At 36.2% G+C, this 70,920-nt stretch overlaps 1 protein-coding gene and 2 long non-coding RNA genes across 3 annotated transcripts; 1 reads left to right on the forward strand and 2 right to left on the reverse strand.

Moving 5' to 3' along the window:
- Nucleotides 1-11,250: 11,250 nt before the first annotated feature.
- LOC121414438 lies at nucleotides 11,251-18,222 on the reverse strand. The gene is made up of 3 exons (XR_005969859.1): nucleotides 18,140-18,222; nucleotides 13,251-13,378; nucleotides 11,251-11,789 (listed from the first exon to the last, which is right to left on the reverse strand). It is a non-coding gene; the product is annotated as an uncharacterized LOC121414438 (long non-coding RNA).
- Nucleotides 18,223-29,654: 11,432 nt separating this feature from the next.
- On the reverse strand, nucleotides 29,655-44,972 carry LOC121414439 (1-acyl-sn-glycerol-3-phosphate acyltransferase delta-like). The gene is made up of 8 exons (XM_041607614.1): nucleotides 44,773-44,972; nucleotides 43,108-43,277; nucleotides 37,885-38,046; nucleotides 36,283-36,436; nucleotides 35,117-35,219; nucleotides 33,301-33,379; nucleotides 32,371-32,584; nucleotides 29,655-31,051 (listed from the first exon to the last, which is right to left on the reverse strand). The coding sequence occupies exons 1-8, from the start codon at nucleotides 44,780-44,782 to the stop codon at nucleotides 30,879-30,881; spliced, it is 1,065 nt and encodes a 354-aa protein (XP_041463548.1). The 5' UTR covers nucleotides 44,783-44,972; the 3' UTR covers nucleotides 29,655-30,878.
- A 10,128-nt stretch (nucleotides 44,973-55,100) lies between these two features.
- Nucleotides 55,101-57,607, forward strand: LOC121414440. The gene is made up of 3 exons (XR_005969860.1): nucleotides 55,101-55,989; nucleotides 56,180-56,991; nucleotides 57,231-57,607. It is a non-coding gene; the product is annotated as an uncharacterized LOC121414440 (long non-coding RNA).
- The last annotated feature ends 13,313 nt before the right edge of the window (nucleotides 57,608-70,920 follow it).

The following is a 70,920-nucleotide window of genomic DNA, read 5'->3' on the forward strand; positions in this document are numbered from 1 at the left end:
TGTTAATTACCATAAGCAGCACCCCCTGGAAATTTGGTAGGTATGCTTAATAGCACAAAATAATGTAACGGAATGATTTTCAATTCAAAATCAAAGTCCAGAGAACTTTAAATTTGTAGTGAAAACCATTTTTTGCTTTTTATATTTGTTTTCAAATTTATACCAGCATCCCCTGTTAAGAAATCGTTCCCAAGGCCCTGTTATCTGATTGATACTCCCTAAAGGAAATTAAAACCCATAAAGTGTATACACAACAATTAGTTACTTTGAAGCGCAATTTGTAATGACGGTAAAATAATTACGACGTTGTGTACATGTAGGCCTAAAGTGGAATATACACTTTTAATATTTTTGGGCGACATACTGTCCACACAACAATTGGTTAAAACCTTATCAAGTTCTGGGTAATTTTATGCGAATAATGTGTGCTTTGGGTGAAAACTACCCAGAGTTGGATAATTTTTTAAGCCAATTGTTGTGTTGACAGTATGTTGCCTAACATATTAAGAGTGTGTAATGAATATTAGTGCCTACAGCGATTATACAATGTCCTGAAATATGAATTACTTTAAAGGATAATACCAACACACAAATATGTTTTTCAAATCTCTCCCAAATTCAATTTCACGGCATAAAGTTGAAAAGAAATAATGGTATCTTGATTCATGACTTGTACTTTGTCCGTTGTTGGTATTCTTTCTTTAAATTCATGTCACAGGCTACAAACCCGGTGAGCAAATACCATAAAATGAAAATGTAAAATTCCACCCACTGCAAAACATGAATGGCAAATCTCACACATAAATAGTAGACTTTTTTTTATTAAATATCTTTCTGAAAGACGTTGTATCACACACCAAATGAAATATAGGCCTACTAGTCAGGGGCCTTAGGCCTTAAATTTGAAGTTTTGGGGACAGAGTTTACAAAAGCACCAAACTTTCCCTATGTCACTATTAGGTCAATAGCTTCATTTTTTCTCACAGAACATGATGTTGAAAATTGCATCTTCATGCAAAAATATGCTAATTTATGCAAATTAGCAGTATTTTATGCATGAAGCCATATGCCATTAGGAATTAATTAATAATTTTTTTAAAAAAAAGATACCAAACTTTAGGAAAGTCTCTATCAGGTCAATAGCTTTAATTTTTCCCACAGGACATGGTGTTGAAAATTGCATCTTCATGCAAAAATATGCTAATTTATGTAAATTAGCAGTAATTTATGCATGAAGCCATATGCCAATGGGAATTAATAAAAGTTAATAAAAAAGATACCAAACTTTAGGAAAGTCTCTATCAGGTCAATAGCTTTAATTTTTCCCACAGAACATGGTGCTGAAAATTGCAACTTTATGCAAAAATATGCCAATTTATGTAAATTAGCAGTAATTTATGCATGAAGCCATATGCCAATAGGAATTGATTAATAAAAGTAAATAAAGAGATACCAAACCAAAGAAAGTCTCTTTTGGGTCAATAGTTTTAAATTTCCTTATCAAACAGGATATTGAAATCATGTTTTTATGCAAAAATATGTTAATTTATGTAAATTAGCAGTTGATTTATGCATGAATAGTAAAAATTAGTAAAAAGGAATAAAAAGAAACCAAACTTAAAGAAAATCTATCAGATCCATAGATTTAATTTTCCCTATCAAACGTGCTATTGAAAATCCCGTCTTCATGCAAAATATGCTAATATATGTAAATTAGCAATTATTTTATATGTATAAATTAGTCCCATTCCAGTGGGTTTAACAGTGGAAAGGGGGCCAAACTATTGAAGGACCTCTATCACTTAGTTCAAATCTTCAATTGTATGCTATTGAAAATCCCGTTTCCATGCAAAAGTGTGTTATATTATGTAAATTAACAATAATTTATGTATGAAGCTGTATTCCATTGACTATATATCACATAAAGCATAAAGCCGTATGCCAACCAGAACAGTGGCAAAAATCGAGCCAGAGCGGCCAGAATCGAGCCGAATTTAGCCCGAATCCTCCGATTATCGCCAAATGACGACCTGAATAACGACCCGAATCGAACGATTATGCCCGAATTTGCGGAGTACGCCACAGAATTTCCCGAAAATGTGCCAGATTCTTTCGAAATGGGCTATAATTTACCGATTCGGCAGCTTTTTGGATGCCATTTTTCTAATTTCTGGCCAATTCATCTCACTCGTCTATATTCTTCTTTGTATTCGAATAATGATTCGTACGATATGGGGGGGGGGGGGCAAGAGTCGGACCTTTAATTACTCTACGACTGATACGAATAGGTCTTAATCTTCCCAAAATACCCCAAAATGCCTCCAAAATTCCAACCGAATTCCATCGGAATACATCCCGAATGTGGCCCGAATGGAATTTGTTGTGGTCACATTCGGGAATAGTCTGGAGGGTATTCGGCTGGTTTTGAACATTTCAAAATGAGCTGAATTTTTCAGCGAATGTTCTCGAATTTTCTTGCATTTACGAAGGCAAAACAGAATATTACTGAAACCACCAGAATACGTGTATATGGATGGATTCGCAGCTGATTCGGTTCCGTTCTAACCCTAGCTTTAAGCAAAGGGTTACACAAAAACCAAATTCTCCCGAACAAAGTCGGATCAATTCTGCCCAAAATGGCATGGATTCGGTACTTATTCATCTCGGATTCGGGGAGCTCCCGGAATCGCTTCGGAAGGATCCAGGACTATTCTGTTCTCCCTCCCCAACGGAAACATTCGTGGAGAGATTCTGCTTGTCTTGAAAATTTTAAAACCAGCCGAATATCCTCCAAAATACTCCAGAATGTGGCCAAGACACATTTTTTCGAGCCACATTAGGGATGTATTTGGATGGAATTCGGTTGAATTAATTTTGGGGAGGCATTTGGACAATTATTTTGGGAAGTCGATAGCTCTGATTCGGGACATAAAGGGTTACACAAAAACCAAATTCTCCCGAACAAGTCGGATCAATTCTGCCCAAAATGGCCTGGATTCGGTACTTATTCATCTCGGATTCGGGGAGCTCCCGGAATCGCTTCGGAAGGATCCGGGACTATTCTGTTCTCCCTCCCCAACGGAAACATTCGTGGAGAGATTCTGCTTGTCTTGAAAATTTTAAAACCAGCCGAATATCCTCCAAAATACTCCAGAATGTGGCCAAGACACATTTTTTCGAGCCACATTAGGGATGTATTTGGATGGAATTCGGTTGAATTAATTTTGGGGAGGCATTTGGACAATTATTTTGGGAAGTCGATAGCTCTGATTCGGGACATATTCCAGACAAATTCGACTCTGATTCGGCCTAAAATTGATTGGGAGAATTTGGTCTTGGTGTTAATTACCTTAGTTTTAGAGATAGAGATCAATTCATAAGCCAATAAAGAAAAATCACTGAAATTATTCAAGTCACCTTCAATCAAGGGACGACAGAAAAAGAAGAAGGATCAGGTCTCTGTTCAAATTTTATATGTCCCTGTTCTAAAAAAATGTACATAGTTGTCAGAGGGGCAGACATGGACAGCTTTTTCTGCCATGAGAACCATCCATATACCCTCCTCTTTCTGACAGGGGAAAACTCTACTTGGGAAAGAAATCTGACCTCTTGAATTGCTTTGAAAAGAAAGATGAAATACTGTTTATCTTTTCCATATGATTTCGGGTTTTTTTTTATTGTGAAAGGGGTATGCACAGGATTTATAATTTGCATAAATTTGCATTTTAAAGATGATGCTCTCCTCTGATCGCATGGAAAGTCACCATAATGGATGAATTGTGTAACAGTGTCTCATATGCATAGTGTTGTGCTTGTCCCTCGGTTTAAAACCTCAAAATAGGATAGTTGATGAGTTTTACACATATTTGCATAAATTTTGCATAAATTTGCATTAACATTGAAAATTGATTCTTATTCAGGAGCTGTACAGAAATCAATCTAGATTTGATGCCCCGTCAAAATAAATCCCAATCCCCCCACCCCCGAAAAAAAAGAAAAGAAATAAGCTTCTATAGAAAAGTTTAGGTCTGTACTATACATATACAGTAATTCACGGTGAATAGTGTGATGTTGCATAATTTTGCATAAATTAGCCCTATGAAAAAAGATTCCAGTCATTGATATCGAGGCATCCTATCAAGAATTAATGTTTTTGGTACCAGTGACACATGTGGAAAAAAAATTGATTTTGACAATTCTATATGTCGATATATGATAATACATGTGTTTTTACATGTGATTTGCATATAATTTGCATAAATTAACCTTAAAAATTGATTCATACTCACCAATTTTATAAAAATCGACCTGCAGTTGAATGTTTAGCAAAAGAAGACCCAAATACACAAAAATTGGGCATTTGAACATTATTTTTAGTGAGATATGGTGAATTATGAGTTTTTTGCATAAAATTTGCATAAATTAGCATTTTAAAATAGGGTGCCCTTCACCGATTTCGGGGCACCCTATCTAGAATTAATGCTTTTGATACCAGGGACCCACATGCAAAAAATGGCGCTTTTGTAAATCCTGTCCCCAAAATTTTGCTAAGGCCCCTGACTATACTATTTGGCAAGAAGCAACACAGAGAGGAAATATGCATAAGATATCCTAAAATCTAACTTAGAATAATAAATTCAAACAAATGCAAAAAAAAAAAACGTGATCACACATACTCTTACTTTATAGTATTTTTTCTCTTTGAAAGACCTGGTGACATACACTACATTGAATATACTATTCTGAAAAGAAGTAAACACAGTGTATACGTGTAAGTATGCATAATGTATCATAATTTTGTAATAAAAATTACTTTCGAAAAACTGACTATAAAAATGATGGTGTACTCCCACACTCTTACTTTATTGTAACCATTTATAGAAAACCCTTTTTGAAAGGCATGGTCACATACCCGAACTGAATATGCTACACACTTAGAAATAAAGGTTCAAATTTGAACCCCGAAAGGTTGATGCAAAATCAGCACCCTCTGGGTTCAAAAAAATGAACCCCTGATTTGGGGTTCAAAAATTGAACCCTGCGGTTGGGGTTCATTTTTGCACCCTGCGGGTTCAAAACTGCACCCCTAGGGGTTCAGTTCAAAATTTAGGGTTGCAGTTTTGAACCTGCAGGGTGCAAAAAGAACCGCAATCGCAGGGTTCAATTTTTGAACCCATAGGGTGCTGATTTTGCATCAACCTTTTGGGGTTCAATTTTGAACCTTTATTTCTTAGTGGGTATTTTCGAATGAAGTAAAGGCAGCGAGGGAATATGTATGTAATATTGTAAACTAAAAAAACACCTTTTTAAAGTCTTGGAAAATTATACTAAAATTTGTATATTATTTTTGGCAAGAAGCAAAAACAAACGAGTAAATATGGATAAGGTATCACAAAATATAAATTTAAATTAATTTCGAAATAATAGATTCACCTCACTGCAAAAAAATTACGTATAAATTCTACGCATAGTCCTACGTTATAATATTTATGTTAATGAAATAAACACTTCAAATAAAAGAAAACTTGGCCACAGATGTACCACAGTTATTCGTGTGAACTAGCTATCACAGGGTTCAAATACTTATAAGATGTCATTAAATCATATCATGAGAACTTTCCCTCTTTCTATTTTACGTTTTTACCATGGAATAGCTCCACGTTCTTACAATAACAACACATGTGCAGTGCCTGACACACTCGATTTTTTTCTTGTTCATGTCTAACTCAATAGTAACATTTACTCCATAATATCAAGGTAATTTGCTTCCCCGCTGCTGTGAGAGTGGGAGACCACAACGAGCCACGAGCGACAATGACAAGTATCAGTAATCACACACAGGCCTGGTCTATAATAATGGGTCTCGGTCGATGCATGCCTGACGTGGCAACTCTTTATATAGGGCCTACCAGTAACCACACCCACCGTTGCGTCAGGCATATGGTCGGGTGATTTTGCTGATCGGGAGATCAGGGGCAAGTGCTAGTGCCATCTACTAGTATTGCATATCTTGCATATTACATAATTCCCCGGACCAACAAAACCAGGGCCCATCATTTAAAAATTCAATAAGAAACTGCTTATCTAGTCATATAATAAAAACTGTACATGATGACATATCTTCAGCATGTATATGTGTCATGTTCATTTCAATCTGAATATTGCAAAAAAGCATTCATTAAACATTCTGTATTCCATTCCATTATATGCCCTGGCACAAGTATATTTCATTCCTTTAACATTGATCAAGGATTTCAATTAAACTCTCGGGAACATGCAACGAGGTATAATGGAGAATGGGCAGCATACGTATGAACATGTTGGATTAGAACCCATTCAGTTTCGACAATGGCCGCAATAAATCACTGTTCATTTTCTGAAAGTCAGTTCACTTTTTATATTTCATAATTTCACAATGATTCGTTCTACATGCATATCCAGCGTCTTATAAATGCGTCTTCAATGTATAATACTGCCACTGTGTCTTCTTTTTATCAAAACGGGTATTGACCTGGCGAACCTGTAGCATGTCTAGGGTAAACCGACACATTAAAAAGGTAACTATAGTTAAATGGCATAATAAAAACATTTTTTATTGTTTTGACACCCTTATTATGCTACGTTACGTACGCAACATGTCCTATCTTGAAAAGGAGTTTTACATGTTTTTTGGGTCGTGGATGGTATCCACTCGTCAATGTAAGTGGCCCCGGGACTTTTCGAATAAAACACATGAAACTACGATTGCCAATGGTAAGCCAGAACTGCACATCAATTTTCCAAGATTTAAGTGATCTTTGGCGCACACAGTTTGTGCTTTGCGTACTATCAATGTCTAATCACGAACTGCCTCTTTCAACTCATGGCCTAAATGGAACACGGTAGGATGAAAGTAGAAAAATATGAAGAGAATGTTTTTCAGAGCACAATGACGGTCACCTGCTAGTGAAGTCATTAAGTATTCGACGAGTAATTAGCTACGTCTGATCACGGCAGCAGGCGAAAGTAAAAGAGGAAATGGACGCCAATTTGCGTGATGATCTTGGGATAGTGCGTGCGTAGGGAGATGCTGCGCGCGCGCAGGAAAAATTGTGTACTTTTATTCGGCGTGCAAGCTAATTTTAATGAACTAGCAAATCAAATGAGTATATCCCAGTTATTGATAGTAAATGAAATAGTACCAAAAGTCTCTAGGAGATATATTACAACTACACACTCCATATCATACTACGAATCTACGATAATACACACACACAGTTAAATTGAGCTATCAACCTACAATTGCAAAAACCTTGCTTGCAAGTCGCGAATTATACGTCAAATGCAATAAATCATGACAAATCACAAGAATGCAAGTCGGAAATTACATCTAACTTGTGAAATAGAGTACACAATTTCTTAAATGCTTACCAAATGGCGACGCTAAAAGCAAATTACAGAATTGAAAATTAAATCAGTGAACTTTAGGCCAAAAAAAAAATTAAAAAAGTGTTTTTTTAAACTATTGGTTGAACCCATGGTTTATGCAGATTTCCTGTATAAATTACGCTTATTTACCACGTATACCAAAAAGTGTCCAATGCTGATCCATGGGCGCTATTGTCATAGCGCGCCTAATTGACGCCTGCATGTTGCCGTCGATATATGCATTTTTTATTAATTAGTTCACTGTTTTGAATTATAAACCTCTCCCTAAGAATGTCGAATAATCCGTTCCTCTGATTGGTGAAAATTGAGGTCATGTAAACGACGAAGGTGGTAACAAGGGGCAACGGGCATAGTTAACAAGATTTCTGCCCGTTGCTCCCTGACCCGCCCCTTAACGACGGGCATAGCAAAATTTAGCTGAGATCCCCATTGGATTCCACGCAAAGTGTCTCTTTCTGCGGTGATTGCAGATACCATAAATATACGCGCGAGTTGATCGAAAGCATAGAGATGTATATTGACATCTCTATGATCGAAAGTTTTAGACAATTCGCGCATTTACGCGCTTATTAAGCAAGTGCGCGCAGCGGTTATGACATTTCGATGGAATGATGCTGATCTTTGAATTTTGCTTGTTTATTCTTGTTTTAAAAATATGGCATTAAGAAGACTAACTTATTAAGGACATAACGGATGTATCAATCATCAAGTCATGCAAGTCTTGTTGCAGTTGTTCGTTCAAATGCATGCTCGCAAAAGGTGAGTCGGGTGAAAAGATAAGACGGCCACTGCACTTTCTATAAAGTTAGACGACAACGTTATGTCTAATCTAGATCTTGCCCCGGATGCCTCGACACGTCTTCGGGCTGCCGCAGTAAATCTAGATCTAATGACAATGTTTTCGTTAGATCTAACGTTAGCCAGCTTAGAAGTTAAGAGTAGACTCTAGATCTAGCTAGACCTATAGGCCTAATGTTCCGTTTAATCTTAGATCTGACGTAGTCTAGAGATCTAACGTTATATCTAACCTTAGACCTATTAGATCTATTCAGACCCTAATTTGGTTCCTAAAATATCTAACGTTATAACTTACTAACGTTACCGGTACTTTAGGCGGTATGGACTGCTTTGATATTCGAGACCTCACGTCAGGGGCAGGGCTAACTTAGTTAGGTCCTAGGCCTAGTGTTAGCCGGGACCTCGGGCTTTTAGTCCAATTTTTAAGATCTAGAGGTCTAGACCTAGATCTAACGTTTAAGTCAGTTCATGAAATATATATGGACTGCTTTTACATTCGAGACACGGTTGTTTCTCAGTTCGGCTCGCGGGTACCGCATCGGCCAGACCATGCATGCCCTCGGGCATAGTCGCGTTGCGGTCCCCTTGAGCTTCTAGAAAGACTTTTACGACGGGCCCAAAAGTCTTTTCCAAAATCAACTATATACCGTTGTAAATAAGCGTTCGGGTTCTCCAGCAAAAGATCGGGATTATCGGTTGTAACACGCGCCATACGATTACTTCACAATTGCTTTTTAAGGGTTACTTCGCTACTTTGGTCGTGAATGACCTGAAATCAGAAGTAGTGATAAGCAAACAGGCATATAAATTGTTCCAAATATTATGCAGCTTGAATTACATATACAGCCTAGGTAATAACAATAATATCGACTGGCTCTTCTTTCGGGAAACATCAAATATGTCGCCCTTAAAGGGGAATCCAGCCTTGGCCATAAAATGTTATGTTGGGAAAGAGAAAAATAAATTAAACAGAATGGTGAAAGTTTGAAAGAAATCGGACAAGCAATGAGAAAGTTATAGCTGCTTTAAAATTGAGATCACTAATACTATGTAGATTTCAAGTTGGCAACTGTGTAAGTAAATTATGACAAGGGGCAAGGACAACTTTCCCATAGGCCATGTACTTTATTATCAGTGATTTGTGGTTTTCTCCTAAGTACCCATTCCCCTGGGGCAGTAATCTAAATATAACCCAGGTAGTATATTGTAGTATGTCCTCATGAAAGAAAAATATAATTTGAAATAAAACTTTGGGAAAAATGACATTTTAGCCATAATATGTATTGGAGTACATGGAAGAGTAGTCCTTGCCTTACATCACTATGACATCCCATATGCGGCCAATTTGAAGTCTCCATGGGTATAGTGATTACCAATATTTACAACTTTTAAAAATTCATAACTTTCTTGTTGTTTGTCCAATATTGTTCGAACTTTCACCTATCAACTTGTCTGATTTTTCTTTTCCTTATAAAAACAAGTTTTTATTTGGGTTGGATTCCCCTTTAAAAAAACATATTGACCGTCTAAAGACTCGGACCAATATGACTCTGTTATGAGCGATATATTTGATGTTCCCCTCAAGGCCAGTCTATTCTCATTAATAGTAGTCTTGCATATTATTCAAAACAATTGCTCAAATTATTTGTTCCGTAAGCAGAGACGTGGACGCATGTTTTGCATTTGGATATTCTGACCATTTCTATTGTTTTGATTTCTTCTATTCTTTTGATTTCTTCTATTCCTTATTAGTACACGTATCCGAATGATAATGAACAAGCTCACCAAGAAACCAAGAATAATCCCTAGGGCAATTGTTGCCCAATAATAGTCGTTTTTACAAATAGAATCATCCATTTCACTAGTTGAATTTTTTTCAATAAGACTTGGCGTAACCTCTGGCCTAGTCGACTGCCATGTATACTGATTGCAATCTCGTTTTTGTATATTTATCCCAATAATCGCGGAACAGCATGCTAGGTTAAGATTTCTCGTCACCAAGAATTTTCCAAAATTGTGTGTGCTATTTCCTGAAGCCATACTTATCGGAGCGATTCCTTGACCGATGTAACACAGAATATGTCCAGGCTGAGTGCCTTTTTGTGCTAAACATGTCAAATTGACAAACGAATCCTCAGGATGGTACAGGTCCGACCCATCTTCAAACGAACAAGATGCATTGCCGGGTGGGAACTTTATAGAAAGAATTGTTGTAACAGTACATGAGTAATTTCCCTCATTCTTAAAGTGGCACTCGAAAGTTGTACCATCTTCGCTCGTTAGGTTTTTAATGGTAAGAGAAACAGTTATCGTCTTGTTTATTTTAGTCTCATTGACTGAATACCTATCTAGATCGTCCCTCAGTTCAGATGAAACGAGCGTTCTATTTTTGTAAAAGGGGCGGTCATCCGAGCCTTCGAAGTTCAATGTTATATTGGGAGCGGTTCGACCATACATCGTATAACTAAACTGCATAAATGCATTTTTACCAATGTAGAAGTTTACCTTCGCTGGTGGACTACATCCGCCGGCTGCGGCAAGAAAACTAGCGAACAAGTAAAATAACATTGCCATATTCATTCAAGAATAAGAGTATTAGAGCCAAAATATCATTATTCGCTGAAGATGGGAAATCCTTCAACAAATGAAACGCAGACCAGCACTGACAAATAGAATGTATGAAAATGCGGAAAAAGCTGGCTCATTCATTTGTCCTCCGGAGCCATCTACCATCCAACCAATTTTCATGAATGCAGCATCAGCTGAACTGTCATTGGTAGGTTGATTGAGGTAGCTATAGTTCGGGTCTTTGATTGGCGACGAAGCTATAAAATCAGCACAATCTTCATAGCCTTTCGAAATGTAAGCAGTATGTGAACAGCACCTGGTGCTCGAATCTTTAATGAGCCATACTCGGCATGTGATATTGTCAGATATCGTGAGAATTTGAACTGGGCGATACAAATTGGTTTGCAGCTCGTTCTGCTTATGGAAGCAGATGATAGTACCACTGGCATGACTGGGGTAACCTTTCTCAGCCGAACAGTCTAAAGGTGTAAGTACATAAGATGGGGATACTGTTATCGGGTCTTCGTCAGGCCAAGAGCAATGTGCCTTTCCAGGAGGCCGGTAAACTTGAAGATTGTGAGTCTGATTGGACGTAGTATTCTGACACGTAAAGATGCACGAGTAGCGGCCAGAATCCTTCATCTCCAGGTTGCTGATACTCACTGTTAATGCGCAATTGGCATTGAGGCAGACCTTCCTAACGGTTGTCCGTTTATGCTTTTTTTCGTCGTACTGTCCTGTCCCAAGTGCTATTCCATCCTCGTTGAATGGTACATCACCATAAAACAGGGTAAATTGACAACAGCCCGAGTCAAGTTGTTGATAGTTCAGTTCGATAATATCGCCTTTCTCTTTCGCGTAGCTATTTCCTTCACAGCAAGATATCAAACAGAGAATTTGAAAGTAGAAACAGAGGAGCTGCAGGAAGGTCGGGCGAAGATGCATGATAGCAGATCATGTTCTCACGACGAACGTCCAAAGATAAAACAAGAAAGCTGTAAAAAATAATAAAAAGCTCTAAAAAAGTGGAAACGACGAAGATGATAAACAGGATAATCATGGTAATACACAGGGTAAATATCATATCTAGGCGGAATCTTACCATGCTCTGCTACATGCGTCTTACTTAATCAGCATGGATTTATTTAAAGGGGAATCCAACCCAAATAAAAACTTGTTTTTTAAGGAAAAGAAAAATCAGACAAGATGATAGGTGAAAGTTTGAACAATATTGGACAAACAAAAAGAAAGATATGAATTTTTAAAAGTTGTAAATATTGGTAATCACTATACCCATGGAGACTTCAAATTGGCCGCATATGGGATGTTATAGTGATGTAAGGCAAGGACTACTCTTCCATGTACTCCAATACATATTATGGCTAAAATGTCATTTTTCCCAAAAGTTTTATTTCAAATTATATTTTTCTTTCATGAGGACATAAAACAATATACTACATGGGTTATATTTAGATTACTGCCCCAGGGGAATGGGTACTTAGGAGAAAACCACAAATCCCTGATAATAAAGTACATGGCCTATGGGAAAGTTGTCCTTGCCCTTGTCATAATTTACTTACCCAGTTGCCAATTTGAAATCTACATAGTATTAGTGATCTAAATTTTAAAGCAGCTATAACTTTCTTATTGCTTGTCCAATTTCTTTCAGACTTTCACCATTCTGTTAAATTTATTTTTCTCCTTCCCAACACAACATTTTATGGCCAAGGCTGGATTCCCCTTTAAAGGTCAAGTCCACCTCAGAAAAATGTTGATTTGAATCAATAGAGAAAAATCAGACAAGCACAATGCTGAAAATTTCATCAAAATCGGATGTAAAATAAAAAAGTTATGACATTTCAAAGTTTCGCTTATTTTTAACAAAATAGTTATATGAACGAGCCAGTTACATCCAAATGAGAGAGTCGATGATGTCACCCACTCACTATTTCTTTTGTTTTTTATTGTTTGAATTATACAATATTTCAATTTTTACGAATTTGACGATTAGGACCTCCTTGCCTGAAGCACAAAATGTTAAAATAATGGAATTCCACGTGTTCAGGGAGGAATGAAACTTCATTTCACATGACAATGACGAGAAAAACAAAATATTTCATATTTCATATAATAAAATACAAAAGAAATAGTGAGTGAGTGATGTCATCAACTCTCTCATTTGGATGTAACTGGCTCGTTCATATAGCCATTTTGTTGAAAATAAGCGAAACTTTAAAATGCCATAACTTTCTTATTTTACATCCAATTTTGATGAAATTTTCAGTGTTATGCTTGATGAGTTTTTCTTTTTTTATTCAAATCAAATTTTTGTTGGGGTGGACTTTTCCTTTAATTCAAACAAAACCGTAAGAAAGATCTTGAAAATAGATGGAACTTTTAAAATGATTTTATTTAATTGTCATCAACATTGTTCATCCAACTAATTTAAGTCTTACCATGTTTGTTTGAGAAGGATCGATCGAGAGATGTCTGGTTCAACAGCTAGAAGAGCTTCTGTCGAGGTTAACATGCAGGTGCAATAATAAACCCTCTATGCATTGAGGGTAATAGTGTTGCAGGTCACCTGTGATAAACAAAGAATGTTCCCATGACGAAGTAAATAAGATATACGTAAACGTTGTTATGGGAACAAGTATCATCACCACCATGGTCATAACATTAGATAGTACATTATTTCTATAAGCGCTTATATCTTTCTAGCACCTGGTAATTTATGTTATTAGTACACACTCGCTAAGTGGCCAGAGAGGGAGGGTGGCGTATAACATGTATTACTCGAACATAATACATTAAGGCAATACTTGATATTGGAATTTTTTAATTAATAAAATTAGATGTAAATTATGCAATATACGTGAAGCAATTGCAGACATTTCTCTGTACAGGCTCTCGCATTCAGCGCAATATTACATTCCCAATTTCAAAAATGTAATTCAATAACTTCATCAACAAGCTCATATCCCCATTCACTTATCAAGCTATTGCATATATTTCTTTTCACAAAATATTGCTTAACTTTATTAATAAATGATTTTGTTTTTTGTTATCAAATTTCATTTAGAAATCACTTTTTTTTGCTCGGTGGATTCTACTCTATTGATATACAGTATACTAAATATATACAAACGGACTTGCCAACGACCATTCGCTTTCCCCTTAACCATGTTTGATAAAAGATCAATGCATACAAGTGCCTCATTCAAGGTGCGGTGGCCGGGAATCGAACACCAAACTTTCACAAACTTAATTATACAAAACGACACAAGCCCCATTACCATCCCTATAAGCCAGTATGTGCTTAGTTGAAGAGCGATTTTTTTTTCAAATGATCATATTTTCATTAGTATATGGCTTTTCAAACGAAGATGTTGCGTAAGCTTTCCCGACATAGCATTAGGCTGTATTCAAATTCTAATAATGAGGATCTGACATGTAACTGAGAGCGTTTCGTGAAAGGACTTGTCGTGTTATCCGTCAAGTCCTGGTTTATCCGAATGATGGAATCAAAGTTTACATAGTAAAAGCGGTTCTTAGCCGATTCAAGATTATGAAGGAGAATTGTCAAATCTGACAATTTGTGTGACAAAAATAATGATAAAACGTTCCCCAGGTTCTAGACATTCGTGATCATGATTTTGAAGTCATGACTCTGTTCCATTGTTAACTTTTGGCAGTGCACATTAACTCTTCATGCGTTACATTCGCATTATTGCACATCCGCAGGCGTGTTTCGTTCGCATTTTTGCACAACCACGCATTTCCCATAGACGTCCCCTGCCCCATTGTTTTTAACAATTGCATGCCCCAGAGCGTGCCTAGCTACAGTGTATAGCCTGGCGTTTGTGTATACCGTAACTGTGTACCGATCGATCGATCGCGAGTGCGACATTAGTTTAGCGTTCGACGGATTATCGCAGTTTAAAAATTACAGAATCATTGACTTTTTCCAAAAAATCAATACATCCTGATCACAGCCAGAAAGTTCATTGAAAAAAGGAGAGGAGAAAATCAATAAAACCCTCCTCACAAACAATACCATGGCCAGGCTTATTGTTAGGAGTCTGTGACTCGCCGAATGTGAATGAGACCCTTTCAATACCTTGACCAGGCAAAAATTTAGTCTTTTATTTTCCACTAGTTATTTTTATCGGATTATCATGAGTTTTGGTATCAATACAAAGCTTATGTAATGAACAGTCCAAGAGGATAAATAAAAATCATGCCACTAACGCAAGAACCAAAGTAAAAGGGGGGCTATATTTTGTTGGAAGTATTAGGAGAAAGCATTTAGAAAATGTAATTTACTATTCATTTTTCCATAATTTATCCGATAAATTTATATACGATAAGAAAGCCCAGGAAACACTCTACAAGTTTGCTACGCAACATTTTCTTTAAAAATGATCATATAAAAAGTTATGGCACTCTAAATAACAGAGTGTATTATACTGCGTAGAGGGGATCACTGCTAAAATAATGCAACACACAGGGGGTTTACAGGTGAACGCATAAAGAGTTAATTGGTATTATAGCATATAGGCTACTATAACATCATGGTAAAATACCCAATGCCAAACATAATCAACACTTTGTTCTTCTTCAGTACATGGGATGAAATGCATATGCCAAAATATTAAACAATCATCAAATCACGAATGCTCGTCAGTTAATTTGAAAACCAGCTCGATGGCTATCTCAAATAAGAGTTTTAGTTGGAATTCGTGACTAGGATACATATCTCACTGACATGACTGATATTATGCGATCGCGTAGTGCGAGCGTTCCATGAACATGATGAGAGGATATGTCAAACGTTTTATCCGACAGTTAGCATGGTTACTATGCCTCTCAACCAATCGTAAGCAAGGAAAGTTGTCAGACCTGACAACCTGTCGTACACAAATGTTGATGGAACACCCACTCATGTTTGATATTCATAACTTATTGTTCTCATATATAGGGGAGACCGGGGACAATTATTGTACCACGGGGCAAATGTAACGACGGCTCCTATTGCTAGCAGAAACGATGATAAGCTTTTTATAGACGTATATCGCTCTACATGCTGTTCGACTTCAAGCAAATATATAGCGATTCATGGACCTTTCTAAAGCAAAATAACTGTTTTTTAAGTACGAAATTAATATCTCACATTACACAATGTTTTCATCTGGACAGATAAGTAATCAAGCTATAGCTGTCATTTTTTATGTTTAGAAAGTATATTCTTAGGCCTGTATTTGACTAACGTTTCAACGACGAATACCCATCCTAAAACCCTTCTAACTGTGGCTACCCTCCTCGGGGGAACGATGAAACAACGTGTTACAATTGCTCCTGACACTTTATAAACCTCAAATAGCAAAATACCCTTAATCCTTCCTCCAGTCAAAATATAGTCCAAAATTGGTGATATTTCTTCCCAATTTGGGAAAAGGAAGTTCAGTAATTATCTAAAATAGAATCAGTTTTAGATGGACAATCACATGCATACACTTTGTCAATCAGCCATATCAAAATGAAAAAAAAATAGCAATGGGTTGGCTAGAATGAATATCAATGGCTTGCCACTAGTGATTAGGCCCGTGTAACCCCTGGTCATGTTTCATTATAATGTGGAGCTAGGGTTGTTCAAAATCAAATGTTAAAAATCTTGCATCTGTACAACGCCTTATATGTGTGTTACAATTACCCCGTCTTTTGTCGCAGTATTGCAACACTTGACCTCTAGTTATCAAATAATAGCTTCTAAACTAATGTATGTCATACCTCCAGCCAAAATATGCATCTGTAGTTTTATAAAGGTTTGAGCAGGTATTTATTTTAATAATGGTGATAATACAAATTTAGTCAATTTTGTTACGATTGTCCCCGGTCTGCCTTCACTTGACAGAATGAGCAATATCGTATCTCGCTGAAACAAAAATAATAATGAAACTCGAATCGCGAGCAGAATAATTGGTGTATATTCACTTCCCTTGTTTCATTCACTTTTTTCATCATGTTTATTCTTCTCCTCTTTTTCCTCTTTTCCTTCTTTTTCTCCTTTTCTGTTGGAAAACGGCGGAGTTCCGAGGAACCCCTCCCCTCTTCATGGTAACGGGCCTGCAGTCATCCCCGCCCCCCACCATGGACACTGATCGACACCCATGATATATAATAGTCAGTGGCGTACCGTGGGTCACGGCATGGGGGGGGGGCACCAGCAAAAATTTCGAGTCACTTAGTGAGCGTGTGAAGTGCGCTCAGTTGCCAGGTATATACTGATCTAATAGAGATATTTTTAGGACAATGTAATTAAACAGATATGTATCTCACTGGTCAAATAATGCGAGCGCAAAGCGCGAGCTAAAATTTTTAATTCAGATCTAAAAAGGGAAATTATAATCAATTTTTTGTCTCGCTAAACAATGCGAGCTGAAATTTTTGTATATATTAGGAATCCATTAAGAGTATACATAGTCATCATAATCATGTAATGCGAGTTCCAAGCGCTTGCTGATTTTGTGAGAACTACATCTAAACACATTAAGCATTTGTAGTCATTGTAATCATGAATAGCATACGCTGCATCTCACTAATCGCACATTGCGAGCGTGAAGCGATCTGAAAATTTAGGAAATTCAGACCTGAAGAGGGGCATTTTAGGGCTTGTTTGTAGGAATTTACGAAACCATACGTATTTCACTAAGCACATGATGTGAGTGCGGTGAAACTTTTTGATATTCAGATTAGAAAAGGACTGATTTTAGGAATTCATGGAGAGCAGACGTATCTCACCAACCCACCAATGCGAATGTAATCACAGACAGGAAAGGTTTCATATATACATGTATTAAGACCCTAACATGTGTAAATCACTTTAAGTAGTCTGGAAAAAGAAGAACGTGTCACTACATAAAACAATGATAACTCGAAGTGCGAGGAAATACCTTTGGTGTATTTTGACTTGAAAACGGGAACATCAGGACTATATATCTCGTTAAACAGACAATGCGAGCATCAGGAACAATGAAGACATATAGGCTCTGAGCAAATTATGTTTCATAAAGTTATGATAAAAATGTTTCTTATGTAATGTAACATACCTTAATCATAATATGATATAACATTATAAAGAATAATATTTTCTTCTTTCCCACTACGTTTCTCTTCCTTTCTCCCTCTTTTTCTAATTTTTCCCATTTTTTTTCTTTGGGGGTCAGCCGATTGGGGGCACGTGCCCCCCATATTTACGCCACTGATTATAGTTGAACATTATAAATAAAATTTATTGAATTTTCACCAAAATTTTTCCTCCATCAAAAATAAGAAAATGTCTTACCATGTTCTCAGAGTGATTAATAGATATCTGATGCAACAGGTAGAAGAGCTGCTGTTGAGGTGCGAGTCGTAAACACAAAATGTTAAACGGGTGGAAGCCTTTCATCTCGATCAGCGGCGGCGCCGCTCTCCAGGCGAGGGATAAACAACAAATCGTTACCATAAGAACGTACCATGACAATAACATAATCATGTAAACGTAGTTATGGAAACGATGTTTGAAAATATCCAGAGCGCTGCAATAATTGTCGCGCTTATTATGATTATAATTATAACTAAGCCCGAGCACGAGGTAATCCACGTTATTAAAAGTGATATACATGACATACCGGGACCATACATTTGACAGACTTTCGCATTCGGCGCAACATTACAGCCCCCACTCGCAATCAATAAATTCAATTACTTCATCAGCAAGCTTATATCCTCACGCGCTTATTCCTTTCTATTAGTATTATTGAAAATTGTTCCTCGATCGAAGAATTTTAAATTGTACTGACTACTGATTAAATATGTAAAATGATAATTAACCCTTTTTCATATATACACAAACAAGAGAGACAGTTATCACACACACACTATAAAAAATAATAACATAACTGTACGAGGGAACATGACTTAATCAACGCAACTATTATAATGCATAACTCTTCTTTTTTTCTTTTTTTTGACAAGAACTTCGCGTTCGCATTGCATATGGTTTCCGTGGCATGATTCAAATATAGTAATGTATTAAGTGTGATTGAGGCACTTTCTGAATTAATGCCCCTGAGCTCCAAGGTGTATAATATCCCTCGGTAGTACGTGGTGTCCAGCGACGGTCTAGAGGTCCTGTTTGTTGCGGCTGAACACGTACTTGACTTGACCTTCACTTTCCAGACACAGAACTCTCACTGGTTAACCTTGACACTGACTGACTCTTAATTAGTCATTGGGGTACATATTTGGGGGTATTGCGGGCGCGCCGTGCGTAATGTTCATTCATGCACGGAGGAGAGTGAAGGGCTATTAATCGTCTATATGGCCGGTTAATCCCAGGCGACATTGTTTAACGACCCTTTATGCAACAATAGCTTTACACTCGAATCATTTGATTAGTGAGATAGTATGATCTTCAAGAATTCCTACTAACATTCCTTAAATTGTCTGTTGAGTCCTTAAAAAAATATGATCTTTTCGGTGGAATTGTGAGTCACTTCTTGAGCGCGCAAGAGACTTTTTTTTTTTTTGGGGGGGGGATGTACCTAAGCCGGAACTAACGTTACGCACAACTGATCGTAGTTACTCAAAAATACCCACACCGGCTTCAATACCTACCAACACATTTCACCCACACACTTTACCAATACCACAATATATACCGATACACCCGCAATTAAACCACACCCTCGACCAAGCAACACACCCACACATTCCACTCATGATCATTCACACCAACCGACACATCAACACTCATCCACAAATTGAATACAAACCAGGACACCCACTCACCTTACATACCAAACACACAACCACAGTCCACAATACATACCAATACACCTGCATATTAAATGCACAACCAGTCAATTGAACCACACCCTTAATACCAACAAGACACCTACACATTCCACTCATAACCATCGACCCATCAATATACTAACCAGCACACCCACACTCACTCATCCACGAATGGAATACATTACTCCCGCATATTAAATCCACACAAACTCACTCTACCCACACCTTGAATACTAACCAATACACCTAAAATCCATGATACATACCAATTAATACACCCGCTTATTAAACCACACCCACTCACTCCACCCACATCCTAAATATCAACCAACATACCCACACATTCCACTCATAACCATCCACCATTCAATACCCACACACCCACACTCCACTTTACATACTAAAACACATGCATATCAAACCACACCAATTAACTCACTCCAACCACACCCTCAATACTAACAAGGCACACTCACACTCATTCACAAACTCAATACATTACTCCCACATATTAAATCCACAACCACTCACTCCTCTCATACCTTAAATGACACCCAACACAACCACACTCCACAATACAAACCAATACTCCCACATATTAAACCACACCCTCAATTAATACCAATACACCCACACTCCACAATACATACCAATACACCTGCATATTAAATGCAGGACCACTCAATCCAACCACACCCTTAAAGAGAAATGCCAGTAGTTGCAGTAAACACTGATTTCATGACAAAGTCTGTAAACCAGGCTTAATTGTCAGTATTATCATCGAGGATCTAAATCTGGTACAGTTACATAAACTGAACTTTGTGAAATCTTGAAATCTACGCTGAAAAATGTTCACACTGAAGATAACCAACACAGAAAGGCACACGTGCCCAAGTGTATTATTATTGCTGGAATAAAGACCCGACGGAAGTGACCGAATCCGTGCTTATTTTGCTTATTTCTCAGCAATTACACAATTTCTTCCAAAATCCTTTGGCACATATTTTTTATTCATACAAACAGACACTTGGGTGGTCATTATATAAGATTCTGTAAAAAGTCATTTTGAGATCGTCACCAATACTGGAATTTATCTTCAATACCAACAAGACACCTACACATTCCACTCATAACCATCCACCCATCAATTCCAACCAGCACACTCACTCATCCACAAATTGAATACATTACTCCCGCATATTAAATCCACACCCACTCAGTCTACTCACACCTTAATACCAACCAACACACCCACACTCGACAATACATGACACACGAGCATATTAAATGCACACCCACTCACTCCACCCACACCCTCAATATTAACCAACACACCCACACATAATCATCCACCCTTCAATACCAACACACGAACACTCCGCAATACATAACAATGCACCCGCTTATTAAACCACACCCACTCACTCTATTTACACTTTGAATACCAACCAACACACCCAAAATCCACAATACATATCAATACACCCGTTTATTAAACCCACACCCACTCACTCCACCCACATCATCAATACCAATAAGACACCCACACATTCCACTCATAATCATCCACCCTTCAATGCCAACACACCCACACTCATCCACAAATTGAATACATTACTCCCGCATATTGAATCCACACAAACTCACTCAACCCACACCATGACATGACGTCAGAATTCAAAATGAAAATTTTAAATGAAGACATCACATTTTCATGCAAATCTGTCTCTAACTCAGTAATTATTGATTATCTTTCACCTAATTCTAATATGTTGTAGCTGAGGCTAATACAGATTTATATGATTGTTTTTATTTTAGAATTGACAAACATAATATTATAATAAAGTGGCAATTAACAGAGGCATGTTATTTTTGCTCATTCGTAAGATGATCTTTTTTAAAAGATGGATATTACATTGTTTTTTGTTTGTGAACCATATCTACATTATTATTTTTGTCCATTTTCGATGAGTATTGGAATTACTTGAACAGAAGCATTACGATAATGCCGTCAACAAAAGATAATGAATAAAAATGTCTTGTTTCTCATGAGTCTTTGATGACAATTTCAGCTTTTGATTTTTGTCTATGTATTCAAATTAATTTTGCAGATGCAGCGGCCTTGCACCTTAAAAAGCAAGAATACATTACAGAAGTAAAATGTCTCTAAAAATATGAATAAAATATTCTCACTATTTCTTGTTCAGTTTTTTATTGAACATTGAATCATTAAATGTATTTAAAAGACTTACCATTATGGCTACTTCGTCATTATTGTAAATGCCACATCAACATGGTACAGGAACTAATCTAAATAAAGTTTATCATGGCACTAATCATAATGGCAAAGCTTTTATGATTGCAATCTTTTTTATGAAATCTATTTAAAACAGGACAAACACGACACATTTTTCATCAGACGTCTGTTAAAATCATAAAATATGAGTCGGATGAATGTATGTCTTATTTGTATTTATAACATGAAAATAAATGAGCATAGATAACACAAATATTAAAGAATGGATAAATAATATCAACTGCTCTGTAAAATATCAAAACCCATTTTATCACAAATCAGTAAGAGAAAGTAAAAGAAAATAAAATACATTAATACCACTGTGAAGCAATCACATTCATTTTTTGGGTCTTAATATATCAAACAGCAATGCAATACCTATAACAATGTCCTAATAATTTTTTTGTCTTAAACATTCAAATTTCAATTCCTTGTGACAGCAGTCATCGTCACTTTGATTAAAAAGTTGCAAGACTGCTGCCATCCTAAAAAGATAACAAATAAACCATTGTAGGATTCATGCAATCCAAATGGTGAATGCAAAAGCTTTAGTTGTTTTAAGTTTTTATTTGGCCAGCAATTTACCTTTCAATCATGCTTATAATACTTCTTAATCATTCATATCCATTGTTCGCATCCCATTTCACCCCCTCCCCCCCAAAAAAAAATGGCTGTGACAAATGGTTCTCTCAATAAACTATTTCTAAAATCTGATATGAAAAAGAAAGAAATAAACTAAATGATGCTTATCACATTTTACGAGGAGAATAACATTTCTATATGTAGCTGGTACATTGGTACAAGAATGTTCTATGATTTAATGAACAACATTTCTTCATCCCTCGCTTGACATGAAATTGGACAGTTTTAAGTGAATGTAAACTTTTCCTATTAAAGAAGAATATAAGACGATAAATAAAAATAAAACAACCTTTAGGCTAACAATGAAATTGACCACTTGAAAGTTTTTCCCCTGGGATTTAAAGCTCTAACAAATTTGGAACTTGGCAACACACACCAACCACCACCGACATTCCACGTCATATAAATACAGCAATTATAAATGAAAATTACAAAACATGATACGTTTAGCACACATCTTTGGCTTTTCATTTTAACTTTAATAGTAATACAGGCATTCAATTCCAAGTTTTGATAGTTGTTGATAGTGCACAAAGTGACATGTTATTCAAATTTGTGGGTGTGTAAGCGGGAGGGCTGAGACAATCCTAACCACTGAACAATAGGTTCTTCGCTCACATCTACGCTAGTACAGTTTATTTTCAATTCGTCTAATGCCAATACATCCAATGACCAACTCGTCTACTAAAATTTGGTTTACGATCAGTTCGTCCAATATCCACATGGTCTACTTTCATTTAGTCTCATGCCATTTCATCTAATAACCAGTTGGTCCAATAGCTATTCAGTCAATTTACCATTTGGTCTAATTGACCAAGTGTTAAATTGTGGAAAATTAATGAAAATAAAATGGATATCAGACCAACTGGTTATGACACGAAACGGTGATCAAAGTGATGATTGGAACAAATGGTTGTAAGAAGAAATGTTGGATGGAATGGCATTAGACTAAATGAAAGTAGAACATGTAGTGAGTGGATGAGTTGGCAGTAGATGAATTAACAATTTACCGCTAATTAGTGGTAGGTAGTAAGAACATGACATTGATCGCAAACTTGCTCTAGACATGTAGAGTGTCAAATCATCTGCCTAGAAAATATTTAGAGTATCAAATGAAAGGACTTGTTGGATGTTTTATGCGACAAAGTCTGCTTCCTCGGACGGAGACACATTTACTTCGGCGATAACTCCGGGCTTTATTTCGTCCAAAATATAGGGTTAGGGTTCCAACGAGGTTTTTTGTTCAGTTAAGGATAGGCTATAGTGTTAAATCAAGTAGTAGGTCCCTGGTTAAATCCAGGGTTGAATTGGTAGTTCCATTAATGTGTGGAACTAGCAGCGGAGCAATTGTAATAATAAAAAATAATAATAATGTACATTTATATAGCGCTTATTACAATAGTTTCTAAGCGCTTAACATTTATATCTTAAAGCAATACAAGTATAAGGATTATGAATTATATCACATTACGTTGCATAATGTTACATTAAATTACATTACAAATGTCGCCTGAGCAAACGTCATGAAACCTCCTCAGACAATTTTCACTGGAAAATTCTGACAATTTGTGCCTCTCAGCCAATCAAAAAAAGGAAAGATGTCAAATCTTGCTGGATGAGAAGTTTTGATGAAATGCTGTAATCAGTACAATTTGTAAGTCATTTCTGGCATGTTAAATTAAGTTAAGTTTTCCTCAAATCATTGGTGACGCTGGGAAGTCATTTCTAAACGTATGGTCAGCCGAACAAGTCAAAACTTTATTATCACTGTATGATGCATTAATGTTTCATGCTTCAGTGGTGCTTTGTTAGTGAAAAGCTTATTTAGTTATCACTGCTACACCGTTTCTAATTCTTTGGGTTTCAAATAAGGACCCTGTTTCATAAAACGTATTATAATAACACATGCACTACTTCTTTAAGGACAAGTCCACCACAACAAAAACTAGATTTGAATAAAAAGATAAAAATTCAACAAGCATAACACTGAAAATTTCATCAAAATCTGATGTAAAATAAGAAAGTTATGGCATTTTAAAGTTTCGCTTATTTTCAACAAAATAGTTATATGAACGAGCCAGTTACATCCTAATGAGAGAGTTGATGACATCACTCACTCACTATTTCTTTTGTATTTTATTATATGAAATGTGGAATATTGTTATTTTCTTGTCATTGTCATGTGAAATGAAGTTTCATTCCTCCCTGAACACATGGAATTTCCTTATTTTAACATTTTGTGCTTCAGGCCAGGTCATAATCATCAAATTCGTAAAAATTGAAAGATTGTATAATTAAAACAATAAAAAGAAAATAGTGAGTGACATCATCGACTCTCTCATTTGGATGTAACTGGCTCGTTTATATAACTATTTAGTTGAAAATAAACGAAACTTTGAAATGTCATAACTTTCTTATTTTACAACTGATTTTGATGGAATTTTCAGCATTGTGCTTGTCTGATTTTTCTCTATTGATTCAAATCAATATTTTTTGAGGTGGACTTGACCTTTAACAAGTTTACTAAAAGCCAATCAAATCAACCGATTTCAGAAGCTTTAAACTGCAAATTTGTATACATTACACTGTTCATGAAACAGGCACCAGCTGCTCAACATAGTGTCAGATTTTAACTGCTGATAGTGGCACCACAGATTAAGACCAATGCGAGGATGAAATAGAGCACACACAGAAATATATTTTTTAAATACATATTTGTAAGCTGCTAACAAGAACAATAAGCAAAATTACCATTGAATACATATTTATAATCGTTGAAGTACTCAGAAATTGTTGGTGCAGCAATGAATCACAATATACATTTATATAAACACACACACATTCACATATACAATAATTTGTCAATATTTGAATGAAAACTAGTTTTCATCAGAGGGTACACTCGTTACAATTCTCCTGAAAATATCTTCTCATGAAAATAATAAAAAAAAAATTATTATTATTATTATTTTTTTTTTTTTGGGGGGGGGGAATATATAAAAAAGGGAAGCAATTCTACATTCTATGGCCCGTATTCTGAAGTCGGGTTTTACTTAAACTCAGGTTTAAAGTTGTGGTCTAAGTATGGGAAGCCAAAAGTACCAAAATTTTTATTAAGTTGAATGTTTCTTATGTTTACTGTGCTCTTTCCTGATTCATCGATGGTGAAGACAATCACCTATTTATACTTCCTACACAATTATGAATGATTTATTAGAGCCGAATGAGCTGAAGTATGATATCCCTACTGTTAATGATTATGTAACAATTGGCTGTCCATACTTAAACCACAACTTTAAACCTGAATTTAAGTTAAACCTGACTTCAGAATACGGGCCTATAAAGTTCACTCATCTGCAGCATCATCAAGTAAACAAGTTGTATCTCTGATGACTAAACTACCTATCAAATTGATACTATATAATCCGTTTACGAATTTGGCTTTGGCACATTTACATTTTCTAATATCAAGTAAAAAAGTCTTGATATACGATTTCTTATTAGACAACTATAGACTTAATTTACACAGTTCATAATACATGCGCGTGAATTGCACCATATTTGAGGAGTCGCTCTGCGTTCATTTTGTAAGATTGGTTGACAACATGATATATGCACTTATAACAGTATTTGTTTTCAAATTTTATAAAGATCTAATTCAAACATTAAGACTTTCAAAGTATCTCACTTGTACTACTGATTTATCCCTATTCTTGGCTGCACTTGAATTCAGAAAACTAATACTTCTCACTTTTTCTCAAGTCTTACTCACATTCCATGCTAAAAAGTGGAGTACCAATGTGTCTCTCATAATAATGAACGACGATGGTGCATGTATTATGAAACACATAGTCCCCGTTCTCACTACAGTCCTAAAACTAGTTTAGTGGAAGCCAGTTAATTGGAAACTAGTTTAACTTGTAATGGGAATGCTTGACGCTATCTCCTAGTTTATCAAGACCGCTTTGCCTTGTTTAGCTAATTTGAGTGTAGGTCATGACACAAGCATTCTATGAGAAACATTTGGCATGCTACTCCACACACTGTGTCTAGAATGTCTATGTTTCAATTTCAAATTTCATGAAAAACATTGTTACCCCAATGGGAGCATTCCCATAGCAACAAGACCACTATACAAAAAGTTTTTTCAAAGACCACTGTCAGGTGATCAGATGGGAATACTAGCAAAGAGATCTTTCAAACTGGTTTGCTCAACTTGTTTCTTCTACACTAGTTTTCAAAAATATACTGAGAACAGGGTCATGCATGTATATTGCAAAGTGAAATCAAATGTCAACACCACTTATTCATCTTCGAGATTATTGCAGAGGAAGAATTACTGTGATTATTAAAGCACCAACTTAGAAGCACACGCCAAGCAAGGAAGTTTCTATTTGCATCATCCCCTTGAAAAACCTGTCTCTTTAATCACCCGAAGATCATTATATGGAGGATTTTGGCTCAGTCGGTAGAGCGGGAGTTTGATCCACACTATCAAGTGTGTTTGGGTGACACGACTTTGCTCTTGCGAAAATTGCTCTTTACTTTATTTCATCTCTGATATAGGATTAGGGTTGCAACATGGTTTTATGTAAGGTTTAGGAGATGGTATAGTGTTATATACAGGGTGGAAGTTGGTCATTCCATTAAAGGAATGAAAGGAATTTGCAGCAGTGCGATTGTTATAGAACCAGGGTGCTAATGCCCGGGGGGGGGTCAATTTTACCTCCCTCGACAACTTTCGTCACTACACCGTCGCCAAATATTCTGACCGCGATACTCTCTGACTTTTTACTTTCAAGTCTCGTTCATCTTTTTAGATCAGATTTTGCGATGCCCGGGTACGAGGTTCCTAAATCATGCAATATTTTGTAAGTGCATGTCAGACCCCAAATTGCTCAAAAACGTGATTCAGTGTACAAAGTCAATGTAAATTATTTTTATCAATAAAAAATTTAGAGGCATATTATTTGTTCTCATACTAATTAAAATCAATTAATTTCATCTTGGGTATGGTCAAAGCGTGCGACAATTTCCATTTAAAAAAACAATAAAAAACAACAAGTCAAAAAACAAAGAAATACATGACAAATTTATAAAACAAAATACATTAAAATAAAATGTGATGTTGAAATATTTTTAAAGTACATTTGATCAGAATCCTATAAAGCAACTGTGAACCCAAAATGAGTATTTTAGGGGCATCATTTAGTCAATTAGAACTTTTGATTTTACACATAAATTAGTATATTTAATTAGCAATGAGATTGTTCGCAGAATTTGACCTCATAATTTAGATTTAACATGGGTAATAAATCCCCATGCCAATTTTTGCTGCGAACGCACAATCGATAGCCGAGATCATAAGGCATCGAAATAGCCCAGTCTATTTAGGGTTAAACGATTAGTCCTCTGGATGCTTTTTTTGCAATCAAGTAAAAAATCACTACCACCACCATGAAAAAAAACAACTAAAATTCACCAAAATCACTTAATTACACATCTATAACTGTTACCAACAACTCTCCGAAAGAAAGGTAACAGGCCCACATAATGCACAGCAGTATTAGCACAGTGATATATCTATCATTAGCACACTCTGACATTGTTACCTACATCAAATTTTGGGGTAATTTTTTCTGTTTTCACTGCCTACTTCCCACACAAATCTTGAAAGGAAAAAATATGACAACAATGAATTGTACGCTTCAAATAAATCACAAAATATAAGGACACTTGTCAACACATAATTACCATCATGACAGACAATATAATGCAAATAAATGAAAGTGGATCGCTGATGAATATTTACTGTTGAAAAAGACCTCTAAAAAAAGGCCAAAAGTAAAAGTGAAAAAAAAAAAGCACTTGTAATTGTCTTGGATACATTCAGTGTATGGATGGCTGTGTGATTGAGGCTAATCATGCCATGCTATCGGAACCGAGTATAAAGCAATGTTTAGTGGTGAAAGCAAGGAACATTGACTAAAATGCCTATCTTGTGTTGTCCAATTTCCAACAAAAGCTTCATGCAAACGATGATCTCAAATTCCATTCGTTTCTTGGTGGCTTTTCTGTAAAATAATTCAGATGGTCTACTGAAACTTTCTCGACAGCGCTATTTCCAACTGCTGTTCCCACAAAAATGTGCATAGAACTTTTCTCTAGCCTATCCCATAAATCATTGTTCTTTAGTGTTCTAACCTAGGTCCACCAGAGTTAGCATACCCAAGTGACAAAACAGTGACTTGGATAAAGTCACTCAGATAAAAAAAAAGAATAAGACGATTGATTTAATTCATTAAAGGTATTGTTTAACTTTGTGAGCAGCCGATTTAAAAAATTCTCAAACCAAGATGAAACATGCGTACAAGTGCATGTATTAGAACTAATAAACCCTGAAAACAAACATTATTGAGAATGAAAAGCTAAAACTACAAGGCAAACCCCGATTTTGTAAATAGGCGTCTTATAGACACCTAAATAGTACACATAAGTGTATTGGATGAAATTAAGATGGTGTTTCCGGTCACTTTATATTTCAATTTTTGAAGCACTAAATAATTATTTTCGAACGCAATTTTTTCTGGGCTTCATTTTTGTAACATATCAAAGACACAGGTGACAAGTGTGACCTTCTAGCTCATATTTTTCAAAAGTCAAACCAATGTTAACCAATCACTTTAAGGTGGGTTAGTACCATAATTCATAGGTAGATTTTAATACTGTAGCTTATTATTTATTGCACAAAAGTAGCTGAAATTCACTCATGGGGTAATTTGCACAACCATGATGGCATTTTACAAATTTTATCATTCGGTTGGCAAATTTACTCCATGAGCAGAAATATGTCAAATGAAGAGGGATACATCCTTTATACCTTTCTGAACTCCTTCCTCGATATCAGCCAGTTCAAGTTCTACGTTCTGCTTCTCAATCTCTTCTTTCTCGATCTCATACTTCCTACAAACAGCGTTCTTTCTCTTATGCAGCTTCATTTCTTTGGAACAATCTCCCCCTACAAATTCGCAATGCTAACAGTGTTAATACATGTAAAGTTATGCTTAAAACTCATCTTTTCAAATCTTGAATTGATCATATCATATGTTTATTGGCCCATTTGATGGTATTTCTGTATTCATGATCTGGTGAGAAAGTTGTAAATCGTAATATTAGTTTTGATATATTTTGTTGTGCAAAGTATTTCTATTTCCTTTATACTTCATTTTCCTCTCTCTTAACCGCTTAGAGGCAAATTTGCGATTTTGCGGTATATAAAATTGTTATTATTACTATTATTAAATCCGACAAATTTCTTTGTATGCATACGTTGACCAGTAAAAGAACCTTGAATCAACATCCAGCATCATACCCTGTATGTCGAGCTTTGGTCAGGTTAAAGGGACATCAAAGAATAAGATCAAAGCAAGTTTGAGGAAAATCAGACAAATAATGAGAAAGTTAAGAGCATTTTTAATATTGCATACACACTAATGCTGCGGAGATCCTCCCATTAGCAATGCAACAAATATTTGTGACGTCTCATGTGAACAAATTTCCCATTGATGGACTACACAATACCAAAAACCCTCTATTTTGCTCTAAGAGCGATACAAACTCTTTGTCCATAATGTATTTTGTTATAAATCTGTATTTATACATGTCCTCCTATAGAAAATATGCATGATCTTCTGAAAGATGTGATGAAAGAGGGAGTTCAAGTGAATATACAGATAAAAAATGGGGAGAGTTGTTCACATGTGACATCATACATCTTTGTCGCATTGCCAATAGGAAGATCTACATTACAATAATGAACAAAACTTCAAATGCTTATAACACTTTCTTATCATTCATTCAATTTTACCCAAACTTTTGTTTATCTGTTTCTTTGATTTTTTTTCTTTTTTCGCACAAGCTATCTTGTTACAAGGGCTTCACTTTCCTTTAAGTGATATGAAGCCATTCTCATTCTGTCTTTTACCTAGTTGTTCATATTGAATCTTAACTAGTGAAGTAAATTCAGATGATTTCGTGATTTCCTGACTTGACAGACACTGAGAATATAAAAACAAGAACATGGCTAAGATCTTTCAATTAAAAGTTAATTCTATAAATAAGTACATATGCACTAGTGCAAATTTATCATGATAAAGTGCTCTCATTCAGTACCATAAAAAACAAATCAGGAAGTGCACAGTACATATGTGGCTTTGAATATAATTTGCATAAACTATAATTTCATCAGATAGAGCCGAGCTGTGTAAATCTACTTTTATTTGCACAAAAACAGTATAGTACTTAATCAGGAATCTTTCTTATCCCCATTAGACAATGGTATCTGGTCGCCATTTGATGTGACCCCTGACCCTGTGTCGTTGACCTCTGACCTTTTGCTCTTCGTTTCCTTACTGCTCCCATATGTTGATCCTTTCGTCACATCAGTCACTCTCATCATGGACTTGGAAAATCTGAATACTGCAATGACACGGAACAAGGCAATAGACTCTGTAACATTTGACCTTGTCTGGCCATAAGTAAATCAACCCTAATAGATGAAATTTGGAAAACAGTGATTCTGGCTTAGGTATCAAACTGAAGACCAGGGGCCCGTCTTACAAATAGTTGCGATTGATCCGTTCAATCGCAACTATGGACGGCCAGCAACAACATCTATTATGCATGTTTATTCAAAATATTTTTTACCTTTGATTTATATTCATTATTCCATGTTTTCTTGAAAACTCACTGTGCTTCTCTTTGTTTACCTAGGACATTGTGCAATTTCCTGTATAAAAAAATATGACACTGATGGATTTCCATAGATCTACAATTGATTAGATCAATCCTAACTGTTTGTAAGACAGGGCCCAGGGGTGGTATTTTGAAAATTGCCATGACTTTTCTTGTAACTCAGCAAGATAACAGCTCGCTAAAATTCTCCTTAAGTCGGTATTCTGAAAATTGTCTCATCTCTGTAAGGACGTCCGCTATTTTATCTCTGACACGCCTAATATTTTATCATCAATGAATCATTAAACTTTTCATATGTTTCGGTCAACCAAAAGAAGCGTCCCTTCTAAAAATAATTAAGTGCATTGTTGACAAATGGCATAATACACATGGCTTTCCTCAGAGTCGTATTTTCTCTGCAAAGATTCATCATCTCGAATGCCAATTTTCAATTGCTGAAAAGCCTACTAATTTGTCGTTATAACGTCTTTGGAATGTCCCTTTTTGTAAAACATCTTCTTGCGGGATGCAGCAAGAAATTATTATTGTTGACCCAAAAATATCAAATTCAAGATTAAGTTACAGTAGCCCCCTACCTCTTGTAAATTTTCTTGTATTTTGCAAGGAAGTTAACAGAACAAAAAGATAAGAGAATTATCAGAATACTTTTAATCTTGATATGTTATCTTGCGTACAGAGATATATGCGCCGTGATTAACTTTACACATCATTCTTACTCTGACGTCATAAGTGCTTACTGAAAGTTACAAGAAAAGATATAAAAGAGTTTTCAGAACACGGATTTAATCATAACTCTAAAGATACAAGAATATTTCTCTTAAGACAATTTTCCGAATACGGCCCCTGCCCTGGGCCCCATAACACAAAGGTCAGCGATTAGTTGCCAAATGAAGCGGCCTATCAGGATCCTCATTACATGCACATTTTGGTCAGTAGACTGACTAGGAACCAATTAGAATTGCTCTTTCAAATTAGCGATTAATCACTAACCTTTGTGTTACAGAGCCTTAAAATTGATCTAAAGAACTCTGTGTTATACTCACCAGCGTAACAGGCTCCACAGATCGTGACGATCAGCACAGCTGATCCAGAGAAGAGCATGGCGAAGGAATAGTAGATGATGGGTACACCTACAACCAACATCCAGAGCGACATCACTACCAGAGGCAGGAGGGTGGGCGGAGGGATGCACCCTGGTCTAGTGGCATCGTAACCCTCAAACGTGTTGTTCCGAAGGAAGTAGTCGTAGGCCTCATCCTGCGAAAGGACAAATGGAATGGTAAGAACAGTTCTGAGCCCCGTCTTGCAAAGAGTTACGATTGATTCAATCAATCATAACTCTATGGAAATCCAAAGTGTTATAATCATATACAAAAAATTTGCAAAACATTCTTTGTAAACAAGGGAGAACGTACCAAATTGTCAAAAAATCAATGAATTTATGGATATACATTCATATCTAGACTTTTTTTGAACAAACATGCATTTTATGTGAAGACTTTGCTGGCTTCCCACAGTTGAGATTGATCGGATCAATCGCAACTCTTTGTGAGACTGGCACCAGGCTTCCTATTGAATGGTCCCTTCAGCAAAACGAAACTTGACAATTATTTCAGAACATTTTTCGCACGATTAATTGCATCGATTACAATGTGCAATCAATCGTGAAATCAGAAGTACGATTAATCGTTACAGGACCCATGTGAGATCATAAGGATCCAATTGAAGCCAGACACGGATTAGCAGATTTTTTTTCTTCAGAGGCTAATTTTGAGCTCAACAGCCCAAATTTCCTATATTTATTAAAGTTTACATTGGTCCCCATATGAAATTCTGGGGCTTTTTTTTATTTTTCGGGGGCTCTTTAGGGCATTTCGGGGGAAGAATTAGTCTTGAGCCCCCATTTAACTATTTTCCTTGGGGATTATAACACAATGAGGTCAGACTAAGTGGCATTTTAGCATGGACCTTACCTTTTGTTTGTAAATATCATGACAATACTGTGCTGTAGCTTCTTCTGAATCAGTTGGTACTTCATCCAATGGAAGATCTCTGAAAAGGAGAAAAGTTTTATCAAAAAATTAAAGTAAAAGAATGTAGTTGTAGCAAACATTTCTTTAATGCACTTAACCCACTCCACCCAACACTACCTCTACACTTCCCCTGACTCAGTTTAATATAGCTATTATCAATTCACTGTTGTCACTCATCCCCCTCACTTTGTGTCTTTTGTTTGTTTGCTTGACCGCACTAGTGTTATTGCTCTCTTTATGCTGTACTTTAATTCAACATTAAAGGTAAATGAAAGTAGTTGCAGCAAACAATTATTTCATGAGAAGATTACAAGAAAAATTCTTTTAAAATCAACGTTAATTGCCACCTTATTTAGATGTAAATCTGGTACATAGATATATCCTTGTGAATTCATGAAATCTTATCTCAAAACCGATAATTCTGATGATCACTCACACAGAGAAGAATATGTGGGACAGTGTTCTAATATTACTTCAAAAAATGCCCAATATTTGATGGAATTCCGTGTTTATTTTTCTCATTTCCAAGCAATTAAACACTTTCCTCAAGAGCCATCTATTGTCACATACTTATACATTCACATAAAAACAGTTGGGTGGTCTCTTTTTGAGATTCTGTTGGAGCTCAATTAAACATCATCACCACAACTGGTATTTAATCCTATAATCTTATCATCCACACTCACAACCTATATGGAGTAGTGACTCATAAAGCAGTCAAAGTGTATGCCTCCACCATTGCCAAACAGAGAATACATTACACACCTCAGTGGGTACTGTTCCCACTTCCATAGTGTGGACTTCTTTTCTTTCCATCGAGTATTAAAATCATGCTATTCAGTGCATTCTTTATGGGACGTGGTGATATTCAAGGGAACTTGAGGAGGTAATATCTGAATCATGGAATAAACAATTTGTGAAAAAGGCAGATTTTGGGTGTGTTTCATGAAAGAACTTGTCAGACATTTTGGCAGACAATCTATTTCATCTGACAGTTACCACAGCAACAGTTGGTCCCTTGTGCCTCTCGGCCTCAGACAAAGGACCTTCTCCCGCTCATAAGCAGAATATTCATTTTGCATCAAATCTGCATCCATGATGACGGTCAAAGATCAAATTATACAATGATAATTGCAGTACTCAATGGAAAATGAAGAAAAAAGATACAATGACTATATTCCTATGAAAAATTTTTGTATAACTTCCCCCTCCCCCCATTGTGAACAGGTGTGGATCATATGACATGTTGCCCAGCCGGGCCATCACAAGCTGTCCAGCTTGATCACGGAGAGGGGGCTCTGCATTGCGAAATCACACATATTACGTATATAAGAATGGTGTAACTATGGTCGAGCTCTGAAGTTACCCAGTATTTGATCCTGATGTATGATAGCGCTGAAGATGAAATTTTTTAACAAAGAATTCAGAGGGTAGAAATTCGTGAAAATTGCATCATTTCAATTCTCTATGACTCCAAAATCTAGGATCTAAAACAGAAATCTACATTAACAAAGAAAACAGTCAAGCCCGCATCATGCAAAAAGTTTGCAGGCACAGACCCTGATTAAAACTTCATAAATAAGTGGGTCTTCACCTAAGACTAGCACAAATAAAATTGGCTGTTATAAAGAACGAGAGGAAGCTTTGATGGACAAGGCATTGGCAGGGACCTCAGACTGCATATTCAGACCACTAAATACGGGTAAAGGGTTAGCCAAGTCACCCTAGTGAACTAGAAATTCTAAGTAAGTCTCACCTGACATAGAAATGAAAGTCAAACTTTTTTCCACAGATAAGATCATAGATGGAGGGTTGTTTATTATCTTGGTAAGCTATTGTAACATCAAATATCACAGGAACTGTAAAAAGAAGATACAAAGTGTACAATGTTCAATTTAGGGCTTAGTCATAAGAATTTTTGTTTTGACCAGTTACTGCTGGTCAGTTCTCGCCAACTGGTGGACCAGTCAAATAAAGGAAAATGCATATGAAACTCATCCTCAAGCACTTTAAGACCTTTATTTATTTTTTAATCCAGATCTATATACAGTTTATCAAAACTTGCACATGACACTCTATTTCAAACATGGAAATAAGAGTAGCAAGCAGGACTTCTCAATTTTCTTGCCTGAATCTTTCACCCCTACCCAAACATACATGTATTATACTTCCATTGAAAAGGTAGCAAATTTTTGTGATTGGCTACTTTGAAATGTCATAACTCTCTAACATAATTACAACATTATTATTCCATTGCAAGGGTGGCCAATTCTTGCAATTTGCCACTTTGAAATGTCATAACTTTCTTATTTTACATCTAATTTTGATGAAATTTCCGGTGTTAAGCTTGCTTGATTTACCTTTTTATTCAAATTAACTTTTGGCTGGGATGGACTTGTCGTAAAATGATCCCCATTATGAATAAGACCAAAGATATTACAAGGGGAAGATCGGACACTTCAGCGATATTTTGAAACGCTCGATTAATGCTCATGGGGAAGGGTGCCCACTAGCGTTGAGTAAGTAAACCATCCCATACCGGCACGCGGCTGTATATGAAACAAATGGGGAAAATGAGAGAGGGGATTTTGGAGAGGGATCAAGGATGGCACATTGGAATAACTCCACATTTTATTGCCCAGAAAAATCTGAAATATATTCATATATATTTCAAGAAAAAAAAAATTTGAATGAAAAAAAATTTAATGTAAAAATCGTCTATTCCGTCATCCCTTCACCATTTCTCTCATATGTTTTGTGCACAACCATATCGCGATACGCAGAGGTAAAGAAAAGGTTGTTACTTAATCAACGCTGTAGGGTGCTCTTTCCAAGCACTTCAATGTGCGCTCTATGTACTGTCCGATCTTCCCCTTGTAGTATCTTTGATTAGACCATGTTAAAGGGTGTCTCTCTACTGACCTTTGCCTTTGAAGGCCTCTATACACAGGTTGAAACCTTTTGTCCTTGGAACAAGATGATGCTTCAGACCTGGTAGTCCATTCTCCCGCGCAAACGCTTGACTCTTCTCGTATTTCTCTTTGGTATAACGTGTGCCTTCGCAAAATATCAGTGTCTGCATTGGATGAAAATTGCCAAAGCAACAGCATAAATATCAGCAATAATAATAATAACAATACATAACATTTATATAGATAATAAACAGCAATAAAGATGACAACTGTTTTTTGAAATTTTGTAATTATTTTGGTTCTTCCTTGAAGGTCAAGTCCACCTCAGAAAAATGTTGATTTGAATCAATGGAGAAAAATCAGACAAGCACAATGCTGAAGATTTCATCAAAATCAGATGTAAAATAAGAAAGTTATGACATTTCAAAGTTTCGCTTATTTTCAACAAAATAGTTATATGAATGAGCCAGTTACATCCAAATGAGAGAGTCAATGATGTCACTCACTCACTATTTCTTTTGTTTTTTATTGTTTGAATTATACAATATTTCAATTTTTACGAATTTGACGATTAGGACCTCCTTGCCTGAAGCACAAAATGTTAAAATAATGGAATTCCATTTGTTCAGGGAGGATTGAAACTTCATTTCACGTTGACAATGACGAGAAAATGAAAATATTTCACATTTCATATAATAAATTACAAAAGAAATAGTGAGTGAGTGATGTCATCAACTCTCTCATTTGGATGTTACTGGCTCATTTATTTTTTCAAAATAAGTGAAACTTTAAAATGCCATAACTTTCTTATTTTACATCCGATTTGATGATTTTTTTTCTCTTTTTATTCAAATCAAGTTTTTGTTGGGGTGGACTTCTCCTTTGAGGAATACAATTTTAACTTAAAATTTAGTTCATTGGTATGGATCCAGGCCTCCAAAGAAAACAAAAACAATAACTGAACATAACTAAAATCATACTAACAGGGCCAAAAGAAACCATAGAATTAAAAAATTTGAAAAAGCAAGAAGAAAATAAACAATACTGATACAAGATTACCATTACACCTATTGCCAAAATATGTCATAACATATAAATAACTATTTTAAAAACAATAAAGAATTACAATGTTAGTAGAGATACAGATACATGCATAAGCCATCTGGTTAAAAATATTTTCTGAAATGCAACCAAAGACCAATAATTGTATACTTTTCTGCTGCTACAACAACATAATGAGAGAAATTCAAAGCAGTTTCATAACTGAATAAGAAATTCCCCTACTGTGGTTCTAAGGCAATTTTCACAACTTTGCCCTTCTAAGGATCTGTTGTGAAGGCTACAACACCCATTATTAAAGTTGAAATTGCCATAAAAGAATGATGGTTAACTTTTTTTTAATGGGTAGCCTGCAAGCTTCATACATGTAGAAAATAATTTTGCTTTACAAATTTGAATAGCATTTTTGGTCACGAGAAAAGTGCTCAACTATAAATGTACAGTCCTTTGTAAAAATAGGTTATACAAAAGACTTCATGCATAGCAGTCTTTCAAAAATGTGGAGCAACTTGCAACATTGCCAGGAATATTATTCCCTGGAATGGTATCTTACCACAGTGGGAAAGTCATAAGTTGTAACGTTCTCAAGTTGTTTCATTAGACTGGTCTTGTCTTTGGCGTAGTTCCTGTTGACGAATAGCTGTTCGGTCAACCAGAATGACCATCCATAAAAGGGAACGTATTTGATCTCCTGCTTCATCAGACACTTGGCTCCCTGTGAAAAAAAAAGGATCAAAGCAGTATTAAATAAAGGACACTACATAAACACATCATAATAAAGGTGTTATGCAGGGCTCAACATTAGCAGTGGCCCGGGGCAACCAAAGATGAGAGTTGGGCCACAAAATTCTGTAAAAGCCAACACTTGGTTGCCCGGTTGGGCTACCAAAGTTAGATAAATTCTGTTGTTTTCTATTGTTTTAGGGCCACTAAATTTGCTTTACGGACCATCGAAAATATGAAATTTATGATTTCGGTGGACAGATCGGGCCACCAAGAAAAAAAAGTCAGTGTGGAGCCTTGTGTTATGGATGAGTGGATAGGTGTCAGGACTATGAACCATGAGGTCCGGGGTTTGAATCCCACCGCAGTACTCTCATACTTTTGCAGGTGTTTATATTTTACATTTTCCAATCAGGTGTAGTAAACTACTATCCCGTATCTTAAATTCTTTGAAAGCTTGAGCCCCAAACAGAATAGCCGTACTAAGGCCAGGGTAATAATTACAATACCATGTTAAGCAGGGGCAAGCAGGAGAACTGAAGTAGGTACCCTGGGTGAAATAAGACATTATCATAACTGCACTGGGGTTGTTACAAGCACCTGTAATGCAAGCAACATAGGGGAACCTGCAAATTGATGTAAAGGTTTGAGCCCTGAACATGTCTTTTGGATGGTGACATCCAAGGTCGGTGACACAACATATTCTCCTAAGACATATTTGCTGCAGTCTTAATATATCAGAAGGCGTAGAGTTAGTGTTAGGAATGTGATAGAGTTTTTTATTCATAAAAATTTAAAGATAAGGAGTAAGCTGTATCTATTTTTGGAGGTTTGATTTTATGCTTGACTTAAAGTACAGATTTTCATCGGAGCAAATGTCATGGAGCCCCAAGTACCCAGGCATAAATAATCAGATCTGGGCCCTCATCTTACTAAAAGTTGTGATTGATCTGATTAACCGATGGCGAGCAACGTTAACATCTAAAATTTTGTTCAAAATATTTCTAGATATGATGTATAATCACACATTCATCATTCTCTTGAAGATTCAGTGGGATTATCTTTGTTTACTACGAGATTAGGGTATGGATAGATTTCCATACAGTTGAGATTATTTGGATCAATCATAACTCTTTGTAAGACACATCTGTAAATACACATCTGTAAATATTCAATTACAGACATCCAATGGGATAACGAGAGGCGTATTCTTTTCATATTTGTGATCGATCTAATCAATAACAACTCTTTGTGAGACAGGGCCCAGAAGTCACATGCCTAATATCTTGCTTCATCAGATTTTTAACACCCTTTCAACTACATAAAGGGGTGTAATTCGAACTATAACTATATAATCTCAGTCGGGCAGTTTTTTTTTTTTTTTGGGGGGGTCTAATCTTTCATATTGAGGTATTGGCAAAAAGAGAGTATATATTTCAGTGTGGAACACTAATATATGTGAATGTGTATGTAAAGCCTGTTTTTTTGCCACTAAAGATTGTCCCCATTTGAAAGAAAAACATGCAGATGAAGGCCACTTGTCTGCAGTTGCTACTTTTTCACTTTTTAGTGGCCTTAATAGACAGGGATGTCTGTATCAGAACATGATCATGATAAATAAAATCAAAGGCATACATACACAATGGTATACAAAGATCACAGGTACTATCAACATTTATCAACCATGACTCATGCCTTGGTCAATATTTGGGGGATTAATGGAAGATAATGCAGTCTACCCTTGGTCTTTTCTTAGAAGATTGTAGCTGACGTTAGCAGCGAGTCTAGCAAGGTTAGACACAACACATATTTGGGGAAAAACAGTCAGACTCTCAAACCTAATGGCCAGTATTCTGATGTCAGGTTTAACTTAGACCATATTCTTAAACTCTATGCTTAAATTATGGGAAGCCAAATGTGTCAAAATTTGTATTAAGTTGTATGTTTCTTATATTTACTGTGCTGTTTCCTAATTCATCGATGGTGAAGACAATCGTCTATTTATAGTTCCTAGATAATTCTGAATGATTTAAGAGCCAAATGAGCTGAAATAAGATATCTCTACTGTTAAAGATTTATGTAGCAATTGGCTATCCATACTTAAGCCACAACTTTAATCCTGAGTTTAAGTTAAATCTGACTTCAGAATAAGGGCCAATGTGTCTAATTTGACTAGATCTGCGCCTAGCTGACATACAGATTGATAAAAAATAATAATAATCCACTTTTATAAGCACCTAATACATCGGATCCTTCCATGCCCGCATACAATGTATGCACCTAATCCACTCCCTGGGAAGCATTCCAACTAGGATTCCAAGACTCAATTGCTAGGCATGCTACATACATGTAGGCTTTCACATCCTACCAGGTACCTATTTAACACATGGGGCAAGAGTGGCAAATTGTGGATTGACGCAATGCCAAAGGATGCTAGGCCATGGTGGGATTCGAACACACGACCCTCTGATTACAAGACGAGAGTCAGAACCGCTACACTTTGACCCTTCCACATAATAGAGCATCTTTGTCTGTGCCTTGTGATGGAACTCAATGTTTCTAGAGTAGAAATACAGTGAAACAAGTCCTGTCTGTAGCAGCTACTAAAATCATCTCCCAATTGAAAAATGCATGTGTTACAGATTACACTGAAAAGGGCAGACTGTCTACAGTGGCCACTGTTTCTGTTTCCCATGGATGGCCTTACGATACAACGGTTCCTTAAGATGGCCTTAAGCAAACAACAGGTCTATCTCAGTATTACATTGCCTGCTGAGTTCCTGAAACAATGACTCGCATACAGCAAAGGATTGACCTTTAAAAGTAAAGGTCAAATCTGGCAAGCACTATCAGCAAAGGATGACCTTTGAAGTAAATCAAATCTGGCAAGCACTATCGGTACCTTTGACATTCATTGACTCTCAATATCACAATAAACACACAGGTTCCGTAAACAATAATTATTATTGTTTATTTTTTTATAGTGAAATTAGAGAGTAAATGAACACCAAATGCTACTATTTATAAATTTTCCCTACCCTTTGCCGTTGCTTGAGTTTGCTTTTTATCTTGATTCGATGGAGTCTGGAGGTATCCAAACACATTGTGAATGCAATCTCATTGTGTTAATTGCCACGCACGACTCGAGTTGCAGATCTCATAGTCATTGAATGGACAAATGAATTAAGTCTGATCAACTCAACCCTCTATGATAAACAATAATATGTCCATTCATATAGCGCAGTTACTATGTGCATATACTCAACTGAGCTTTGATACTTGGTATCATAATATTTCCCCGGCTGTAGCTAAGCCGCCATATTAATAGGCGTTCAAGGAATAAATCCTACCGGGTACTCATTTACCTCAAAAGGGTCAAGTGAAGTACAATGTGTATAAATATCTTGCCGGAGGAAATTACTCCATGGCTGGGATTCGAACCCATGACCCTCTGTTTCCAGAGGCTAATCCACTGGGCCACAACACTCCAATTGAAAGAAAATTTTCAGAATAGATTAACCCTAAATAGACTGGGCTATTTCGAAGCCTAAGAAGACTGGGGGGGGGGCTGATTCAGCCCCCCCTTATGATCTCGGCCGTCGATCGCGTGATCGCGACAAAAATTGGCACACACGTTACCAATGGCATTATCTACAAAACTATAACATCAAATTCTGCAAAAAATCTCATGTCTCATTAATTATGCTAATTTATGCGTAAAATCATAAGTTTGCTCTAATTAAATAAATAATGCCCCTGAAATGCTAATTTTTGTTTCACATACTCTAGATAGGCATCTGATCAAATTGATTTTAAAAAAATTTCAAAATCACATTTATTTTCTTATGTATTCTATTGTTTTCTAAATTTCTTATGTATTTCTTTGTTTTTTGACTTTTTGTTTTTATTGTTTTTTCAATGGAAATTGTCGGGGACTTTATTTTTACCATAAACAAGATAAAATTAATTGATTTTAAGCAGTAAAAGGAAAAATAATGATACATTTATGAATTTTGGCTAAGAACACTATTTGCATTGGATTTGTACACAAATTCACGTTTTTGAGTAATTTAGGGTCTGCATGCACTTACGAAATGTTGCGTAATTTTGGAACCGCGTACCCGGGGGTCACAATTTTGGTCTCAAAAGTTGCGCGAGACTTGAAAGTAAAAAGTCAGTGAGCGACGTGGTCAACAAATTTCGCGTGGCGGATTTATCACGAAAAATGTTGAGGAGGGGGGCTGAATCAGCCCCCCCCAGTCTTTTTAGGGTTTAACAGCACATGTGTTAATTGTTTCCTTCTTTGTACGTGGGACACATTAACGATGGGCATATGTGGGCGTTGTGTGCAAAGAATCCATAATTCGATCAGCTATAAAGTATCATAAAGGAGCAAAACCAGTAGATACAGATTGAAGTAAATTACAGTACTTCATAAGCAAACCCTGTGTCAACAAATTATGACACACAGAGATGCCAAGATCAAAGACCAGCTATGCGTGAGATTTTCTGTGAATCTGAGTAACATTACAGACATTGTGTACAATGTATATGGGGATAGGCTGTGATAGTTGCGTGAGACAGAGACTTGTGGGGATGAACAAGAGTCCAAAATGCTTGAGTCTCACGCATAATGCGTGAGACTTGGTAGCTCTGGACACAATCATCATGGGGGAAATTACGATGGTTCTAGGCATCATGTCAGTAGTCAAATGCATGTCTTTCCAGTAGGAATCCTGCAAGCCCTTTTTCATAATAATAAAAATATAGGATTTGTATAGCGCACATGTCAACCTTGCTAGGTGCTCAAGGCGCTCCTATATTACCCCGGCTAAACTGTAGACCGATTCTGATGCGCACAGCTTTTTGAGGAATTAATTCCTGCCGGTACTTATTTACCTCACCTTTTCGTTAGCAAGCATCGCATTTCGTATTGGGTATTACATGTAAAAGCAAGATAGTCATTAAGACACAATGAAAAGATGCATAGCACATTCTGCAGGATACATTTAGGCAACACAGACTTTTGATAAATTGCCTTTTGGGGACTTACTCTCAGCATCTTGAACCTTTCGGCTATTTGCCAGATGACCAACCAGTCCACGTCCTCCTTGTGATTAACCACCAGAAGAGAGTGGTGTGTACTGACCGTCTCCATGAGTCCTGCTCTTCCATAGAAATGAACTCTACTCCCTGACCAGTAGTCCGTCAACCATACACATTCTGAAAGAGAAGTAATAATAATAGCAATACTCAATTTTTAAAAAAGTGCAAATTACAGTTAAAGGGGAATCCAGCCTTGGCCATAAAATGTTGTGTTGGGAAGGAGAAAAATAAATTAAAGAGAATGGTGAAAGTTTGAAAGAAATTGGACAAGCAATAAGAAAGTTATAGCTGCTTTAAAATTGAGATCACTAATACTATGTAGATTTCAAATTGGCAACTTGGTAAGTAAATTATGAAAAGGGGCAAGGACAACTTTCCCATAGGCCATGTACTTTATTATCAGGGATTTGTGGTTTTCTCCTAAGTACCCATTCCCCTGGGGCAGTAATCTAAATATAACCCATGTAGTATATTGTTTTATGTCCTCATGAAAGAAAAATATAATTTGAAATAAAACTTTTGGGAAAAATGACATTTTAGCCATAATATGTATAGGAGTACATGGAAGAGTAGTCCTTGCCTTACATCACTATGACATCCCATATGCGGCCAATTTGAAATCTCCATGGGTATAGTGATTACCAATATTTACAACTTTTAAAAATTCATATCTTTCTTTTTGTTTGTCCAATATTGTTCAAACTTTCACCTATCAACTTGTCTGATTTTTCTTTTCCTTATAAAAACAAGTTTTTATTTGGGTTGGATTCCCCTTTAAGTCTCTTAGCACTGTAAGAAGTTAGAATGAGAAAGAGAAAGAAAGAAAATGAAAAAAAAGTAATATTGAACCAACTTGTATCATTATTGGGAAAATTTTGATTTTTCTTTGGAAGACCATCAGAAGACCATTCTTTAATATTATCAGGAAGCTTATTCTGTAGTAGCTCAATGGTTGAGTCTCTAGACTTATTAAGCATAAGGTCTGGGGTTCAAATGCCACCACAGCACTTTCGTCCTTTGGCAAGGCATTAATATACATCTGCCACTTTCCATCCGGTTGGGTGTTTCATAAAGCTGTTCATAAGTTAAGAGCGACTTTAAGAACGACTGGTGATGCTTTCTTGTGGTAAATGACATACAACCAAAATGTTCATTGGCGATGGTTTACGCGTAAGAAAGCATCACCAGTCGTTCTTAAAGTCGCTCTTAACTTAAGAACAGCTTTATGAAACACCCACCAGATGTAGTACCCAGTAGGAAGGAATTCTTAGACCTAGAATGCCTGAGTGTCCGATCAGGGTAGCTGTGCTAAAGCCGGGGTAATAGCTTGCAGCAAAAATATCTGTATTAAGTGCTCTAACTTAGAGCTACATGCATATAAATGTTGCATTAAATATTGTAAGCGAAAAGCAAAATCCCACAAAGCGCACATGACCTTGGGCAGCATTGCGCATTTAGCCAGGCTTATACGTTTTTACTAAGCGTAATGAATAAAATTGTACTGTGGATGGTACGCCTTTGTGTTCAACAGTACGAATGTTGGACAGTCAGACTATTTGCTCGCGTACAACAAGCTAAGCTGGCGTTGTACAATACAAGGACATCAACTTACGCAGCCACATGAGATTAATGAGGTACCCGTTGATTCTCCGATACCAGCTCTTGCTGAAGGGCCATATTACTAGGGTGAACAATTGCCCCGACGTAACAATCAGGGCGCTTATTATGTGGATACAGAAGAGCCAGATGTGAACAATCGGTCACTGCTTGACGAGCGACACGATGCCCATGTTGGTGGCAGGTTACCTCTGGAGCTGGATAAATGAAAAGAAATACACAGATCTATGAATCACTCATTAAAGGTCCCATGACACCAATTCCATCTTATTCTAGATACATATCTATTATTAGGTAGTTTTACTTAAAAAATACGAATTTGCCATCAGTTCCCGAGTACTACGAACCGGTGTTGAGTTATTCCTTGGAAAAGAACTCCAATAGTAACGCCCATTAAATTTTTTTTGAAAGAGTCAAACGATCGACCTATCAATCATTGTGATGTCATCGAAGGAAAGTTTTCCCAGCTGTGCAGCCGGACCCCTAGTTATTATACATGTTCCTCGTGTAGTTGCTGTTTCGACCGAGCTCATCCTTAACGGATTTTTAAAGATTTTTATGAGGTTTTGATCATGGCTGCAGCATAGTCATCAGCTGCAACTGATTCTTCAGACTTTGAAGATTCAGGCTCTAAATATTTATTCAGCAATTCAATTCATTTCCTTTATATCCACACGTGCAACCACAATAGGCACTTCACGCTCCAAACGTCAACAATGCTCAGCAGCTTCCTTCCCTGAAGTCATAATTATCACGTGATATACAAAACCAAATGAGGCTGAATTTTTGTGGGCGGGGCGAATTTGGCTCAATTTTTGACCGATCACCTACGATAATCTAGCGCCAGCTTTCGATATAAAGACATTTGTAAACATTTGATCGTCTGCTCGGTAAGAAGATGTTTAGACTACAGTTTATGCTTTGACTTTTTCCGACATTTTCACTAACTATTAAAACTTGGATTTCATTAAAATTGGATATTATTTAAGAAAAGAGCACAAGACCATCAGAGTGACAAGAGAAGATAAAAGGTAAGCCATTATTCTGTTTTTTCCTTTTGTTTAAAATTTTTGATCCAAAATATAAAACAAATATACTCTGCCATAATTTCGAGCTTCTGGTTAAAACTATGGACCTCGGTGCCTCCAATAGTACCATTCACTTCGGGGCTGCAACCCTCAGTGAATAGTACTATTCTGGATTCACCTCTTGCCCATAGTTTTAACCAGAAACTCTCAAGGCAAAGTATATTTGTATACTACGTAGTACTACTAAAAAAACATAATGAAAAAGCGCTTCTACTACAAAGCATTTCCTACATGTACCTTAAAGATAAATTCCAGTTTTGGTAACGATCTCAAAATGACTTTTTACAGAATCTAATATAATGACCACCCAAGTTTCTGTTTGTATGAATAAAAAATATGTGCCAAAGGATTCTCGGAGAAATTGTGTAATTGCTGAGAAATAAGCAAAATAAGCACGGATTCGGTCACTTCCGTTGGGTCTTTATTCCAGCAATAATAATACACTGTCCCAAGTGTGCCTAACTGTGTTGGTGTTCTTCAGTGTGAACGGTTTTCAGCGTAGATTTCAAGATTTCACAAAGTTCAGTTTACATGTATGTAACTGTACCAGATCTAGATCCTCGATGATATTCTGACAATTAAGCATGGTTTTACAGACTTTCTCATGAAATCAGTGTTTACTGCATCTACTGGCATTTCTCTTTAATATATTCTTTATTGGCATTATTATCAGACATTGCTAAAAACATACCTGAACATTTCCTAAAAATAAGGTTTGAATAGGGTCTAGACTCCTCCATAAAATGTGCCTGGCAATGCATGTAGCATAGGCTCTACTGTGTGGGCTAGTGGCTAAAAATAGGCATTTTAAAGTCTTAATATGCTGAATTAGACTAGCTGTGGAGTGTTTGAGCCTCTTTGAGGAGCCATGGAATTGATGGAAACATGTCACATTGTCATTCATAGATAATCAGAGATAATAGGAGAGCATGTTCTGCCTGAGCGATGGATCTGAATAACCAATTCCATTGCTCAGGTTGAATGGTATTGTGGTGCGATTGGCAATCCCTGGCTGGAGCTGTGCATTGAACTTGACTGCTCGCTCATCCCCAGACACCCTCTTGTCTTTCGTTTTTGTTACCTGCTTAAAACTAAGTTTTTATCGTTTGAATTAAGATTTTTATCAAAAAGCATCCTTCCACCACCACCAACTTTCATTTTCAGTGTTTGTATTGTTTTGCACTTCATCTTTTCCTTTTAATATATATTAAGTTGCATTATATTTTCATCATCATCTCAAGTTTGACGTTTGAAATATGTACACTCTATGTATACATACCTGTAAATTGTACGCAATTCAGCCTTTTGGCTGCAAAGTGCAATAATTTTAATAAAACCTTTTCAATTTCAATTTCAACTTGGCTGCCAGAAAATGTGAAGATGTCATTACATTCATTTTCAACTAAAGCTAGGTCTAACAGTTACACTGTTCACTCAAAACAGAGAAAGAAAATTATTTTGAGGCCAACTCACCTTGATCTACAGTACATGATCTATTGACTTTAATTTTTTTGGGGGGCAGGGCACATGTCCAACGTTACTGCACAAATCGACCTAGTGCCACTGACGAACTACCTACCTAATGTCAGGCCTAAAAAAGTATTCTACTCAATATCTAGAACTGTTAGAGGTCTAGATCTAGCCTACATCATACTTTTGGGTCAACAACATGATTCATGATAGTATTAGACTTTAAGATAAGGGCAAGTCCAAGAAAAGGTCACCCTGGAAGGCAAAATTTCATCTTTAATTTAAGAAGTTATCTTTGGTGGGGTAAGAGAGTCCAAATGTTGAATTTTGAAATTTCATCAAGAAAAATTTGATAATATGCATATTTATGCTAATCTGGGGCACCTAATTTGCATAATCAGTAAAATGGGCGTTACGTATGGGACAATTATAAAAACTCATAGAAAATGAAAACAAAACTTCTGAGATTTAGTCATAGGTGGGACATGGACCCCCTTACATCTTATTACTTTTGGCAGAAAAAAGTGGTGTCATCTAATTAATTATGCAAATTAGGTCTTGTCCAAGGATGGAATGTCCCATACGTAACATTTTGAGGATTTTTTTAAAGTTATTTCTCATAATACAATACTTGTATTATTGCATCTCTGGGAAGTTCTAATTTATTAAGTATGAAAATGTTATACCACAAAAAGTTTCAAAAATGGAGTTTACTTTTTAATTAAAAGTTAATTAAAAAATTGTTACGTATGGGACAACATGTTACGTATGGGACATTTACACACAATGTCAATGGGGAGATTTGTGTACAAAGTGAATGGAGAAAAACAAATTTGAAGAGTGCTCTAAAAACTGATTATTTACCTTTTCTTTAGTTTTTAAACACTGATTTATTATGAATACTGATTAATGAATACAATTGAAGCACCAAAAAAATGTGAAAATGGAAAAATATGAAAAAATAAAAACAATAGAAATACATAAGAAATTCATAAAACCATGAAAAACAAGGAATAAAAAGGTTGAAATGGCTAATTTCCCCTTCAGTGATATCAAATATGTCTCAGTAGAACATTTAAAAAGAAAGAAACTCTTTTGTTATTTCCATATTTTAAATTATTTCAATTTTTTGAATTATGGGGAAAATTGTGTACGTTCTCTATGGGGACAAAATGTCCCATACGTAACTGTCCCATACGTAACATGTCATTAATTTGTTTAATTAGAGTCTGTAATTAGAGGGATTTGGCTTATGACATGAAACTTGCCATAAATATACTATAGTATTGAGACTTCTATCACACTAAGTTTCAAGTTGTCAAGTGAAATACTTTCAGAGAATTCTCATCTTGAAACAAATGTATTAAAAATTGTCTTTTCTCTGCGTCCCATACGTAACGTGGAATCTTTTCGCTCTAAAAGCTCAAGATCAAGGTCATATGTCACAATTTTTTGCATGATTATTCTTCTCCTAGATGTCTACCATCATGAGGGTATTCAATCTAATCAAAGTCATTTAACACTATTTTTCAGGTCATTAAAGCCTCTGAAATGTCCCATACGTAACGCGCGCGAATTCTTGGACTTGCCCATAAATGAAAGTACTTGTAGTTGCAGTAAACACTGATTTCACAAGTAAGTGTGTAAACCAGGCTTAAAGATAAATTCCAGTTTTGGTAACGATCTCAAAATTACTTTTTACAGAATCTAATATATAATGACCACCCAAGTGTCTGTTTGTATGAATAAAAAATATGTGCCAAAGGATTCTGGAAGAAATTGTGTGATTGCTGAGAAATAAGCAAAATAAGCACGGATTCGGTCACTTCCGTTGGGTCTTTATTCCATCAATAATTATACTGTCCCACGTGTGCCTATCTGTGTTGGTGATCTTTAGTGTGAACGTTTTTCAGCGTAGATTTCAAGATTTCACAAAGTTCAGTTTATGTAGCTGTACCAGATCTAGATCCTCGATGATATAGGGACAATTAAGCCTGGTTTTACAGACTTTCTCATGAAATCAGTGTTTACTGCAACTACTGGTATTTCTCTTTAATTGTCATTATAATTTATATCATCATGGATCTAGATCTGGTACAGTTACATAAACTGAACTTTGTGAAATACAAAAATAGTCTCTTTCTTTTCACTCCTGTGGCGGTATATTCTTCCAAGTTGATGAAACAATGATCAAAACACTAAATAAGACAAAATTAATAACACTAAAAACACTATTTAACTGTCTAAATACTCCTCGTGATCCCAGTCCCCTTACATGCCTTGGCTTAAGCTTCCCGTGTTGAGTTCGTCCTATTTCCCATAGGAGGGGACTTGGATAACGACTAATAGTACTCCTCGTTATCCAAGTCCCCTCCTATGGGGAAATTAGACGAACTCAACACGGGAAGGGGACTCTGATCACGAGGAGTATTTAGACAGTTAAACAGTGTTTTTAGTGTTATTAATTTTGTCTTATTTAGTGTTTTGCTCATTGTTTCATCAACTTGGAAGAATATACCGCCACAGGAGTGAAAAGAGACTATTTTTGTCGTTTGAAAAAGTGTCCGAGTCAGTTGTTATTGTGTCAATGGGAAAACGTGTGGTGGAACTGGAAGGAAGTCCCCGCTTTGTGAGAAGCTTCACACCGTTTCGCATCGCGAACAATAGATTTCTTTTGAAAATCTTCCAACCGTGGATTCTAATTTCTATTGAAAGATTGCTGATATTTGAGGTGTGTCTCAAGTTTGTCCCCAGTGACTTGGATGACGATAAGGCCAAACTAACTACTGTCTAACTCTAAGGTCAGGAACCCCGACACAAACTTCGAGTCACCACAGGTAGCGATGCCACACTGGCCGCGCGGACGCTTGACTCTCGCTCCCGACAACACGAAAATCTCCAATGAAGGGCTCACTATTTTCCTTCAGTTTAGGGCTAAACCGCCATGAATGATTCATCTACATAACTGATACTGAAGAAAAACTTACAATTTTTGTCACTTCAAAGTTAAATCGCCGAACCAGGGTCAATTTCACTGAAAATAAACAGGTTTCTCACGACGTACATTGAGCTGATCGTCCAGCTGCAGAGCGTGTTTACGGTAAAATGAAAACAAGAATTAACTTCCGGGTTGGCAAGGGTCACCTACCATCATGCATTGCAAGGGATATAGACTGTGATCCAGGCTGCAAGATGGACTCGAACGAAGGTAAGATTATGAACTTCTTTTTTCCTTAAAAAATTATATTTTATTCCGTTTGATTTTTTTTTTAATATTGCGGTGAAAACATGAGTAATTTTAGGCTAAATTTGAAGTATGTTTGAAGGCTTACAGCTCGAAACTGACCCCCTCAGAACATATTAAGAACCATATTTTTGAGAAGCTTGACTTGTTCTCTGTCGAGTGCTACCAAACTTGCGGCCAATAAGACCGGCGATAAGAAGCGCGAAAGACAATATCGAAGTCCTGTCATATTTTTCGAGTTCAAGTTCGGATCGTTTCAAGGTGAAAAAGCGCCCTCTCTGGCGGAAAGCTGAAATGCACTTAGTCCAACAAATAGTAATTTACGGGGTTTCCAGGGTATTTCGCCTTATTGTATCAGTTTGAAAGATAATATTTAACATTTTGACAACTCTCTTTGCTTTAAAAATAATTTTATTGTAATAATATAAGATTTTAAATGTTACACATGAGTTTGATGATATAAGCAATGAATGAGGAATGGATTGTGAGACTCAGCGAGTCAGAGAAGGAGTGAGAGAAAATTAAGAATTTTAACGAATAAGCTGGTTAAGGAGGGGGGTCGCATTTTATGGCCCCTTTTATTCGATTTCCCCATGCAAGGGATTATTTGACATATTTGGGAAGTAAAATAGGTATCTGGACCAAACTGTTAATTAAGAAATTCCTAAACATAGTGTATGGATTCATGCTGGAAAATTCCTAAACACGCCCCCATGCCTGGGTCCATTTTTTTTCTTGTCAAATTTTCCTAACTCGATGGGGTACTTTTTTGTAAAAATGGCCCTTAAAATGGGCATGGGTTTTGAGCCTTTCACTTGGACAGCCCCATCCAAACCAAATATGAGTACCCTATCCCGGGGGAGGGGGGATGAATTAATTAATTAATGAGGCCCTCCCTCATTAATATTTAAATTAATAATCCAAGGACTAAGAATTCAATTTAAAAATTTTGGGCAGTATATTCTGGCTTAATCACAACTGCAGGGGCCTGCATGCTTTCGTAGGTATAGGAGGGTTGAAGTTAAAAAAAGGATTAATTTTAGAAAGTTTTGTTTGGATGTGACTGTCTTTTGCTAATTTGCTTTCAGTGAAAGGGAATTATGAGTGTACCAGTTATATTTAATCATAAATATTATGACATGTTATGTTAACAAAATCATTGATTTTACTGGTTTCTTAATTTCTTACTGGTTATCTGACAATTTATGATTTTTAATTATTGGCACTATTATTCCCACTGCTCGAAGCATTGTTATATTTTATGAACCACTATTGTTTAGCCAATTCAGGGTAAAATAATTGAGTTAATAAAGACAAAATGTCAAAAAGAAGATAAGGTTTAAGCAGATAAAAAGCAAAATTAATTTTATCAAGAATATGATTGTTAAAAAGTATGTTGAGAATAAACATTCACTTGATTTAAAATGTATATAATCTTTGAATTGTAACCCTTATTTACTTTTCTTTTAAAATTCTAGATTACCATGCAAGTTACCATTGATTATCATTATTTTAACTATCATTATTTTCATTAACAATAATTTGATGATCATTTCTACATGGCTTTTATTTTCTTATTTCAATTTATTCAAAGAATTCTCTTAAGGAAATTCCAATACCTAGTTTGTAAAATATAATTACAAATTGATTAATTATATCCCCCCTATAATAGTATTAACCAACAATTCATTTTTTTACCAGATGACATATAACAGGTTTAATTTAATCCTGATGAATTAACAATAGTAAATAGATTTGATAGCTAAAATATTCCCCTATATAAAACAAATTCATGACACTGTGCATTATTCATTAAGTAAAAAAGGTTGTCTTTGTTGTTCATATTTTTATCTTTTCAATATAAAAGAGCCAGGTTCTACATTGCTGACAAATGATCAGGTTTTAGAGCTGCTTCGAAACAAGAACCAATCTCAAGCAGCAAGGCACATCAAGAGTCTGTTCCCTGAGAATAATGCTTCCCTAAGTAGCTATGAAAAGTCAATTAGCCGAATTAAAGCTGAAAGGAAAGTAATACTCAAAGATTCCACAAGGGGTTTTGCCAAAGAAAGATTACAGAGGTTCCTGGCAAGCTTATTTTCTCCTCCCAAGTGTAATCCAGCCTTACAGAAGCCAAAGTCTTCAGGAATATGTGCAGCGCACTCTACCTGTTCCTTTGAATTAGAGGCGAAAAAGGCTACTAGAGAAAGTGCTGAGAAGTCAGAGGAATTAGAGTTGAAGGATGCCGCCCTCGCTTCGAAGGAAGCTGCCCTGGAGAAGCAGGTTGCGAGCAATCAGACGCTTAGAAGAGCTGTGAAAAGAACAAGAGACAGAGAAGATTACCACAAAAAAAAGAACAAGAAGCTTGAAGAACAAATAAATCATGACCAGTGTGGGGATGAGATCTGTCAACTAGAAGAAACAGTTAAGTCTCTCAAAGCAGAAATATCACAGTTGAAAGAGAGCAACAAAGATCTCCAAATGCAACTTGAGGCAAAAGAAGAAGATGTCATCGAGACTTATGACAAAACCAATCGGAGATTCAACACTGCGTTGACCAACTGTGTCTATGACCTCCTGGATAATCATGTTGGTGTGGCCAAGGTATCGGCAGTCATAGAGTCAGTCACAACCCACCTAACCGGAAAAAAGTGCTCAAGACTTCCTTCAAAGACGACTGTCGAGAATATGAGCGTACAGAGGCTGTGTGTGGCTCAAGACCAACTTGCAGCAGAACTTTCAAGTGAACAGCACACAACACTCTACTCTGACGAAACATCAAAATTTGGAGAAAAGGTAATGGGGTTTCATGCCTCAACATCAGATAACCGGTACTTGGTCCTCGGTCTCCGAGATATTGCGACGAAGTCTGCCGCGGATACTCTCAAGACCTTCAAGGAACTCCTCCAAGTTCTGGAGGGAAGAAAATATTACTCAACATAAGAAACACCATGACTGATCGTGCAGCGACTGAGCTCAAGTGGCACGAGCTACTCAGCAAGTATAGGGTCGATGTCCTGCCGACGATAACAGAGAACTGGGAGGCAATGAGCGATGAGGAAAGGGAGCCACTGAGTAATATCACTTCTTTCTTCTGTGGACTTCACAGCCTCGTGCAATATGCTGAAACCTGCGAGAAGGCGCTGGATAGTGTGGAAAAGGAGTTGACGGAAGGAAAAGGTGGAGGCGCAAAAGTGAAAGGATTGGCCTTCAAATCGGAGGGTTGCGGCGTGATCCGCTTGATCAAAGGTTGCAGTAAGGCCTTTTCAAGAGGAGGAAGCGAGAAGGCAGGTGTCCATGGCCATTTCAAGTTGTTTGTTCAAGATTTCCTTAAGAGCTGTGGATTGCGCACCCTTCCTCTGGTGCCCTTTAAAGGCAACCGCTTTAATATTCTCTTCTTCAATGCCGGATTTGTGTACTTTCTTGGAGGAGAAATGACAAGATTCATCAATGGATTTGGGGCAACAAATAAGCTTCTCAAGTGCGTTCAAGCTGACCTGGCAGAGCCATTGTATATGGCAGGCTGTAGGGCACTTGGCCTGGTGAGCAAGATCATCACTGCTCCACTCTGGAGGTGCTTAGAGGATAAAGAAATCCATATCTTGGATCTGCCACAAGTCTACCGGAAGATAGAAGATGCCCTTAAGAGAGGCGCTGAACATCCTCAGGAATTCATGGAAGGACTGATTCAACCTCTTCAAGATGTGGAAGATGATGCAATTTTCAAGGCCCTGATACTGCCATGTGAGAATGATGGCCTCACTGCCACAGTGCTTGAAAATATACTGCCTGCACTCTGTAAGGTAATGGCTGCCCACAGTGCTCATGTTGCTGAAGTGGGGGAAGATGAGAGGGAGTCTTCGAAAAGTGTAGCGAAACACAACAAGTTCCCTGAACGAGTATTTGCATATCTAGACCAGCGAATGACGACAAGGCCGAATACAAGTCTCCTTGTGCATGAAGCAACAATCATGTTTAGCCTGAACAAGACAGGTGACTGGCTGAAGGCATTATCACCCCAAGAGGCTGACGACATCATCTGTTCGGCAAGGAAGAGGGCAAGGACACTTCGTAGTCTATTCAAGGAGCGCTCCGAGGCCATCAAGAAGGAAAAGATGAAAGCCCTTGAGGAGAGGGAGCGTGAAAAAGAGAGAAAAGAGGAGAAAAGGAGGCTTGATCTTGAGCACTTCACCCAGGAAATAAACTACTATGGGTTGTGGCAATCAGAGCGAGAGGTCGATGAAATGTTGAACACCCTATCCACTCCGAAGCAGAAGATGGATGCTCTAAAGGCCCAGCTACGCTTTAGGCAGCACGTCCTGCGTCAAATTCCTCCAAGACCAGAGGTCTTCTTGTTCAGCAGTAAGGGTGTTGCTCATTCATGGGATGTTCTTTCAACAAATGTAAAGACCTTAGTCCACCAAGCCTTCACCCTGCCTTCAGCAAGTGCTCCTGAGGGTGGACTGCCATTGCTGGTTGGCAAGAGGGTAAGAAGGCCCAAGCATAAACTGTTTGAAAAAAATGAGGGAAAGGATGAAATTAATACATAAAAATAAAATTCTTAAAATGAAAGAAATCTTATGAAAGAATTTAACAATTATTTTAATTAATGATGTTCAAAAAGGAAACATTGCAGTGTATATGACTCTAAATATGTGTATACTATGCTAAAATTGATTCAACATATAATATTTTATGCACTATGATGCACTTTGTATTGTGATGTAAATGAATATATGTCATTGCAGGAAATAAAGCTTGTTTGAAAATTAAATTTTTGAAGTGTGTTGTCTTCATGTGTCTAGTTTTCTTCATCAAGGCCTTTACTTCGTTTTCCATTCGCCTGGAAGGAAGGATTCCAGTACTCAGGTTTATTTTATGATTTAATTTTGGTAATGCATTATGTGGAAAATATTGCACAAATATATTATTTCATATTCTTTCTCACTTTAATATCATTTGAATGTATGCATTACTAGTAATTATATTAATGTGTGCAGATTATGATTTATGATTATGATTTCCATTGCTTGTGTGCAGATGATTTGAAGCATAATATTTTTTGGAGGGCTGATGATTGCAAATTATCATTTATGTTTTGTGAATTAATTTGAGTGTTGATTATGATTTGCAAAGTATGATTTCTTTTCTGTTGCCTTGTGGAAAACTGTATGATGCATGATATTCAATATGATTTTAATTGAATGAAAAGGACAAAAATAACATGATACTATTGATCTTATCCAAACAGGTTCAACATCGTTTTGATAACGAAGAATATGTTGGGAAAGTCCTCGGATTAGTACCTGGTTACCCAGCGTGGTTCAACATCAAATACAACGAGGATGATGCCATTTACACCTACCGGCTCCTAGATGACTACAAGCAGGGTGACTTGAAAATTGTTTGTTAGGTAAATGCAAGCCTGCATTGTTAAATAAATAAAATTGCCTATTGAAGAAAACATAAATGTTATCATTTTTTGAGAAAATGAATTTTACTTTTTTAATAATGATTATGTTTCATATTTTCAAAAGGACAATGATTTTATTTGTAAATACTGCACTTAACACTAACACAACTTTTCATTTCACATTTCACAGATTCTCCTTTTCAAGTTTGTTCATTCGTTCATCAGTTGGAGTTGGATGCTACAGTCACATTGGCCTTGTTTTCCCCTTGTCCCTGTCCTCTAGACTGAATCTGATTTTTTTGCAGTAAGTATAAGTTATTGCATGATTGGAGTTTCAGATCTATTTTATGAAAAAAAAATTGATGTAGATAGATGTGAACACAGTTCATTGCTAACTCAGAAGCTGATGTTGGTATATCTCTTTTTTTCTCAACAAAAGTTTGACTCCAGCAAGCATGTGAGTGTTACAAGTCATCTCCTTCGTACCCTGTGTCTTGGAGAAAAGCCAATCCAGTTTCTGGTGCAGTTTAGAGCTGGGCTCCAGCAAGCATCGGAGTGTTACAAGTCATCTCCTTCGTACTTTGTGTCTTGGAGAAAAGCCATTCCAGTATCTGGTGCAGTTTAGAGCTGGGCTCCAGCAAGCATCCGAGTATTACAAGTCATCTCCTTTGTACTCTGTGTCTTGGAGAAAAGCCATTCCAGTATCTGGTGCAGTTTAGAGTTGGGCTACAACAAGCATCCGTGTGTTACAAGTCATCTCCTTCGTACCCTGTGTCTTGGAGAAAAGCCATTCCAGTATCTGGTGCAGTTTAGAGTTGGGCTACAACAAGCATCCGTGTGTTACAAGTCATCTCCTTCGTACCCTGTGTCTTGGAGAAAAGCCAATCCAGTATCTGGTGCAGTTTAGAGTTTGGCTCCAGCAAGCATCCGAGTGTTTCAAGTCATCTCCTTCTTACCCTATCCCTTGGAAAAAACCTGTTCAGGATCTGCTGCAGTTTAAAGGTAACTGAAGCAAACCAAAGTATTACTTGTTATAGTAGGTCTTTTGCATTTTATCATCTAGGGTTAATGTCTTTACTCATCATACATTATTTTTGTTGACAATTAATCAGAATGTTTTGGAAATGAATCTGGAAATTTTGCAGTACAATGAATTACATACTCTAAGATTTATGATGGGCATAAAGAATAATCCTTTAATTGAGAATTGACTTTGGTATTTCTCTTTTTCTCAACAAAAGTTTGGCTCCAGCAAGCATCCGAGTGTAACAAGTCATCCCTATCCCTTGGAAGAAACTAGTTCAGGATCTGCTGCAGTTTAAAGGTAACTGAGGCAAACAAATATAAATCCAATGTATTTGCCTGAACACAACATTGAATATTTTTTTACATATTAACGACATTCACGTCTAAATGTAATAAGTGTGACACATCAACATATAATTTGGCACTTCATATTTTTGTGACATTAAAGGCACACACTAATTTATGCATATGGTTTGCATAAACATAGAAATATGTGTTTTAGAGTTTCTAGAACATATTCAAATTATTATTTATTAATATGATGAAGTTATCATAAAATAGAGTATACTTTTTGTGTGTGAAAAACCAAGTCCAATTTGTGTCATCACTGAGACAATCTTCATAAAGTTTAATGAAAAATTATGCAAATTACACCTAATTAAATATGCATTAATTTGCATATTTAAAGTCAATGTTGATAAATGTTCTATTAAAACGAAGAGCATTTCATAAGCTGATCTACATGAGTGGTCATGAGATACATATTGATCATTATCTCAATGTAATCACTTTTGTGAAAGTCTTCAAAGTTTTCAGTGGAAAATATGCAAATTACACCTAATTAGATATGCATTAATTTGCATATTTCAAGTCAATATTAAAAAAACGTACTTTTAAAACGAAGAGCATCTTATAAGCTTCAAAATGAATGGTCATGAGCTAAACATTTTATCATTATCTCACTGTAATGACTTTTGTGAAAATGTTCATAATTTTCGGTGGAAAATATGCAAATTTCGGCTAATTTAATATGCATTAATTTGCATATGCAAGATTAACGTCAAAACACCGTACTCTTAACTTGTAGAGCAACTCATAAGCTTCAAAATGAATGGTCACAAGATATAATTTTTCTGAAAATAAAAAAATCATGTGGCATTGCCACCACAGGCATGACCGCGGATAGCAAAGGCCAAGCAGCGGAGGGCCCTTCGAACCGGTGGTTACGTCATGCGCCGGAACGTCGGCGTGGAAATTCGGCCCGGCTGACAAGTGACACCTGCAGTCCTGCACATTCATATTAATTCTTCAGGCATGTGCTGCTGAAACTTAAACTAAAATCTAAACAACCCAACCCAAACACCTTATCCCAACCAAGCATAATTCATATTCGAATTTAACAACAACAATCATAAACAGATGACATATCTCGAGAATCTATTTACCTCGGTAATGAACCAGTTACTGAGTTAGCAGCATGGGAACACCAAAATGAACGCGTGGGGCGCATATGCGGCGCGGCGCGGATGCGTATGTGGGATCGGATGCGATGGATCGGATCGATATAGCGATCGGCAAATTTCGGAATTCGGGAGATCGAGAGATGAGAGATGCAGTGGGCGTGGCCGAGTGGTCGAGTACAGTCACTGTGTTCCAAGGCTAGCGGGGATAATAAAGTCCAAGGTTCGATCAAGGCCTGGCCATGACAGCCATGGCATATATGCCCGTCATCAAGCCGTCTGATAAACATTTATACAATTTTCTTCTTTATTCTTTCTTTTCACATATCAAAGGGATGGTCTAGGCTGGAAATATTTATATCTCAATAAATAAAACAACATGCTGAAAATTTGATCAATAAACTCGATCGGATAACAAATTACAAAGTTATTGAATTTTAAAGATTTGCATTGATTATTCCGGTGAAACAGTTCTAGGCATGTCTTTATGAATATTCATCAGGTGGGCAGATGATGTCACATCACATCAAATAGATTATAAATTAAAAAAAAAGGTAGACTGTACAAGTAGACCTTTTTGGTACTACAAATGTTTTTGTGATTATCAAAGAACATGTAAATAAGAAATTCAAAAATATATGCAAACGAAACAATGACTAAAACCTGTCTCATATTCTCCGAATATACACGGATGCTTCTAGGTCACAAGATGGAAGAACGGGTTCAGCTATTTATACCGAAACTTCAAGTTCATCAGATTATGCAAAGTAAATATCATGAGAGTTGAATTGGCAGCGATTGTCATGATTATTATGGCCTTAGAATGAGTAGAGGAATATCTCCCGATCGATAGCGGTAGTGATTTTATCAGACTCATATTCTGCATCAGAAGCTCTCAACATTTTCCAGGAAAGTAGCATAATAATTGAAATATATGAAAAATTTATGATAATTAATAGGTTTGGAATAGAAGTGAATTTCGAATGGATGCCAGCACACGGTGGCCTGGGAGGCAATGAGGAAGCAGACTCTCTATAGCCAAAACAGCGGCTTTAGAAATAACAGAGATGTTGTCATCAACAAAAATAAACAAGAATGCATGAGAGAAAGGTCAGACTTTTATCAAAAGGAATGGCAGATGGGGAAAAAACAGAGAAAGGCAGGCAACTTTTTAACATACAACCAGAGGTGAAATATACACTGGAAAAACTCTGGTGTTGATTTAACACCAGCCCGGAATCTATGTGCACACCAGAGAAGTGTTAAACAACACCCGTTCTCGTTTTGGTGTAACACCAGATTAGGTGTTAGTATTAAACAGCATCGGTTTGAATCCAATGGTGTTGTTTCAATTATCTCTAGTGTGGACATATTATGTAGATTCCGGGCTGGTGTTAGTCAACATAGAAGTTTTTGCCAGTGTAATTGTACTATGAATTTTTTTTGCAGGAAAAAAAAATGACATCAATTCCGTCTTGGTATGTAGATTCAGGTCTTTGTAACAACCGTTGTTAGACTTTTGAAACTATAGAGCATTTTATGTTATCATGTCCTTTATTATGCAAGACAAAGAAACCTACTTTATATTGCAAATTAAAAGTCCAGAATCTGAACTTGATTTCGTTATATTCAATTCAATTCAATTCTTTTATTTCATTTCCATTCAAAACACAATACAAAGTAATATAAAACAATACAAATCAAATACAATTTTACAGAAGGGCATTCTTACTTCGTAAAAAAAAACAAAACAGTATAATATAGAGCATAAATGGATATGGAAATGAGGGGGATCCACTAAAAAGCAAAGCTTGTAAAATTGTGGATCCCCCTTGGAAAAGAAGAAATTATAGTCGACTTACTATATGCGTACATGCATGTATTACAGGAAAGAAAAAGAGAAAAAGAAATCATATTGACGGAAACATAAAAACTGAACAAATGCAAAGCTTTTCACACAAAGAGGTCTTCGTTGTAAAGGATATGTTGCGCAAGACAGGAAAAAAAACAGAGAGAGGGGATGACAAGACGTATAGAAGACAAGACAAAACAAGAAACAGGACAGTACAAGACAACTAGTTTTTAAAAAGGAGTAAAACTAAGAATGGGAAAGGGCTGACCATGAACCAGCTTGATCTGGTGAAATAACAAAGGATATGACTGGACAATATAGATGAAAAAAGATAAAATAAAAGTGAAAAATGTAAGGATTATAATCAAGATAATGAAGTGTTAGTTCCGTTGCGAAGAATTATAGGAATTAAGCAGGATACGTTTGAGTTTACGTTTGAATGAATTCAAGGAGACACTGTCTTTAACATTATTAGCGAGTGAGTTCCAGAATTTAGGACCGTTGAATAGGAATGTATTTTTGGCCAGTAAAGTTCTGTAAAGTGGGATGTGAAGTTCGTCAGAGTGTCTCGTGGGGTAGTTATGATAAAATTGATTTTTAGGGAACATGGCATCAAAAATATGGGGAAGTGCATTATTATTATAACTATACATGAAGTGCCCTAACTGTAGTAAATACAGGTCTTTGACTTTCAACAGTTTACTTTCTAGAAAAAGTGGGTCCGTATGAGAACGGAAACATGTACTATGAATAATACGAAGTGCTTTCTTTTGCAAAAGCAACAATTTATCTAATAAATATTGATGGGTATCACCCCAAATAAGAATCCCATAGTTCAAATAAGGCAAGATTAAGGATGAGTAGAGCATGATTAATGATGTGGAGGGAATGCAAAATTTTAGCCTATTAATAATACCAATATTTCGTGAAATTATTTTGGATATATTTTCAATATGATTTTTCCAAGAAAGTTTACTGTCAACTGTTATTCCAAGAAATTTGGTGTAAGGTACCATTTCTAATGGGGTATTATCAAACATAATGTTCATCGGCAACTTGTCTATGGAATTACTAAATAACATGTATTTTGTTTTGTTAAGGTTCAAAGATAATCGATTGGCTCTTATCCACTCAGTAACATTAATAAGTTCAGAATTAATAACATCAACTAAAGTTTGTGGATTCTGATGAGAAAAAAATAAGGTCGAATCATCTGCAACAAGATAAGGGATAATATTTTGGATGATCTACAGAAATCATTTATATAAATTGTGAAAAGAAGTGGGCCCAATAAGCTACCCTGGGGGACTCCACAGTTAACATATTTCAAATTGGAGTTATGATCTTTAACAAACACGTATTGTTGTCTGTTAAGTAAATAGCTCCTGAACCACTCCAAGGCCTTCCCTCGCACACCATAGTGAGATATTTTTTAAAGTAGGACTTCATGATTAATGGTATCGAAGGCCTTGGAGTAGTCCAGGAAAATACCCACAAGGTGACTAGATTTGTCTAGAGCATTGACTACTTTGTTGACAAAATTCATCAGGGCATGAGTGGTGTTGTGCTTGTCGCGAAACCCAAATTGAACATCAGATAAAATATTATGCATTGACAAAAAATTTTCTGTTCTGACGTATACTATTCTTTCAAGGATCTTAGAAAATGTGGACAGAAGAGAAATAGGTCGGTAATTACCGACATCCAACTTATCACCTTTTTTAAATAAAGGAATTACCTTGGCTATCTTCATTTGATTTGGTACTGTACCATTTTCTAAGGAAAGGTTGAATATATGCACCAGCGGGGAAACAATAGAATTTATTACGGATTTTAAAATGAAATTATTAATTTCATCAAAGCCAGGGCTTTTTTTTATTTTTCAAACCAGATACTATATCAATAACTTCTTAAGTACATGTATATGTTGGAGCAAAAAATATTGAATTTGGATTAGGCGGGCCGAGAAAGTCCGAAAAACTTTTCGTCGCGGGAGGAATATCTTTAGCTAGATTTACGCCAATGGAAGAGAAATGGTTATTAAAAATATTTGAAAGGTTGTCACCATCATCAACAATGACATTATTAAATCTAATTTTGGAAATACTTGATTTATTATTGGAGAGATTCATGGTCTGTTTTAGAACCTTCCATGTGTTTTGCATGTCGTGTTTATATAGAGCCAACTGCCTCGCAAAGTAATTTTTCTTTTCAATGCGTAATATTTTAGTAAGTGTATTCTTATAAGATGTGTATTTTATATGCTAAAGAAGAAAAAATTCCAGCAATTTTAGCCTTTATAAAAGGCAGTGGAAAATATAACAAATTATACATGTGTTAATATATGTTTATTCAGGCCTATACCATAGGCTGGTTACTACAATACAGTTTTTGTAGTTGTATGGACTAGTCACCTGAGTTGTATGATATGTATACAATTATGTAAATAGAAAAAAAGGCGGGAGATTCCATGAACATATTCATGATATTTACCATGATGCAATTCCCTCTTCGGTTTGTTCTATCCCGTTAGATAAATAAATATTCCGATAAATAAGTATGGGGAAATGCATGCAGAAGCGCTTGAATTCGCATTAACTCACATCATGACACAAGAAAAGAAAAAGACAGGCACAATTCATGCTAACTTCCAAATCTAACAAACGATGATTATTAATGTAATAATTGTAAATAATATTAAAAGTGCACTACGCCACTCGAAGGTGAATCTATCTCACACACAGTGCGACTAACTAAAGTAGCAGAACCATAAGGACGACGAAGCTATAACAGGAGAGGGCTAGAAATAAAGCCCCTCTCGCATAGCCTGGCGTAAATCATCGATATCGATGGAATAGCGCCATCATCTCTAAAACCAACCAACCAAAAACATCCACACTTGTTCTTTTGTATTTTATCATATGAAATTAGATTTATTCAAAGATTTTCAACCAAGAACTAAACAATTGGATTGACATCTGATAAAGTGCATTAGCTATTCATTGTCGCAACTTATTTTAACACAATGGAGACAAATTATTTCATGTAATAACATTATTTAAAGTAGAAATATATTGAAAATCGTAAAAATGGAGAATCATATATCACAATAAAGGAGAAAATAAGGAGAACACGATGGTGTACATCATTTATCATGGAGACGGATGAAACTCAGTTAATTGATAGTTTGAAGTTCTCTCTCTGAATGCTTCAAACACGCAGAATTACGTCCGCGAAATTGGGGATTTTGTATGACGTCACTGTCTGTACGAGAGGCGTGATTGGCTCTCCCACATGAAGCTCCACTTGCATGCAAAACCTGTTGCAAGGGTAGATTTTCTCCACATTGTCACTGAATATTTCGATCCCGAAATGATCGAAAGAAAACCCAGAATTTTATCTAGATTTGAATTTTCAAATTGATGATTTTGAGATGAAGAGAATGATGATGAAGTGAAACAACACAGTGACGTAGTTGGAGGTAAATTGGGGGAATTACGCCGATGATGATGATGAAAATTCAACTTGCAACACAATCACAAGTAAAGTCATGTACATGCCGATTCGCTACCAATTCATGCTGCTGGAAGTGCTAGCTACACCGCGCGGGCCAAATTGAATTCATGCTGAACATGAATAACCACATCCAAACAGAGTCTATCATAAGAAGGAAAATGATATAACTGTACTTACAAACAAGTGAATAATCCGAACCTGAAGGCAAATCAACTCAACGAATAGTAGCAGACGATATGGTAAATGCACTGACGATAAACTTCGTGTGGCTGGATAGATCGTCACTCGTTCTGTTAGATGTAACTTTTATCTCATTAATTTGACAAAATTACGAAACTCGTGGAATTATTTATCTATGTAAAAATATAGTAACATCTCTTATTATTTTTTGAATTACGATAAAACCTGTTTTGAAGGAAAACGTTGAGGTAAATTAAAATTAGATGTAAAAGATCATCCCATCATGCGTAGCATTATGTGATCGTAAACAAACAATCACAACAACACATGCCGTATTGTTTGCTCGCCTTGGCTGAGACTGAGAGAATAGATCTATGCACGTGTTGCACAGCTCTCAATCAGCAAGGAAGGAATACGTGCATGTTTGCGATGGTTTGTTTGCAATGACATACAAGCTACGCATGTTGGGGGGGGGTGATCTTTTACATCTAATTTTAGTTTACCTCAACGTTTTCCTTCAAAACAGGTTTTATCGTAATACAAAAAATAATAAGAGATGTTACTATATTTTTATATACATAAATAATTCCCCGAGTTTCGTAATTTTGTCAAATTAATGAGTTACAAATTACATCTAACAGAACGAGTGACAATCTATATATCCCAGCCACATGAAGTTTATCGTCGGTGCATATCGTCTGCTGCTATTCGTTGAGTTGATTTGCTTTCAGGTTCGAATTATTCACTTGTTTGTAAGTACAGTTATATCATTATTTTCCTTCTTATGATAGACTCTGTCTGGATGTGCTTATTCATTTTCATGGATTTAATTTAGCCCGCGCGGTGTACGTAGCTACCACTTGTAGCAGCAGCTGAGTTGGTAGCGAATCGGCATGTACATGACTTGTGATCGTCAGGCAAGTTGAATTTTCATCATAATCACCGGCATTGTTCCCCCATTATTTACCTCCAACTATACCTCACTGTGTTGTTCACTTCATCATCATTCTCTTCATCTTTAAAATCATCAATTTGAGATGAAATTCTGGGTTTTCTTTCATTTCATGGTAGAAGTATTCAGTGACAGTGTGGAGAAAACGTACCCACGCAACAGGTTTTGCATGCAAGTGGAGCTTCACGTGGGAGAGCCAATCACGCCTCTCGTACAGACAGTGACGTCATCAAATTCCAGTCAATTCAGAGACCGATGCGAGGCATATTTCGGAGGGGCATTTTAGCGTTTTTTAATCGGCGATTTTCACCTTTTTGTATTATTTTCGGATTTTTTGAATGACCCACTGATGATCCCCACATCATTACCTTTCCATTGATATATAATAAGACCACATTCATAATCAATATATTTCTCCTTTAAGAAAAAGGATCATCAGCCCACCTTATGAAAAAAACTCAAGACGATGTGCATACCGTAACTGTTTTCACAAAATATTACTAAACTTTTGAATTCAATAACTTCGATTTTTGTTATCTGATTTTGATGAAATTTTCAGCATTTGTTTTGTAAATTTTACTCTATTCATTAAGATATGAATATATTCATCCCGGACCATCCCTTAATAAGCAGTATGGAAAGCAATTATTTTGGACCAGAGCACAATCATGGTTTATGTCATTGACCAATAGCTTAGGCGGATCCATGCAGCCGTTGGCGAAAGGGGGGGGGGGGGTACTGCCGAGCGGCGCACATATTTTTGCACTTCACCGGCGCCATAAAAGAAAATGTTGGAAAGGGGGTAAATTCTTTCGCTGGGGGATAGTCTTTGCTTTACTGTTGCTAATATTATATCAGCGTATAATTTTGCTAAGCAACGCCTTTTCTTTTCTTTTCTTTCCTTCATTTCTATTTTGTTATGCGGCGCCTTTTTTCTCTTTTATACTTTTCTTTTAAATATTAGGGGGGGGGGGCGTGCGCCCCTGTGCCCCCCCCTGGATCCGCCACTGAATAGCATAGGAAGAGTCATATGGTTTGTATTGGTTTTACTTTAGCCATAGATACATAATGGACTGTATTTTTTTGTTATTCTTTTGAATTATTGCATGGTTTCTTTGACCGATAGCAATCGTATGGTTTGTGTCGATTTTTTAAATTGTTATTTTTAGTATTATGATTGCATGCTTGCTATAAGGCGCAACGGCTGATATATCCCGGATATTTTGAAGAACCTTGTAGGACCAAAAGGTATATACCAGCAGATCGGTTTGATTTTCTGTTTTTCGAGAGCTACTTGACTTTTCCAATTTCATTCACATCATGGATCCGACGTGTTGATATTGAGTTCAGATAGTTTACCCTGACCCAGCGAACCCGGATAAGTCAACTAAAAACAGCGGGTCTGAATGAAGAGCGGTTCGAAAAAAAGTAGGCCTATATACAGTGCGTCCAATAAAAAAACCCGAAAAATAATTGAAAAATGCTTCAGTTATATAAAATGAAGACCTTTTTTATGTAGGTTCGCTGCCGGAGTTACGAAACTCGACATTCGCTAAGTTGACAATCATCCACACTGTAAAAAAAGATTTGAAATTACTCAATAAAGTTGTGGCAAAAAATCGCCTTAATTTTTTCAGTATCTGTGAGTTTGGCAGTTTTAAGGAAAATTTACTTATTTTCTTTGCATCCATTTTACTCAAGAAAATTAAGTTACAAAAATTCAATTAAATGAAACAATCAATAAAATATTTGAAAAAAACAAAAACAAATGGGGAGTGGAAATTCGTGATTCGAAAGTTCGCTCCCCAATCGTCCCACTTATAGTGGCAGTCATTTTCATCTTTTTAATAGACATCTTTTATCCAAATATGAGGCTTTATGCGTTATCACTTATCTGTACATATATTTACTGAAATTGATATTTATTACACGATCGTTTCATTCTAAAAAAAATACAATAATATCATTTTCCGAAATTCTAAAACGAAATCTGAAATTTTCTGATAAGTGACTATTAATGTTGCTCTTTCTTCGATTCAACAAAAGAATCAAATAGTGTGCACATGCACCCTTACCCCCCCCAAAAAAAATAACACAAATAGATATGACAGCTATTAAAAAAAGTAAACATTTACTTGCTCTTAATGAATATTTATGTATGATCTAAATAAGGCGTTAGTTGAAAAAATATACATTCACCATAATTTTTAATAATAATTATCTTTGCCTAATTATGCTAATTGAGTTAGATTTACTCAATCGAAGCAAGCTATAGCAATACATGAATTCTCGTAAATGTATATTGAACCCAAATAAGTCCAATAAAATAAAAGACAAATTAAATCTACTGAAAAATCGATAAATAATTATAAATAATAAATTATACCTTGTATACATGAAGTGTTAACTACTAATTAAGATTTTTTTTAAACCTGCGATGGTTATATGGGAAGGAATTCGAAAATTTCCCAGATTCCCTCCAACACCGTCGCGTACAGATGAGTGTGTGTGGGGGGAGGGTTAGATTTGCTACCCAAATGTTTCACATGTAAGAAAAAAGAGAAAACAGTGAAAGGTACATGATTTTCTTGAATAAGTAAAAATCTATCACTAAATAAGTTTTTGGTATTAAAAAGATCACAACGTTTGCTCGCTCGTAACTCTTTAGAATTAGAAATTTGGCTAACTACGCCTCTGGCAGGAAAAAACGTTTCGGTTTTTTTTCCGAAAATATGGATTAGCAAGAATTATTTCAAAGATAAAGAACTTTTGTTATTTCCTTTCATTTTGTGTGTGCATAATTGATGTATCAAGTTAAAGATAATTGATTATTTGGAATTGCGATTTTCTTTTTGAAATTAGAATCCCGCCCGACGAGTGACTTTTGATATAATTTCTTCAAACTGTTTTACTCGAAGTGTTAAAATGAAAGGTCATTTGTCTATTGTATTTGTGCTTAAGTTGCGATAAATTCTTAATTCTTGGTTTCGATTTTTTTATGGGACGCGCTGTATAGAGAAAAAAAGAGGGTATAACAAACTGCTGCACCGGATCATTCGCGGAGTTAGTTACATTCGGCCTATATACTTTCTGGGAGCTAGGTTCTTGTCGCTTTGAAAGATCCTGCCGAGGAAGGATCTGTTTGGCCTCGATTCATACCTGACATCGATCGAAATTGAGCTTTGATTGAAAATGATGTTATCGAATTTCCTTTTGTCCTTCTATCTATACCTGCAAAACGTTCGAAGTACTTGCGTATCAGGTTGATCACTGAGACATCGTGGCGTTCAGACCAGACCGGAGCCAGATGAAAGTTGCGAATTATTTTAAATAAACTCCGCCCTTTTTGAAAAGGGGAGGGAGAACGGAAGAAAATGATGAATTTGAAAACAACGGTAACTTTAGCAATAGCAGCGTTATTTCAATTCAATCTTTGCAGTAAAAGAAAAGAACGGTTCATGTGCTTATCAGGGGTGCGATGAAAAGGAAGAAAGAAAAAAGGGGGCGAATAGAAAGGAGAAGTAAAAGATCAATAACAAAGAGAAAAGAAACACTGTGCTCGAAATCCTTGTACGACAACGAATAAAACATAAGCCTCCTGCTTTTTCATGTTTTGTTTTGTTGTTGAGCAGCTGTGAATCTATATGAAAGTACAAAGACATGATAAATATCAATAGGGTTGCGATGAATAACAAGAAGATTTAAAAAAGGAAAACAAACGAGGATGGTAATAATCATAAATGAGAAGAAAATGAGAACTAACGTTGAATAAAACAAAATAGCAAATAAGAGACATTAGGAAAAGAGGAAGATTACCTGACAATAAAAATTAGAAGGGGAAGAAGATGTAGAAGAAGAAAAGAAAGAAGACGGAAATGAGCAAAAGAAGAACAATACAAAAGGAAGAAAATAAAATGAAGAAGAAAAGGGAGAAAAACAAGAAGGCAGAATCCATGGGACTCAATTTTATCGCATTTTGCCTTCAAAATTAAAATTGACTTTTAGATATATTGATATAATTACAACGTATAAATGGTGTAAAGCTGATCAATAATATCTGGAGGTTTGATGTACACTACGGGACCCTCAAAACTGTAGTCTAATGAGCCCCCACCCCCAAAATGCATAAATAAATAAAATAAAATAAAAAAGAAATAAATGTGGGGCCAAAATGGCGTACGTATTTGGGAAATATTTTCTCTGAGAAGCTGCGAGCGACCCCGAAATATAAGTATTTGAATGCCCCCCCCCCCAAAAAAAAACTTTGTCATGATTTATGACATAGTATTCAGAAATATTTCAGCCGTTTCCCTTTTTCTTATATCGATCTCTTGGTCTAAAAAAATGTTTGGGTCCATAGCCCCACTCTTACCCCGTCATCTTACGCTTGTGCCTTCAATTTGTATTACAGTAGATCTGAAGCAAATGTCGTATTTGACAGCATCTAAGTGATAGCCTATATGAGTGCCCTTCTTGCAGTAAGAATTTTAATATCTTGAGTGATCGAATGTTGTTCGGCGGACAAGACAAGCTGATTGGTTACTGCAATGTTTTTATTGCCACGCCCATAAAAATATGATTATTTTCAGCTGGGCCTTTCTGCTTTAATAATCAAAAGAGCCGTCTTCGTAGGTCATTACTGTCGATTTTATTGATCAGTACATCGTCTGTTCTCTGTAATTTTTTGCTTAAATTGGCTATAGAAAAGGTGAGTCCTATTCATGATTATTTGTTTTCATCTACCCGAAACATCGATTTAGCAAGTAAAGAAAAAAAATAGAGATGGGGAAAAACGATGGTAGAGACAAATTGGACGCTGCATGCTTCTCTGAGCTTCTCTGAATATGAATTGTCTTATCTGCTGGTATTATTCATTAACCAATCTTTATCCTGAATTCCACTTAAATTTTGAATTATCTATTCGTGGTTATATATTTTTTTCCAGATTGATAGTTTCCCTTTAGCAGTTTTGGGGCCAATCCAGGTTTTCTTTTAGGCATGATCATGATGATATCAGAAGAATATTCTTTATTGATCAGACTCTTTCAATATTGTTTAGCCTTTTATCCACTCGCCTAAAATGCCCCAAATTGGAGGGATTTCTGTAAAAGTTTTTATCAAGTAATCTCTCTCGTTGAAAAGGGACATTACATGCATTATGTAATCACGGCCTTGCCCCCTTATTGTGACTCTAGTATAAGCTTGTTATCATCTTCTCATATAATCGCATGTAATTCAAATTATATAAGGCAAAATTACCATTGCAATGGGAATTCACATGCTATTTTTCCTGCATGAATATGGACACTTCTACCATGACGGGTACATATTATGCTTACAAGATCGGTTTAAAAGGAAATTTGAGAATATTAGTATGCATTTTTTTATCATTTGCCCATGAATAAACGCTATATTCGTTAGCATGGTTACCCACAAAAACATAAATATCAATAATCGGTTATTTCAAGATAAGGCGACCAAACAATATTTGTCACCAGCTTCCCCCGAACCAACAACATGTCCTCATTGAAAGTTTTTTGTAAAGCAAAAATAATCATTCAAAATGTTACAATTTGGCGGATTGCTTGGAAGTTTCACTGCGTTTGCACTACAGTATGTGCATTTATTTTCATGGTCGTTTTGTTTTTATTCTTTGAAGCTCTCACTGAATCCCTTCTGCATCCAATCATCTACTTCGTGTGGGTTATTGTTAATCAAATCAATTTTGACAAGTTATGTGTCATATGAAAACTTATGATGTCTTTATTTAAACTCAATCAAAAACTCAAAATTCATTTTGATAGACTTACTGTTAGTTTTGGAGCGAATGGTCACAGTTTTTGATCATGAGAAATATATTCTTCAAATTTCGTGTCTACGGCTCCGATAGGATTTGTGGACAACTTACTTATGTCGTCGTCAGGTACTTATACCCGAATAAGGAA

This window comes from Lytechinus variegatus, chromosome 4 (assembly GCF_018143015.1).
Source record: "Lytechinus variegatus isolate NC3 chromosome 4, Lvar_3.0, whole genome shotgun sequence".
Lineage (NCBI taxonomy): Eukaryota > Metazoa > Echinodermata > Echinoidea > Temnopleuroida > Toxopneustidae > Lytechinus > Lytechinus variegatus.

Coding starts and splice junctions, on each gene's coding strand:
- LOC121414439 (XM_041607614.1), bottom strand. Junction 33,380..35,116: donor GACTTTCATTTCTATGTCAG/GTGAGACTTACT, acceptor TCTCCTTTTCAG/AGATCTTCCATTGGATGAAG. Junction 31,052..32,370: donor CTGTGGAGCCTGTTACGCTG/GTGAGTATAACA, acceptor GTGTCATTGCAG/TATTCAGATTTTCCAAGTCC.